Source organism: Xiphophorus maculatus, chromosome 16 (genome assembly GCF_002775205.1).
Source record: "Xiphophorus maculatus strain JP 163 A chromosome 16, X_maculatus-5.0-male, whole genome shotgun sequence".
NCBI lineage: Eukaryota > Metazoa > Chordata > Actinopteri > Cyprinodontiformes > Poeciliidae > Xiphophorus > Xiphophorus maculatus.
Genome location: NC_036458.1, coordinates 23,467,394 through 23,523,581, shown reverse-complemented (window position 1 = coordinate 23,523,581; position 56,188 = coordinate 23,467,394). Strand labels below are relative to the sequence as shown.

The window sequence follows — 56,188 nt, the reverse complement described above, 5'->3', positions numbered from 1 at the left end:
ATCAACCAGTTGATTTCTGGGCACCGATTTCCTTCATTTTGGGGGATCATGATCTGCTGATACTTACACATGAAGCCCATCTTATCCCCTGATCTTGTCTTCATCAGCAAAGGTTTATAAATCATCTCTGTCCTCTTCTGCTCTACAGTGAGAGGTTTGACTGACAGACCGACCCACCAGGTCAAGTCTGAATGTTTACAGTTAACAATATTTACCCCAATGTTGCCAACTCAATGACTTTCTTGTTATATTTAGCAACATTTCAGACATCCATCCATCCATCCATCCATTTTCTGTCCACCCTTTGTCCCTAATGGGGTCGGGAGGGTTGCTGGTGCCCATCTCCAGCTACGTTCCAGGCGAGAGGCGGGGTACACCCTGGACAGGTCGCCAGTCTGTCGCAGGGCAACACAGAGACATACAGGACAAACAACCATGCACACACACACTCACACCTAGGGAGAATTTAGAGAAACCAATTAACCTGACAGTCATGTTTTTGGACTGTGGGAGGAAGCCGGAGTACCCGGAGAGAACCCACGCATGCACAGGGAGAACATGCAAACTCCATGCAGAAAGACCCTGGCCGGGAATCGAACCCAGGACCTTCTTGCTGCAAGGCAACAGTGCCACCAACTGCGCCACTGTGCAGCCCAACATTTCAGACAAAAAATAATAATATCAGGCAAAATCAGCAGGTCAGGCATTTTAAAGATCGATAATCACGGATCGGCCAGAAAACTACAATCGGTGCAGCTCTACACACATATTCATGACATTGTTTGATTAAATAAATTTCTCTTAAGCATAACTCCAGTAGCTAAAAATGTAATTCATACCAGGTGAGTCTTTCTCCCCTGAGAATGTGGACCGGTACCGGTACTGGACTGATTCTGAGCCTTCAAATGATTTTAACAGAAGTTTCACATAACTTAGAAGTTGATGTAAAATAATGTTTTTAGCCACAAAATGATTTTGCTCAGCAGCAAACAACAAATCCCCAACTACAGCATAGAGCAGCTCATCGATGTAGCAGCTACTGTATGTAGCCTGATGTAAAAACATTTTGCTAGACAATGTCAAACATTGAGATGTTTTAATTATTATCAAATGTTATCAAACAGCATTTTGAAACCAAAAATACCTCAGAAATATTCAGAGCCAACCATGAGAATCAACTCATTTAAAGTTTAAACTCAGTTTCACACAAACACAAAGACCCTAGCATAAATGTTTGCTTAGTTTGCGTATGCCTTGGGCAACCAGAACAGCAGCTTAATTTCAATTTGTGCAATTTTATGGATAATAGAAACAGAGCTGGTGATGTTGGGTCTCAGGTCGGTGTTACATCTGCAGTCTTATATAAGTGGCTGCAGCCGGCGTGGTCTCTGCAGACCCAGACAGCGTTTCTATTCAGCACGCTTCTGCTGTGTCGGCGTTTGTCACATTTTGACAAACTGAGGTGGGAGGGAGGGGTGTGTGTGTGTGTATGTGTGTGTGTGTGTGTGTGTGTGGGGGGGGGGGGGTTCACTGCAACCATTGGTCAGGAAAAAAATTGCTTCAACTGGTAACAAGTAATTCAATTAAGTTTATCCAACTTGATTTTTTAATTTGGTTTAAGTTGACAAATTTAAGTCAGTTCGTTCAGTTTACTTCAAATAAAGAAGTAAACTGATAAAGGACCTTTATTTAGCTCAGGTGGCCTTTACTGGAGCATAATTAGACAGGAAAGACATGCAGTAAAAGTTATCAGGCTGAGAATGGACCCTGCCACGGTAGTGTGGAGGACCAAGGTCTCCTTATGTGGGTTGTGCTGAACCGCTGCCACCACAGGACCCTGGTTGGTTCAGGATCTGTCCCTGGTGAAGCTTCATCATGACGTCAGACTTAAGATACAAACACGGCTTTGAACTTAATTGTTTCAAGAAAAGCCAAAGTATAAAGTTCCTCTACCTTAAAAATGTGTAACTTTGAAATGATTTCAACACAAAAAAGCAAGTCGTCAGCACTAAACCAAAAATTATTAAGTGAGATTAATGTAAATAAGTCCATAAAATAAACTACAGCCCAAATACACTTCTTAGAGTCCCCATGTGAGCCGTCTTCTTCAGGAGCTGACTTCCAGGGTCCCCGTTTTGGTTGGAGGTGAGACCTGCTGCGTCTAACTGGTCTTACGTAACCCCACCAGCTCCATCTCCTTTCCCACCAGTGCATTTGCGTCTTTTAAGAGCTGACCTGGTGCTGGCAGAGGTCACGCCCTGCCTCCTGAAACACCCAGACTCCACATGGGCCCACGTGGAGGCAGCTTTGTGATCACGGTGCCGTGTGTCATACGACGCGGTGCATGATCCCTTACAGAACGGAGTTGTGTGCAGTGTGTAGGTGGCTGTGGTCCTGCCAGGGTCCTGGATGATGATTGGGTTTGAAGAAGCAGAGGGTGTGGTGACCGCTCCAGTGGTTTTTTTTTTGGGGGGGGATCTTCTGACGTTCTGCATGCAGTCACCCTGTAGTGGGCGTACAGTGGAACCCACCACAGTGTTTGTGCAAACTGGTGGGATGAAAACACACACTCACACACACACACATGTTAAGTTTCCTCGGTAAAAGACTCACAATGCATATTTTTGGAAATCCATTGGAGAAGTTATTTGTTTTTCGTTTTTTTATTTCAGAGTTGTGGAATTGGTTTCACTTCTGAACTCCCACTGGAGATGTTGACTCAGGATTTTTTTTATTTTTTATATCTCAGTCTAAAAACAACAAAAACACAAACACAGCAGTTTTTTTAATATATATAATTACAAGCAAAACTGAAGACTTTAATTCCATCAATGCTTCTTTGCACATTTAGCTGGACTCACAAACCATGACCGCTGTATTCGTCGGCCAGGACAGATGAAATAGCTGGAGCTGGACTTCCAGTGATGGATTTTTGCAGGACGTAAATGTGCTGAGTCAGTTGGTCAGTTCATGCGGCTCATTGCTTTCAGCCTGGTGTATTTATAACTCGCTCCGGTTGTCACTCTTTGATGATATCATGACTCTGTCTCATTTTCTTCCCTATCGCTGTCTGCCATCAGGCTGGATGACTACATCTCCCCCTGGCTGCCTTCAAGCCATAACGCATGGTGCACACACACACACACACACACGCCTACACAGAGCGGGGGCAGTGCCGGGGTGCACGTATACTGTATAATCTACAGGAAGTGATTAAAGGGTGTGTGATCAAAGGTTTCGTATGAAGGGAAAATGTTTCTCCCCCTGTGGAGCCTCAGGGCAAAAGTCAGCAGCTTCCTCCTGTTTACCACTTCATCACTCAACACGCTCAAAAAAAAAAACCACACATAGATACAGTTTCTATTTTTATTCAGGTAAACGTCATAAGACAGAATTCACAAAAAGCTGTAGATGAGTGGAAAAGGACATTAAACCTCAATTGGTCCTTATTTTAATGTGTTTTTTAATCAATAATCTAAAGGGGAGGAAAATAAAAATCACTGACCTATTTACTCAGCATGTTTGATTTGATTTGTAAGGTGTTGATATTTATACTGGGATGTCTGCTGCTATTTTTTAATGTCGTTTTATTTACATATTGAAGAAATTCAAATACAATTGACCAGTGATGTGTTTTATGGGTTTTTTAAAATACATTTTCACACATCACCCTCTTTCTCTTTTGTCCTTTTATTCTTCATCTTCTGTCTTCAGTCGTATTTAGGCCTTCAGTTAACGAATGCCTGTTACCATAGCAAATTCTGCTGGGCGATAAATTGTCCCGATAACTATTGCAGCATTTTGATGTTGTTTTGAGGCCATTTTCAAGTATTACATTGACAATGGCCTAATAATGCAGGTTCAGCCTCTCAGAGAGCAATAAACTTTAGTTTTTGTGAAGAACACTCACCACCAGAACTGGAAGATTTATTAAATATGCAAAATAAAACACAACTAAAAACATTAAAACAAAATGGAATTTGAAAATACGCACAATCGAAACCATAAATAAAATGGATTATGATGTCTCCCTAAACCAAACTGGCCTTCAAAAATATTAATGAGGATGGGAATTACCAGGCTCATTTGAACTTAAAACGCGATTAATTGATTAATTACTTTTTTGCGACAGGATTAGATGATCGTCGTCTTTGCATCATTTCTTTGTTACAATTGGTACCAAGAGTCTGAAGATGAAATACACTCCTGACACCATTTTAACTCCAAAGTTGGGCCTTCGACAGTGTAACAATTTACCTGTTTTCACAAGTCTTCCTGTTTGCTGAGCACTGCTGGACAGGAACAAAATAGAAACTGGAAATCGCTACTCCTGCAGAAATGATCGCGTTGCATGTTTTCATAATAATTTGTATTGCGTCCCAGAAATACCACAGTCCAGCAAATAGACACATTGGCATTTTGTTATTCAAATAAAGCAAATAAAATGAATAAATGCATTCATAGCATGTGCTGTACTGTTAAAAACAAAAAGTGTCATAATTAATATTCTTAAAATATTCCAGTCAATATTTCCCTGAGCTCATAATTTCATAATTAAATTGACACATCATGAACAACATTGAACTCTGTGTTATGGTACAGTCCTATTTGAAGATTATTGCATTTATTTAACCACGTCAAAGTATCTATTATGCAGAACACATGAATCTACTTCGGCTCATTTAATAAACCTTTAACGCCTGACAACAAGCCAACTGCTGACCAATCATCTGGACTGTTTCAAAAACTATCCATGACCTGCTCAGGAAGACGAAGTAGCTGAAAAGAGAAACAATAGGACATTTGTACCTCCATTGTGTTTATTTTCTTTCTATTTTTTTTCTAAGTGTTTTAAAATGATGCTGCTGTTCCTCAAACACCAGCAGGCTCAGCTGGGAGGCGGGTTTAGAGGCTCGATGGTTAAAGGTGACTTCCATCAGATTTCTTTTCAAACAGTCACTTCAGAAATTGTTCTTACTCAAGCATAGGCCATGTATAAATTGTAAACAAGTTAAAAATTCTATAAATAATTCTCTGTGACTACAACATGTAATGAATTCAGCTTTTACTCAGTGATTTTCACATCAGATTTTCTTTACTGCTTAACAAGCAACACGTTTAAAGAGGCCAAAAATGTGTGCACTTGAAGAAAGCTTTAAATTATTTACGCAGTTTTAGAAACGATGTCGATGTGTGAACTGCTGCTTGAAAGACGCACAGAATTAATTAATAAATCCTGGTGTGATATTTTAAGCTGTATCTTGATCATGAAATGAATTTGGTTGCAGACGCTGCTGAGAAACAAACACAAATCAGAAAGTGTTTGGTATTTACTGCCTGATTAAACCTGTAGAGGGCAGTGGTCACCGCCGACTGCACACGAATGCTGTGTGTGTGCGCGTGGGCGTGGGCGTGGGCGTGCGTGCTCACATGGTGGAGATCCACACCCCTTTCACAGACAGAAAAACCAGAATTTATGACTGAGTCAGAAGGATACGTGAGATAAACTGAGCAGCAGTGACTGTAAACGGTTAATGAAAAATATTCACAAAGTTTGGCACACAGCTGACAGACTCAGATTTAACTTGTACCGAGAAGTTTGTGATTCGAAATGAGACATTCATCCCTGCAGGAAGCAAACACTGTAGAAGAAGCATCAGTTTAAAAGAAAAAAAGGTTTTGATTGCATTTTTTTTTAAATTAATGGCATGTTGACAATGATTTCTTCCATATTTAAAAATCAACTGAAAAATCTTTGTTGGCTTTACAGCGCTCAACAATATTATAATTGTTGACCATCTTTTTGTATGTTTTAATTATTAATTTGATCATTTCTCTTTGGCGATGAGCTGCAAAGAGAGCTGCCTCTTGGCAACCACCCTAATCTTTAGAGCTCTCTCCAATACACCAGATCTGTATGTTTTGAGCAGGAAGCCAGGGGAGCCCAAACGTTTTGTCACAAAACCACTGAGTGAAAAGAGAAAGAAAAAGAAACTAAAAAAGTAAATAAAGTAGGCGGATTTTATTGACTTTTATTTTTGTAGGAAAGGATGTTATCGTATCACCGTCCAAACATTCAAAAGGATTTTTATTTATTTAGAGAAGACATCTACTTTTTAAATCGTCACCTTCTTAAGATAAAGGCCTAAGTCATTTCTTGCTAAAAGATGATCCAGGGTGTCCAAACCTTTTGTTACATGGGCCAAAATCATCACCTCAAGGGCACTTGTGGGTCAAATAAAATAAAATAAAAAATAAAAAAAGTTTAACCTTAAAGTTTTATTGAGGATTTTGTTTCTGTTCAACAATAAACAAAGCATGTAATATTTTTATTAAACCAAGAAAATAGTCTTATTGTTTTGGCGGAAAGAATGTGTAGGAGCTTCTGAAGCTTCTAAAAGGTTTCACATCATTTCACTTTACTGATTTATTTTTTCCTCTACTGAAGAAAGCTTAAAAGATGACTTATTTTAATTGGAAAAGGTTTTACTAGTTTTGCTCTAGTTAAATAAAAAAAAGTCTCCATCTGCATCAACCACCTGCGAGACTAATTTGTATGATTCAGGGGTCGCACTAAATCAGCCCAGAGGCCACAAATGGCTCCCGGGCCACACTTTGGACACCCCTGAAACATCCAGGCAAACAAAAATCACTTTTAGCAAAAAATATCTCGGGCCATTATTTTAGAAAGGTGATGAAATGCTTTTTGTCTTGGCTGAAGAAATGTATTTTCAGTTTTAAAAACAGGATTTGGGTCTCTCTCTCTCAAAATGCTTGCTATACGTAGCCATGATTAATAAATTAAATAAATACACAAAATCAGCTTTTCAATAGACGTTTCTGGACGGACGTGGTTATTGTTATCGAAGGTTGGTTATAGAAAGACCAATACTTTATGTCATATGTAACATTTTGGTAATAATCTTACCAACATAATGTGGGTAATGTTAACTTACCAACTGCAGTTTGAAAACATCTTTAGTTTAATCAGTGTGACAGACTGAGCTCCTGTTTAACTGTCTGTGTAAAACTCTGTTAGTAAAATGGTTGGTCAGGTGGTGAAACCATTTCCTGGCTCAATATCCAGCTGAGAACAGATTCTCAGGTGCAGAAAACAAAAAAAAGATACAATATCACTTACTACTGCTAAATCAATCCAAAGTTGGCTCTTTTTTGGGGGTCCTCAGCTCCTATGTACGTATATTTATTAAAAGAGCAATTTTAAAAACACACATCGTTTTGGCATCACTAATAATCATCCCTTTAAGCCAAATGCTACTAAAGGGAAGTTTTAAAAAAATCCCAAACTCATTTTCACTGAGCTGCCAGAGGGGAAGCTTGGGGTCACCAAGTCTGCTGGATGTTATCTCAACCATCAGATGCTATCTACAAACCAGAACCATTTTCCCCTTTCATATAGATGTTAGTGAAAAAGATTTCTGTCTTACCATCACTAAAACACTTTGGTCAGATTAAAGTGAGACTGAAGGTTTTGTAGAGAACCACCTCACATCGCCTCTTAAGTTTAGAATCTGTTTCGCTTTGGGCCTCTCTCTCTCTCTCTCTCTCTCTCTCTCTCTCTCTCTCTCTCTCTCTCTCTCCCAAAATGCCTGTATTTTACACCTAGACTTAATTTGTGATGTTTTCTATTTTCTATATGTGTGCTGTTCTGCAGTGCAGCAGTCAGACTCGTGGTCTGGAGAAGCCCAACGGATTTACATTAGCAAGTGGAGCATTACAGCTTTAGCTATAATGGTTCACTTTATGCAGTTTGTGCAACGGGAATGGAGGCAGAAACAAAAAGTGCAAGAGAGAAAAAAGGAAGGGAAAAAAGGGGTACAAAGTTAAGAGGGAAAAAGGGCGATAAGAGCAGAGAAAGAAGGATAGAGAGAAAACAAAACACAGTAGGAATCTGCTTCTACACCTGGAGAAAGAGAGAGAGAGAAACTACATGCATTTATAACAATAAAAACCCAGAACCTCCAGGCTCACTAAGAGCTCTCTGCAATGATTAAACATTCATATACTCATTAGCTCCTCCCCCGACCACCTGGTCGCCCTGCGCTCTGTTTTATATTATGTGTGTGTGTGTTTTATTTATTGAAATCTTTTTTTTATCACTTGCATCATGTGGAGTTACTTTTAGAATTGTGTTGTTCTGTTTCAGTCCAATGACAATAGAGGCAATCAGTTCTTTAGAAGTAAATGTCATTAAAAATCTCACAGTGCCAATTTAATTCAACCGCAGTCCAAGACAGACTGAATCCATACCTGAGTGAACACATGTGTGTGTTCATTGTGGGGACCATGTTTTCCTTATGGGTCCCAAACCCCGAAGAAGAGGATTATTTGGGTTAGGAGTTAGGTTTTGGACTAAGGCGCAAATTGAGTTAATCAATCCATCAATGAAAGTTTACTTGTGCATCACATTTCAGCACCAAGGCAGTTCAAAGTCGTTTACACACTGTAAAACATTTGAAGTTGGTTCAACTTGGAAATGAAAGTTCACCTGTTGCCTTGAAAATTCAATTCAAGTCAACAAGAAAAGTCTTTTGGTTTTAACTCCGAAATTAAATTTCAAGTCGATTTAACAGAAAGAGACAAGTTGCCTAAACATTGTTTTTTTTTAAGTTCATTAATCTTGAAACGTGAGTTTTAACACAAAACTGCAATTTAAGCCTCTTTTGTTAAACGACACACATTCCTCCATGAATTCCACTCACAATACCAAGTCAAAATAAATACTTATGCTACTTTAGAATAATCTAAATTCTTGTTTCAAATTGCATAAACAAAATCTCTGATGTGATATTAAATGTTGATCATCACCATGAATTCTGCTCAGAAGCATTTAGTGTGAGTAGGACTTTATCCTCAAGCTGTTTAAACCGTTTGCAACCATAAGCGCTTACCTAAAAACTCTAGTTTATTCAACTCCTGGAGGTTTGACAGAATGAATAAAAGTTTAGCCCAACTTACTACTGTAAGTTTATCTTTCACAAACATTTAGGTTCAAAATCTAAAACTGGCTAAATTTAATTGACATAAAGAATAGACGATAGTAGACACAACTAAATGTGGCTCAATTGTTTTACAGTGCACCATTAAAACATTTTAAAAAAATCATAAAACCATCATACAGTCACCAACTGTAAAACCAGCAACAAACATTACATTTTGTCGAGTGCCGTCATCAAAATCATCAATGCACGTCAAAATATGTTGGTCTTTGTTCCAGTTATTATGTTTCCAAAGCAACTCGAAACAGGAGGGATTTTAGCCAAGATTTAAAGGAACTCAGTGTTTCAGTTATTTTGCAGTTTTCAGGAAGTTTGTTCCAGATTTGTGGTGCATAGAAGCTGAATGCTGCTTGTCCATGTTTGGTTCTGGTTCTGGGGATGCAGAGCAGAACCAGAGCTAGGTTAGGTTTACTGGTAATGGTCAGGTTTAGGGTAAAGGTTAGGCTGTAGAAATTTCCTTTATTTTATTTAATTTAACCAGGTAAACCCCACTGAGATCTGGATCTCATTTTCAAGAGGGACCTGGGCAGAAGTCTGCAATACACAGCAACCTGGTTACAAAATAAAGAAATGAGTGAAAAATGAATAGAAGTCAACGCTAAGTCTTTCTGAAGACAGAAAGAGGGTGTGTGTGTGTGTGTGTGCTTGTGAGTTCACTTGTGGATATAAGGTTTCTCCAAATGAATGTTCAATAGCAGACGACATGCCGATAGGCTCCACCCACAGGCTCCACCCACAGGCTCCGCCCACAGTAGATCCAGCCATGAGGGTTATGGGTCCCACATTTACCACTGATCGTCTGGGAGAAAAATAGTTTAATAATTGTCAGTGGGCAAAGTGTCCAGTGGTGACAGGCAAAGTTCAGCGATGTGTTTCCAACGTTGGAGCCTCCATCAGAACTCATTTTTATCACACTATCTTTTGCTACAGTTTTAGAAGTCAGTTTAGAAAAAAAGAAGAAAGAAGCCAAAATGGTTCGTTTGAAGTCAATCAAATATAATTTAATGAACTGGAAAGATATGAATTTATTGCCCTCATTCCACAAAATTTTTATTTGACGCTTTAATTTGCACATAAAACGATATCATTAAAACTGAGTCAGAGGTGATGTTTTGTTTTTGTCATTTCGGTTTACAGGCTTTTTCTCTTCTCTTTTTAAGAAAAGTTTTAAATGTTTCCATGCATCCCCTTTAAAAAGAACAATTGCTCTCCAATTATTGTGAAGCCTGTTTTTTTAAAAAAAATTTTATATATTTTTGTCTTCATTTATTAAAACTGGAGTTACTTTGTTCCAAACACCATTTTGAAAATTGCTGAACGCTCAGGTCCAAAGCAACATTCCAGCAGGATACTGAATCAATTTGGCATCACAAGAAAACAATCCTCGCACCAATAACTTTCAAAAAAAGCCCTCGCTGCAGTAAAGTGACAAGTGTGTAAAACCTTATATATTCTACCAAGCAAAATTAACAAGTGCTTTGAAGCCTGGCTAACAGCTTGGATGCACATGCACCCCCCCACTCTGGCTCCACAGACACCCACAACCCGTCAGCAGTGCCACCCTGCCGCTCTGCCACCCTGGTGCCACACAGACTTGAAACGTTAAATTAGAGTCAGTTGTGATGGTGGATTTGGATTTGGAGTCAGGGTGGGCTCATTGGTGTGGTCGGGATTGTTGGCGAAATGTGGTAAGGTGTGGGTGCAAAGTATTTATTTCAGTGATAGCAGGCTGCATCGGTGTGTGTGCGTGTGTGTGTGTGTGTGGTCAGTGTTTGTGTGTGTTGTAAGCAGGTCTCATGTCTGTCTGACCACGAGATCTGCTGATTAAAGTGTCACCGCGCTGCAGATGAAGAGCTAAACATGCTGTCAGGTTCTGTCTCAGTATATCTTAGTGAGGAGTAAACAAACACCCAAACCTTCCAGCTCTGTTGCACTTCGCATCCAAATGCGTCCAGGTCGTTTGAACGGCAGGATTTGACTTTTTTTTTTTTTTTTTTTACAAAGTAACACACGTTTTCCGTCTTTTAGAGAGGGCCCTGAACATGGAGGAACAGCCTACAGATAACATCTGAATGTGAACCTGGAGGTACTCACACCGTAAAAACAATCTGCAGAATTTAAAAATGAGGTAAGAATTTGGATTAAATTTGGTTGGGTAAATTTAACCACATACTTTTAGTAAAGAGAATCTATTGTCAACAGCTCTGAAACGCCAAAAGAAATGAGGTTAGCTCTACCTAAAATTTCTGGGTCAATTTCAATAGTAATTACCTTAAAAAATTGAGTAATAGTAATGCCTACTTGTCACTTAATAAACAGAGCTCCCATGTGTATGTTAGAGTGTTTTCACTCAGTTTTGTTTGGGGACCAAAATTGCTAAACTTCTTACATTTTCAGCTGCTGCAGTTCGGGTTTAAACCAAACCCTCTGATCAACCTGTTCCCCTCCTCACCTGTTGGGGGCGCTGCACCAAGAACCACTGAAGGAAACAACACCAAAACATCTCCAGAAGACACGGAGCTCAACTTCCTTTTTCATAAAATGTAAACAAAAATGGGATGGTGTCAGACTTTAGCAGTTGTAGGATTTCTCTTTTGTTTCTCCTGCTTGCGTTTTAGTCACATTTACCCAGAATGCTTTGGGCTACAGTCCACTTCCTGGTTTTGGAGTTTGCTTGGTGTCCACATATCCATTCAAACTGCACCAGAGTTCACTTGAACAGAACCCAAGTGAACGGACTAAAGTTTGACTAAAGTTGTAGGTGGACTAAAGTTTGCTTTCTGGTTCCACATCAGAGTTGGATTTTTCATTCACACTTCACCAAACAAACTGGACTTTCTAGGCAAACAGACTAGAGTTGGATTAAAGCTTTTCTGTAAAGGCTTCAGAGGTGTGTTAGAGAAGATTAGTAGATAAGCTTGATCATGAAGAACAAAGCACACAGCCGACGGGTCAGGGAGAAGATGGTTTAGAGCAGGGTCAGGTAAGGTCAGTGTTTCTGGTCTTCAGGGTTCACTGCCCTGCGTGGTTTAGGTGGTTCCCTTCTGCCACACACCTGACTTCAATAAGTGGGTGATTAACAGGCTTCTGCAGCACTTGATTGCATGCAAAGGAGGTCATCAGGTGTTTTGGAACAAAGACGCATCTAAAATATGCAGTGTGTTGGGGTGTGTGGGTGTGCGTTTGTTTCTAATACCTTGCGGGGCCCATTTTCCTGACATATACTACGTCGTGGGGACACACTGCTCTTTGTGGGGACCGAACCCTGGTCCCCACAAGGGGAAACGCTGCTTTTGGGTCAGTGGTCAGATTTAGGACTAAGGTGTGAATGGGTTAGGTATGTAATGTGTGTGTGTGTGTGTGTGTGTGTGTGTGTGTGTGTGTGTGTGTGTGTGTGTGTGTGTGTGTGTGTGTGTGTGTGTGTGTGTGTGTGCGTTGGTACATGTGAAATAACAGGACATTTCGCCTGTATACACGCAACACTAACGGGACATTTTGAATTAGTGGGACAGTGCCAATGTCCTCATAATTCTTGCAACGTAAAAGTGATTGGAGGGTGTTTGAATGGATGCCAAAGGGTTAAATTCCAAAAATCAGGCAAAGTCCCAATAAGTCACAATTACATGACATTTGTGTATAACCTGTGTATCGATATTGCGCCCCTGCTGCTAACTTTAGGTACTGCACTTGCTCATAAATAATTCACACATGTGTATTTTTTAGACATGCTGATTGGCCAGCATATGGGAGTCCCTGTAATGAAGGTTTTTGTGAGGAAAATGTGTGTTAAATAACAATTCTCCTAAAATATGCTACTTTATTGAATGAAAATCTGGCTAAATTAAAACAGTGATCATTTTAGATGTACTAAATCTGTAGCTGGCTGTTGGGTGATTCATTTCAATAAAGTTAATCTTTAATCTATGGTTTTATAGTATACTGAAGGAGGTAAGAGGATTAATAATATTGAGACTAAAATGTCAGTGGCCTAATGATATGGTATTACTGACCATAACATATTTTTGGATTGTAAATTAAATGTTGAATGATTCAAAGATAGCTGTTAATAAATATTGGGAGATTGAAAGATAATTATCACATGCAAATGTAATAGTTTAGGTGTAGGGACAAACCTTACTCAACTAAATCCTAACCTACAGTGATGCAACTCACTAGATGTTGCAGATTTAATGAGAAAATATTAATTTTACTAAAAAGAGACTTAGACTTGTAAGAGGTTATGTGAACATCTCTGGATAACACCTTTTTATCCATATATACAGTGAATCTGGAAAGTATTCACAACGCTTCACTTTTTCCATGTTTGGCTATGTTATAACATTTTTCCAAATTGTATTAATCCCTTTCCTCAAGATTCATAAAACAAATGTCCTATTATGACTCAAAGTGTGAAAAAGTGTGTAATTTTTTCAAACTAACTAAAAACAGAATAACTTAGAAATTACATTTACATACATAAGTATTCACAGCCTTTATCACGAAGCTCAAAATAGAGCTATTTTCACTGATAATTGCAGAGATTAAGTTCTACAACTTAAATAGAGTCCACCTGTAATAAATTCTGTTGATTTGATTAGATCTGGAAAGGCACACACCTGTCTTTATAAAGTCCCAAAATGGACAATGGATATCAGTATGCAAACACCACACATGAAATAAAATATGTTGTCTGTAGACCTCAGAGACAGCATTGTTTTGAGGCAAAAATCTGGGGAAGAATATAAAAAATTCTGCTGCTTTGAAGGCCCCAATGAGCTCAGTAGCCTTCTTCATTCATAAATGGAATCAGTTTGGAATCACTAGGACTCTCTATTGAGCTAGTTGGTTGTCTAAATTGAGTGATCAGGAGAGAAGGGCCTTAGTGAGGAAGGTAACCAAGTACCCTATGGTTACTCCAATGTTCCTCTTTTGAGAGAGAAGAACCGAGAATCCGACCCCTGGCTACAGAAGCTGGCTCTTGGGAGCCAGCGGAACATCACCTCTCTGGTGGGGAAGAAGCCTGAGCAGGTGTGGGAGGTTGAGAGGTTCCATCTGGAAATAGTCAGTCTCACCTTGACCCATGGCTCGGGTTCTGGAACCAGTCTCCTTGAGAGGGGTTGGACACTCCTTTTCTCTGGAGTTGCCCCCAGAGACAGATGTTTGGCTGGAGTGGACATACTTGTTGCCCCCCATCTCGGTGCTTACACATTGAGCTTCGTCCCGGTGAGCGAGAGGGTAGCCTCCCTCTGCTTAGAAGTGGGGGGATGGGACCTGATGGTTGTTTGTGCATGTGCACCAAACAGCAGTTCAGATTACCCACCCTTTTTGGAGTCCTTTGAGTGTTACTGGAGAGTGCACCTCCTGGGGACTCCCTTGTTCTGCTTGGAGACTTCAATGCTCACATGGGCAATAACAGTGAGACCTGGAGGGGCACGGTAGGAAGAAATGGATCTCCTGATCTGAACCTGAGTGGTGTTCTGTTGTTGGACTTCTGTGCTCATCATCAGTCATCAATGACTATAGACCTGTTGCCCTGATATCCCATATCATGAAGGTCCTGGAAAGACTCCTGTTGGCCAACTTGAATAAGCTGACAAGCACATATCAGGACCCCCTGCAGTTTGCTTATTGCCATGGAGTTGGAATTGATGATGCCATCATACACCTGCTTCATCAAACCCACTGTCATCTGGACAAAGGCAGCACTTTGAGGATCATGTTCTTTGATTTCTCCAGTGCATTTAACACAATTCAGCCTGATCTGCTCTGTGAGAAGCAGATCAGAAGACACAGATGGAGGCCTCAACAGTCAACTGGATCTATGACTACCTCACAAACAGACCACAGTTTGTGAGACTGAAGGACTGTGTCTAACTAGGTGGTCAGCAACACAGGAGCTCCACAGGGAATTGTACTCTCACCATTCCGTTTCACTCTGTACACACCATGCTTCCAGCATAAGTTTGACTTCTGTCACCTATGAAAATACTCGGATGACTCTGCAGTTGTGGGATGCATCAGAGATGGACAAGAGGCTGAGTATAGAGAGCTGATGGACTGCTTTGTGGCATGGTGTGGGGACAATTATCTCATCCTGAATGTAAACAAAACAAAGGAGATGATTGTTGATTTCAGGAGAAACAGTGTCAGATCAAGCCCCATTTCCATCAGGGGAGAAGAAGTGGAGGTGGTTGAGGAAAATAAATGCCTTGGTGTTTAACTAGATAACAGACTAGACTAGAAACTCAACAGTGAAACCGTCTACAAGAAAGGACAGAGCAGACTGTATTTCTTGAGGAACCTAAGGTCCTTCAAGGTTTGCAGCAAGATCCTGCAGATCTTTTATGTCTGTTGTTGAGAGCACTGTCTCCTCTGCTGTTGAGCCTTTTAAGCCAGGGACTTAAAAGGCTCAACAACTTGATAAAGAAGACTGGTTCTGTTCTGGGGACGACTGTCAAAATTCTGAAGATGGTGATCTTCATCATGATTTTTTTGATTTTGCATAACATCAAAAAAAGTTTTAGACAATGCTGACCATCCTGTTATTTCAAATCCGAGTCTCTTCTGCCAGACGTTTCTTCAGATTGGTTGTAAAACGAACTGCTACAGGAGATCTTTCTTTGCCATCACAATCCATCATAACTCCTTAATTAGCTAGGAGTTTAATTTCCGTTTTGAATAAGCAAATTACTTTTGAATTTAATTGAATAAATACCCAATGAGATCAAGATATACACCACAGGTCACTAATAGGTGGACCCTGGTCTGCATCTAGACTAAAATTATGTCTCATGCGGACCCAAAACTGATACCAAAACAAATGCAGATTTTACCGTCTAAGCCAGTGTTTCTCAACCCTGATCCTCACAGCCCCCCTGTCCTGCATGTTTTAGGTATTTCCCTTCTGCCACACACCTGAATTGTACACTGTAACAAATTGCTGTATAAAAACGGCCAAAACTGAACAGTATCATACTGTTTCTATTGAAAATGGTACTGCACCGTGAAAAACAATGCATTCTGGGCAATTATTACTGTTTTTAATAAAATACTGTAATACTATACTGTGAGTAGCATTGCATTTTGGGAATGATGTTAGATTCAACGGCAAGGAGGCTCTCTTTAAACAGAACGCTACTGTATTTCTCAAGAAGACACGTCGTTGTGACATGTGGAAGCAACCTCTAGAATTTTCTTTACAAGGACTGTCCATTTGAATCCTGCATTTTATGAGCCAATCCGGTAAGTTGGAGCATAATTTATTTGTCAGATGATGTTGTCATACAGTTGTCATTTTTAAGCAGACTGTAGCTGTTTGAAAGTTAGCTTAGTTAATCTGTCATGCTGTAATAAGGAAGCTAGCATAACATTATTTGATATATCTTGACCCTGACTCCTTAAGCATCATATGCCAATCTGAAATTACTGCATTTTCAGGCGCTTTCTAGATATCAACCCTGAAAGAGGGACCAAGGCCAGCTGTGGCAAGATCGTCTCCAAGAGGACAGGAAAAACTGTTCAAAAGAAGTCGGTTACTGTCAACCCCTGTGTTTCAACTCTGCTAAAAAACCTCTTGGACTTTGAGTGGAATTTCATATAGGTTAGTGAGAACTTTCTAACCAGGCTATAGATATTGTTGCCCCTCCGCGCACAAACAAACAAACAAACAAAAAACTATACAGGCATGAAGGCAACTTATCCCTGAACAGGAGTTTTCTTGAGAGATTTTTTTGGTTTAAAGGTCAGCATAATCTTAGATATCTCTTTTAATTTATAGCATAAATTTTGTTAAGGCTCCCACTTTCTGTTCTTCAAATGTAATTTGTAATTTTGACTGTACAGGCACAATGTTTAACTTATCTTGGCAGTGTGCTGTCAAATATTGTTTCATTGTTTTATCATTTGAAGTTGGAGCTCTGATTTTGCCCTAAAGGAAATTCAAGTCTAAATGTTTAATTTAAATTTTTATCAAACTAAAATTTGCTATTTTTTTCTATGCTTTAGATTAAAAGTTAAATGTTTCATTTGTTTTATGTTGCATCATATTGTTCCTCACTTCCACTAAAAGTAGTGTTTTGTATTGAAAAAGTAGTGTGCTGAGTTGTACAATGCATTATTTCATAATTTCTTTCATACTTTTTTATTTCAGACTAATCAAAAGGCCACAATTCATGCTTTATTCAAAAACTCTTTAAATCAGCTATTAAGAAATTTATTTTACAAAATAGATGGTGATTTTCTTACTGTTTTTCCAGAATACGACTTACTTTGGACAGTTTACCCTCAACATTCTTGTAGAAAAGGTTTAGGTGTAAGGCACACATACGTTGTCGTTTCAAAACCTTCTTCTTTATTATGTGGCCCATTAAAGACTGTATATGAGTCAATGTTTGAGTTGCTTCTTTTTTTTTTCCCAAATAAATGTTGGTTGACATGATGGAACTTACATTTTCTAAGTGTTTTTTTTATGTTTCTATTTTGTATTGGAAATTTACAGTAGTAAGCTGTATGTGAATTCAACAGTAATGATACCATAGAAAAACTGTAATATACTGGCAACACAGCTGCCAGTAGTCTACTGTAAATCTGATAAAAACAGCAATGTGCTGTAACGGATAGACTATTTAAAGTAAATTAAGAATTTTCTAAATTAAGTATGACACAGATTGTTTATGGATGTTTGTCTGTTTTGATTAGTATCTTTGTTGTTTTGTTTTGTTGTTTGTATTGCAAGTTTATGTTTGTATTTTAATATTTGTATATGTTTTAGTTTTCACGGTGACTGTGGTGACGAATCACCCGAAGAAAAATAAAAACGCTAAATTCACCCGTCGAGACTGACTGATTAATTCAACTGCTGGGGAGCTGCTACAGTGCTGTAATCAAAAGATTTCTTTTGTGACAGTAATATACTGTAAAGTTGATTACAGTAAGGGTACTGTATAATTAACAGTAAAATGCTGGCAACCCTGCTGCCAGCATTTTACTGTAAAAATACAGGGCAATTTGTTACCCTGTATACCCTATATATCACCCAGAGATATATAGGGTATACATATATACCCTATATATATGTAGGCTTGACTGCAAGCCTGCAGTCAAGCCTGCAGTGCTTGACCATCAAGCACTGCAGCCTTCTGCAGTGCTTGATGGCCATGCAATCATTTGAATCATCTGTTCTGGAATAGAGGCACATCTAAACCATGCAGAGCAGGGGGGCATGAGGACCGGGGTTGAGAAACACTGGTCTAAGCAGATGTATCCCTGCAGGAACAGTCTGTAAGGACTGATCCCCTGGCTCCAAAGGGCTACTGTCCTCAGAGCTTTCCCAGCTCTGAAGACAGTAGACCTGCAAATCTTAATTATGTTTGGTTCCACACACAACCGTAAGCCAGCTTTCTCTACAATTAATATTATAGAAACCAAATATTGTTCCTGGCTCACCAATGAGCACATCCACACATGCATGAGACTGGTTCTGACATCATTTAAGCACAGGTTAAAATTATGGCATGACAAGCAAGCGCTCACTTCTGTTACTGGAAGCAAAAGTAATAAGTGATCTAAGTCTGAAAATGTTCAGTTATTAAATCTGTTAATTTTTAAATAGTTTAAGTCCAGATGGTAAACAAAAAATATAAATCAAGCTTTCTTCAATTTGTTTTTTTCTGAGGTCAGTCACTTGTGAACATTCAGGTTCTTCTTTTGACTTGACATCCTACTTTTACTCAGTGAATGAGAGAACATCAGAAATCAAACATACATGTTCAGCTCCCTGTTTCATGACAATAAATATTGTCAAAAAGTACTTGAATAAGACTGAATTCATTTAATTTGAAAAGCAAATCAAGGCATGCAGATGCTGAAACAACTACCTAGCTACTAAGATTTAAGTAATATATATATATATATTATTTTTCTTCATATACTATATAACTTTGGTCACTATGGAAATGACACCTGTAATAATTTTGGAAATCACTATCATGAAGGTCCCAGGTAGTGGATAAATAATTAATCTATCACAAAACCTAGTGAATGATTTGTTCATCAAATATCACCAAATTGGAGAAAGGAAAAGGGGTGGAGCCTTAACCCCTCCCCACCTGCCATTTTCCTCCCAGGACTGACGTTGCGCTCTCTGCGAGGAAAGTACAATTATACTGCACTGCAACTCGGATGGATGTGGAGAAGTATGTAGGTAAGTCTTTGTTCAAGTGATTTGAACATAAGCAAGGTTGGCAAAGTTTTACTGATATTTGCAATGTGACCGACATATATTTTCACGCAGCACTTCCTAATTAGGGCACCGCTAATGAGCAAAAGCTAGCTTGTGTTGAGAACATGTGACCACTTAGAACAAGGTTTAAATACTCCATGTGTTAAATGGAATGGCCATTTAAAAACACGAATTAGAATGTTACATTTGTGTTAAAACTGACTCCATGTCAACTAGAAACAAAAACGACAACATGCGCTAATGGCTGCTCACTTCAGCTATGATGTTAGCATGTGCAGCTAACCTTGTCTACTGTTTTACATTTTCGTTTTATAAATGTACAAGAATAGTTTCATTATAGAATACGGTGATTCACAGTGCATACCTCATAATCCATATCCCTTTTGCAATTTATGGTGCAGTTAATGTAAAAATAAATAAATATTACCAGACGTTTTTTCATAAGAAAGTTTAAATACCCAGATCATTCAACAGTTTCACATGGTGTGATTTTAAGTTTTTTTAATGTTTCCCTTCTAAACTAGTGCTTTCTAAATATTTTGTAGATGTTATTGTTGGCTAAGTTAAACAAATGTGAAAATATAAAACATCATCTGCCACCGCACGTTAAGAGAAGTGCAGTCCTATGTTAATTTCCATGACTGTGATAAGAACACAATGCAGAAAAAAAAGAGCAACGAATAAGTGCATTTATTCAGGAAGGAACATCAGACATCGAATAGTGTGGAGTTGTTCCCTATTCAGTCCCTTTTTTATTAAATCAAAGAGGAGCTTTGTTATGCTTATTGTCAACCGTGGTACTAAGGACCCACTGCCTTGTATATTTTCCTGCAACTTTTAGATATCTCTTTTTCAGCATACCTGTCTCCAATATAAGCACAGTACAGGTTGATTACATGCTAGTGAGGACATTTCACCATGTAATCTAAGAATATAGGACAAGTTGCACATCTAAAAGTTACAGGACTTTGGCCCTTGAGGAATGCAGTTTGAGAACACTGTCTTAAGCATTTCCTTATTGTGGCGCAGCTGATCTGAGTGAGTTACATCCGCTGTGCTGAAACAGTGGTATACTGAGGAGGTAATACAATCATTTGATTTGGTTTTGGTGGAACAAAACCTAACGGGCAGTGGGCCCTGATACCAGTAGACAGTGTAAACAACTGGAATAACTTCTTAACAGTGTAAGTTACTGCTTGCTGCTCTGACTTAGAAAGAATATATGAACAAATTGTACAGGAGTTCCTAGTTTAATCATAATTTAATTTTGCAAATAGTCATTGTGGTTGTTTAGCTGCTGTTCTGTTTAAAACTTGATGATGATAATATACCCATAGATTTTCTCAGTCTATTATTAAAGCATATGTTACTTTTATTTTCTCTTGATCACCATAGACTTTTTTTCTCTAGATGCACACAACAATGAGGCCACAGAGATTAAAAATAAAACCAAAGGATGAAGCAACTCATTTTGTGAGTCTGAGTCAGGACAAAGATGGTTTTTATGTACAATACATAAACTCTTTTAAGGGTAAGTTGACAAGCCGTAGTTTTTAAATGAGATTTTTGTCACTGTGGGCTGACAATGACATTTCATATGGTCTAACAGGTCGAGGAGTATTTAGTACATGCCACTTTCAGACAGGAGCTTTCTTATTGGAATATCGAGGCGATGTCATAAACAACGAAGAGTATGAAAGACGGGTAAAAATCTATCATGATGCCTTGAAGGTCTTCATGTTTGAGTTTCGTCATAATGGGAAAAAGTTGTGGTATGTAAATTTTAAAAATAACTAAAAGCAATTATAAAAATTAAGTTTTAATCGTTGAAATATTGAATGCCTTCTATTATTAGTTTTTAAAAACTTGAAATCATCCCAGAATTATATGGACACTGTTTTATATCCCGTCATCCTTGGCCATTTAGATTTTTCTTCTTCTTTCAGTGTTGATGCAGCGAGAGAGGATGGGTCTTTGGGAAGACTGGTTAATGACGACCATTTGATCCCTAACAGCAAAATGAAGACAATAACAGTGAATGGAAGACCTCATCTCTGTCTCTTTGCAATTAAGGACATAAATCCAGGGGAAGAGATTACCTATAACTATGGAAACGCTGAATGGCCATGGAGAATGAAGGTAAATAACTAGAATTTCTGAAAGCTATTTGACAGTCAATAACATTTTACCAAAATACAATCCATTGTATTTTGGTAAAAATACCAAATTTAACAGAATATACAGTCTGTTTGCGGTCTACTCCTAAGGTGTCTGCTTGACACAGTCCCAGCAATGGTTATTCCTGTCAAGGCACAGCATTCCTAAGACTGTGTATAGATAACCCAAAGACTAATATTGTTTTCTATCACTAGGACCTTGCTTAAAATTCTTTGGCCAATTGGCTTACCTAGCATTGCCTTAGCTCTATATACAATGTTACTGTATCTCGCAGTTAATGTTAAATGAGTCTTAATGACTCGTTTGCTGTCTTCTCCACAGGTTTCTGCTCATCCTGACAAAACTGTAGGTGAAGAACCGATGGGATCACTATCCTCGTCTCTTGAACCACAGGTGAACAGCTATCTGACTTGGAAATCTTTGTAATTTGTCTGACAGGTATATTAGTGGACATGGGTTGTTGAGAGCGTAGACACAGTGTCAGCAATGCTTGTTCCTGTCAGGGGACAGCATTATGAAGACTGTGTGTAGATGACCAGAAGAGAAATATTGTTGGCAATCACTCGGACCTTGCTTAAAATACTATTGCCAAGCAACTTGCCTAGCTTTACCATAGCTCTTTATACAGTGTTACTCTATAGTGTCCTAACTTGAAGTCAATATTAAATGAATCTTAATGACTCGTTTGCTGTCTTCTCCACAGGTTTCTGCTCACCCTGACAAAACTGTAGGTGAAGAACCGATGGGATCACTATCCTCGTCTCTTGAACCACAGGTGAACAGCTATCTGACTTGGAAATCTTTGTAATTTGTCTGACAGGTATATTAGTGGACATGGGTTGTTGAGAGCGTAGACACAGTCCCAGCAATGCTTGTTCCTGTCAGGGGACTTCATTATGAAGACTGTGTAGATGACCAGAAGAGAAATATTGTTGGCAATCACTCGGACCTTGCTTAAAATACTATTGCCAAGCAACTTGCCTAGCTTTACCATAGCTCTTTATACAGTGTTACTCTATAGTGTTCTAACTTGAAGTCAATATTAAATGAATCTTAATGACTCGTTTGCTGTCTTCTCCACAGGTTTCTGCTCACCCTGACAAAACTGTAGGTGAAGAACCGATGGGATCACTATCCTCGTCTCTTGAACCACAGGTGAACAGCTATCTGACTTGGAAATCTTTGTAATTTGTCTGACAGGTATATTAGTGGACATGGGTTGTTGAGAGCGTAGACACAGTCCCAGCAATGCTTGTTCCTGTCAGGGGACTGCATTATGAAGACTGTGTAGATGACCAGAAGAGAAATATTGTTGGCAATCACTCGGACCTTGCTTAAAATACTATTGCCAAGCAACTTGCCTAGCTTTACCATAGCTCTTTATACAGTGTTACTCTATAGTGTTCTAACTTGAAGTCAATATTAAATGAATCTTAATGACTCGTTTGCTGTCTTCTCCACAGGTTTCTGCTCACCCTGACAAAACTGTAGGTGAAGAACCGATGGAATCACTATCCTCGTCTCTTGAACCACAGGTGAACAGCTATCTGACTTGGAAATCTTTGTAATTTGTCTGACAGGTATATTAGTGGACATGGGTTGTTGAGGGTGTAGACACAGTCCCAGCAATGCTTGTTCCTGTCAGGGGACAGCAATATGAAGACTGTGTAGATGACCAGAAGAGAAATATTGTTGGCAATCACTCGGACCTTGCTTAAAATACTATTGCCAAGCAACTTGCCTAGCTTTACCATAGCTCTTTATACAGTGTTACTCTATAGTGTTCTAACTTGAAGTCAATATTAAATGAATCTTAATGACTCGTTTGCTGTCTTCTCCACAGGTTTCTGCTCACCCTGACAAAACTGTAGGTGAAGAACCAATGGGATCACTATCCTCGTCTCTTGAACCACAGGTGAACAGCTATCTGACTTGGAAATCCTTGTAATTTGTCTGACAGGTATATTAGTGGACATGGGTTGTTGAGAGCGTAGACACAGTCCCAGCAATGCTTGTTCCTGTCAGGGGACTGCATTATGAAGACTGTGTGTAGATGACCAGAAGAGAAATATTGTTGGCAATCACTCGGACCTTGCTTAAAATACTATTGCCAAACAACTTGCCTAGCTTTACCATAGCTCTTTATACAGTGTTACTCTATAGTGTTCTAACTTGAAGTCAATATTAAATGAATCTTAATGACTCGCTTGCTGTCTTCTCCACAGGTTTCTGCTCACCCTGACAAAACTGTAGGTGAAGAACCGATGGGATCACTATCCTCGTCTCTTGAACCACAGGTGAACAGCTATCTGACTTGGAAATCTTTGTAATTTGTCTGACAGGTATATTAGTGGACATGGGTTGTTGAGGGTGTAGACACAGTCCCAGCAATGCTTGTTCCTGTCAGGGGACTGCATTATGAAGACTGTGTAGATGACCAGAAGAAAAATATTGTTGGCAATCACTCGGACCTTGCTTAAAATACTATTGCCAAGCAACTTGCCTAGCTTTACCATAGCTCTTTATACAGTGTTACTCTATAGTGTTCTAACTTGAAGTCAATATTAAATGAATCTTAATGACTCGTTTGCTGTCTTCTCCACAGGTTTCTGCTCACCCTGACAAAACTGTAGGTGAAGAACCGATGGGATCACTATCCTCGTCTCTTGAACCACAGGTGAACAGCTATCTGACTTGGAAATCTTTGTAATTTGTCTGACAGGTATATTAGTGGACATGGGTTGTTGAGAGCGTAGACACAGTCCCAGCAATGCTTGTTCCTGTCAGGGGACTTCATTATGAAGACTGTGTGTAGATGACCAGAAGAGAAATATTGTTGGCAATCACTCGGACCTTGCTTAAAATACTATTGCCAAGCAACTTGCCTAGCTTTACCATAGCTCTTTATACAGTGTCAAGGTAATCCGAGCTCATCCCACTTCCCCATGCTGGAGATTTAAGTTTAACAGTAATAATAAATAAAGTTATCTTTAAAATGAATCACTCAAGTGACATCAAGGCCCAACAGTAGACTTAAGTGTCAATAAAATAAATCTAGTTGTGTGTGTTGTTTTTGTCTCATGCAAACTTTGCTTTAATTCTACTTTTTTCTATCTAATTGTGATGGACCGAGTTAAAAACAGGAGGAGTCACAGGACATATTAGAAAAATATGGTTTTTATTTTAACCCAAATATTATAACTAGTGATGTTACGTGATGTGCCGAGGCTTCGAGGCGTGTGTCGAGTAATGGAGGGCGCGTTTCTGTAAAGCGCGTATCGAGGCTTGCTTCATTTAGGGGAGGAGCCGAAAACGATGACGTCCGAAGCCTCGCTGCCTGGCTGTACCACGTGACTGCTTCGGGAAGTGGCTCAGAGTTTGGCGCGGGGTTTGACAGCTTTAGAAACCCCACAGGATCCATTCAAAATGTGGGTTGTTGTAGGTGAGTTGCGGTCAGTTGAGAGGGTGGAAAGAGTTTTGATAGTTTGGATAGCAGAGTTTGGATAGTGGTTATTTAGTTTGAGACAGTTAGTTTGGTGTTTGGAGAGTTTAGTAGATAGATAGATAGATAGATAGATAGGAGATTTAGGAGCGCGAGGACAGGATAGGAGTAGGATGGAGCCGGCGAGAAAGAGGAGGATTTCCCCTATGTGGGAACATTTCGATTTGATAAGCCCTAACAAGGTAAGGTGAACTGAACATTTGCAGATGCATTAGGTTTGCTTATGAGGAACTGTATTTTTCACTGTTTCTTATTTTCTGTAAAGGTGAGGTGTTTATTGTGCTCCAAGGAGTTGGGGTACAATAATAACACCTCATCCATGTAGTGTCAAAAAAGAGAAATCGTTTGAAACCAAAAACTGTGGAGAAATTGTTGTTTCTTAATAAAAATGCATGAAATCATCCAAGTTACACAAGCATTAGCCTATTCACTGCCCCTCCCTAGTTCCACAAGCACTTTCACTGTCCTCTGCCTGATTAAGCCCATGCCATTTTTCTAGAGTCACAGAAAAACATTATTACACAACATGCCATATCACATGACACTACTATTTTGGGAATAATTACACACAGAGGATACATTCAAACAATATTTTATTATACACATATGTGTATACATAATTTATGTAGACAAATGATTTCGTCCTACACCTTTTGTGAAGTCATTCCCAAGAGCCATAATAGACAAAAATTCAATGCATCACATGTGTTAAGATACAGCTGGCTGTGATTATACACCTGGCCAGTAGGTGGTTTCGTGTGCACATGAAGCCTCAAGAAATGAACCCTTTCTGAACCAGTTGGCTCAAGTGGTTCAATGCCTCATGAGGCTTCATCTCACCATCACTAATTATAAATAACAAAAGATAAACTGAGCTCATAAAAGAGGTCAAAGAAACAAAACTGAACTCAGGCAAAAAATGTAAATAAACTGGCTGCACAAACAAACATAACTGACCTAACAAAGAAATGACACACAGGGGTTTATATACTGGCTGATCAGACCAATTAAGACACAATAGGGGTAACTAAACAGAATACAACTACAAATAACACAAAAACAAATAACAGTACAGCTAAGTTTGGCTAAACTAAAGACCCAAAACTGAAAATCAAAAATATTAAACTTTAAATACTAATATTTACTTAAATACAAAACTTATCTAAAGAAAGAAACTACAAATCCCCCTGCCAGCAGGAACTAGTGGTTCAGTCCAATCAGCATGTAAGCCTGCTGAGCCCTGGGCCCCTTCTTTTGTCTGGTAACTCCAAGGCAGGTAAGTACCGGTGGGAAAACAAACAGAATTAATCTTAAGCAAACAAAATTAATTTTAAGTTGATATAAATACATGTGCTAACTAAATGTGCGTGCTAACAAATAGAACAAATGCATTCAAATCAACTAATAAATATTTTTATTGAAACTAAAGTGTTGTGTTTGTATGAAAAAATAAACTGTGCATAAAAAGAGTTACCGACAGAGTGTGGCCATGGATTTGGCCATCACACACTCCCCCACTTCCTGGTCTTCACTCTGGCACCGAGAAAGGTAATCAGCAGTGGTGTTGTCTTTGCCGGGGATGTAGTGAACCTTAAACCGAAATGGCTGCATAGCAAGATACCATCTGGTGATTCTCCCATTAGTGTCCTTCATCCTTTCTAGCCACTGGAGGGCTCTATGATCAGTCTGAAGGGTGAATTCTCTTCCGAGCAAATAATATTTAAATGAGTCAAGGGCCCATTTAATAGCCACGGCTTCCTTCTCCACAGCTGCATATCGTCTCTCTCTTGGCAGCAGCTTGCAGCTGATGTAGGCAACTGGATGTTGGTCCTCTGGTGGTCCCTGCAGAAGCACTGCCCCAAGACCCCTTTCAGAAGCATCAGTTTGCAACAAAAAGTCTTTTGTAAAATCTGGTGAATGCAAAACTGGATATTTACTCAGGGATTGGCTAATGTCCTTAAAAGCTGCAACGGCATCTGCTGTCCACTGAATTTTGGTGGGACTTCTGGAACCCATCATGTCTGTTAGAGATGCTGCTCTAGCTGAGAAATTGGGGATGAATCTGTGGTAGAATGCAGCCATGCCTAGAAAAGATCGTAGCTGTTTCCTGGTTTGTGGGAGCAGACAGGATGCTATCGCATTGATTTGATCAACTTGAGGTTTAAGAATGCCACCTCCAATAGTGAACCCAAGGTACTGTATTTCTGTCTTAGAGGCCTCACCCTAGCCTTCAGCAACAGGGCAGACAAAGTTGGATCATTCTGCTGCATTTGTAGGTATTGAAAAACCCAGTGGCATATCTGGAGCCACTTCAACTGAAGTCTCACCCAGTGTATGTTGAAATTTCTCCTGCCTTCTTTGACTGCGTGGCTTCCGTGATTTCCCAGGTTCTGTCTGCAGCTCAGCCTCAAAAAAGGGTAAAGCACTGAGTGTTGCAAAATGCTCATCTTGATTTTTAGCTTGGGACCTGATTACAGCCACATTACAGCTCTGCACATCCCTCAATAAATCATAAATAACAGGCAGATCCTCCCCAAGAACTACAGGATAGGGTAGGTTACCAGCTACCCCAACCTTCAACAAATAGGGAGCCCCCTGCACCTCAACAAACATATCAGTAGTGGGGTATGATTTCTCATCACCATGTATACAGCACACTGATATTGTTTCAGAAGGGCATATACAATGAGTTGGCACATGCTTCTTATGCACTAGAGCAGGGGTGGGCAACTCCAGGCCTCGAGGGCCGGTCTCCTGCAACTTTTAGATGTATCTCTACTTCAACACACCTGAGTCAAATAATGAGGTCATTAGCAGGACTCTGGAGAACTTGACTGCACTTAGGAGGTGAGTCAGCTGTTGGATCCAAGAGTGTTTCAAGGGAGACATCTAAGAGTAGCAGGACACCGGCCCTCGAGGACCAGGATTGCCCACCCCTGCACTAGAGTCTGTGTGCTGCCAGTATCTATTAAAGCATTCATTTCATGTCCAGCAATCTTCACTGGGATGATTTTATTTGACTGCTTTATTTCAGGTTTAATACCCATATTCTGGTGAGGCACAAAACACATTTGAGTTAGCTTACTTTGATTCTTGGGGCACATGGGCTTGGTGTGACCTTCTTGTCCACAGAGGTAACACACTGGTGGTCTTTTTCCTGTCTTGAAAGGCTGATTTTCTCTTTAAAAAGGCTTACCCACACCTGTTGCAAACTTTTGATGAGGTTGAGAGGGTTGTAGCTGACGTGAGTCTTTAGCAGCTCTCCATGCACTGTTGCTCCAAGGCTGACTCCTACTTCTGGCAGCTACAAACACATCTGCCAGAGTAGCAGCTTCTGCAGCAGACTTTGGATTGTGCTCCTTGATCCAGACCTGAAGCTCAGGACACAACATTCTCAAAAATTGTTCCAGAATAATCAATTCACCAACTTGTTTCACAGTTTTATCTTTAGGCTGAATCCACTTCTCATAAAGTTCTTTGAGTCTTGAATACAATTCCTTTGGACTCTCATCAAGACTATCAAGGCAGCGAAATCTTTGTCGGTACGTTTCTGGATTTATATCATATTTTTGTAAAATGGCAGCTTTTACCTTTTCATATTCCAGGGAATCATCCACATCCATGTTAACATAGGCGCTGCGAGCCTTACCCGTCAGAAGAGGAATGAGATGAAAAATCCAGTCCAACTTTGGCCAACGATAAGCAGCTGCAATTCTCTCAAAAGTGGTCAGAAAGTGTTCAATATCATCTTCAACAGTTAATTTTTCTAATTTAGGATGATGAATGTGCACAGACTGACCTATTGAGCCGGAAGCTGAATCCTCAGGTTGAGATGTTGCTTGAATCTGATGATCAGTTTGAATTTCAACAGGCTGTGGATCAATTGATGTGGGCTCAGGGGGCGGGGTTGTCCTGGCATGCATTTCCATTTGCAAAAGCCGAAACTGGTGTTGCAAACACTTGAAGCGCTGTTCTTGCTGTGCAGAAACCTCTCTCTGCTTTTTCTCCCGAACTTCCTGTTGTCCCATGAAGGCCTGAAGAATTCCAGCAATATCATGCAGAGTTGGTTCTCTGGTCTCATCATGCTCAGTGTCTCCAGCTGCTGCTGAAGCTCCTCCTTCCATTTCCTCCCTCTCTGACTGCTGGAAAACCTCTTTGGTCTCAACCTTGTTTCCTTTTCTTGGGCGCACACCATTCTGCATGGCTCAAAAATTTGTTGGAGGGGGTTAGTAAAAGAATTACTCACAAAAAGCAAAAAATAGAAAAAAAAAAAGTCCTGCCTCCTCAACTCAAAATCCTCACTTCTGACACCACATGTGATGGACCGAATTAAAAACAGGAGGAGTCACAGGACATATTAGAAAAATAGGGTTTTTATTTTAACCCAAAGATTATAAATAACAAAAGATAAACTGAGCTCATAAAAGAGGTCAAAGAAACAAAACTGAACTCAGGCAAAAAATGTAAATAAACTGGCTGCACAAACAAACATAACTGACCTAACAAAGAAATGACACACAGGGGTTTATATACTGGCTGATCAGACCAATTAAGACACAATAGGGGTAACTAAACAGAATACAACTACAAATAACACAAAAACAAATAACAGTACAGCTAAGTTTGGCTAAACTAAAGACCCAAAACTGAAAATCAAAAATATTAAACTTTAAATACTAATATTTACTTAAATACAAAACTTATCTAAAGAAAGAAACTACAAATCCCCCTGCCAGCAGGAACTAGTGGTTCAGTCCAATCTCAGTGTCAGCATTAGGGAAAGATAGACTAGATGATTGATTTTACTTACTTGATTATTTCTGCTACTGAATTAAGCTGTACTGACCCTTGCAAAAATGCCTTACTAATAAAATATTTAGCATAAAGAAAATCTAAAAGATGTTGTGGACATTCAGTTAATAAGTCACCTTAAAGTTCTTTGATGGTTGTAAAATAGCTCTAATGTTTGATTCTGGAGAGGAAGAAGTGGAAAATGTTTTTAGGTTGCTGGTAGCCCAAATGTAAAACATCATCCTTGGGACTCGCCCGAGTCACTAAAACCTACCTGGTTCAATAACAAATGCAAGTTGTAAAATAGAGAACGAGCGACCGTTAACAGGTGTGCTCTGTGAAACTAGTTGGCTGTAGGCTGCTCAGTCTGGCTAATTCACAGGGGGAAGAAGGGTGGGGCACCTGGATGTAGGCCGTCAGAAACCAGGCGAATCGTTTCTCGAAACCAGCTTAAACAGAGTTTACTTCAGTTCTGGCCCGGGTAAATCCCAGCAGATTTAGGAAACTCAATTAACCCGTTAGAAGGAGAGCTGGTAGCACATCTCCCCTCTCAGAAGAGGAAGTACGAGAGTGAGAGAGTAGAGAAAGAAGGGGGCGGGGGGTGCGCAACAACAACAGTGTTACTTGGAAATCTTTGTAATTTGTCTGACAGGTATATTAGTGGACATGGGTTGTTGAGAGCGTAGACACAGTCCCAGCAATGCTTGTTCCTGTCAGGGGACAGCATTATGAAGACTGTGTGTAGATGACCAGAAGTGAAATATTGTTGGCAATCACTCGGACCTTGCTTAAAATACTATTGCCAAGCAACTTGCCTAGCTTTACCATAGCTCTTTATACAGTGTTACTCTATAGTGTTCTAACTTGAAGTCAATATTAAATGAATCTTAATGACTCGTTTGCTGTCTTCTCCACAGGTTTCTGCTCACCCTGACAAAACTGTAGGTGAAGAACCGATGGGATCACTATCCTCGTCTCTTGAACCACAGGTGAACAGCTATCTGACTTGGAAATCTTTGTAATTTGTCTGACAGGTATATTAGTGGACATGGGTTGTTGAGGGTGTAGACACAGTCCCAGCAATGCTTGTTCCTGTCAGGGGACAGCATTATGAAGACTGTGTGTCGATAACCCGTAGTGTAATGTTTTTGGGAGCCTGCTTTAATTTTGTTTCTCCACCTTTTCTTGGCAATTTGTCTAGCTTTCCAAAGCTTTTTACACAATGTTACCAAAGTTAGGGAACAAGATTCCCAGAACTGCATAGTTTGTGTTTGCACATGCCTGGAAGTTGCCTACAAAATTATCACTGAATTCTTTCAGGGACTTCTTTTATAAATGAAATGCATCCCTCAATATTCAGTTTCTGAAATTAAAAACCCTTTTACATCAGAATTGCACTCTTACTTTTTTAATGATGCAATGTTTTTTCTCCAGAAATGCAACCATGTTGTACTGTGCTCATCATTTTCAAGCATTGAAAAATGCACACATTGCTTGGGACCTTTTGTTGCCCTCAAGTGGAATGGTCTGAAATGTAAAGGTGAGTTTTCCTTGTGTGGTTATTACTCCTTTAGTATTTTCAAAGTGGATTAGGATTGGATTTCTAAATGACTCTTAAAGTTTAACATGTATAGATCTTGTTATTCAGATGTAATGGATGATCAAAAATGTCATGTTTGTGTTTAGTTTTACCTATTGAAATCATAGATGTTATCTCTACTACTTGTGAAAATATCTAAATTATGACTTGTTATACAAGGAACTTACTGTTTAATAAATACGACCATAAAACCCTTAACTTTACTCACAACCTCTTTTTCCAGACTGTTCTTCAATATGGCACAACATCTGCTATGAAAAGATCCAGAGGACTGATTTTTCACCATCTTCATGCGTAGGTGTCTTTAGTTCTCCTTTTGGTACTCTTTAAAAGAGCAATACTTGAACAATCTCTTTCTTTTTAAGGTTTCTGACGAATCATCTTCAGCTGATGATGTTTCAGACAAAGAATACATACCTGACTCTGTCAGTTACTCAGATAGTTCAGTGGAACTCTCAAGAGATGATTCAAATCATTTCAAAAGGACTATTCTTGATCCTTGTTTCATTGCACCTTTGCCAGACTGTCAAAAGAGTGATGGTGCAGATAATGACTTGGCTGAAGGTCTTATTTCTGAAAGTGAAGATAGTGCTAAAAAGGTTGTTCAGAAACAGATGAAAAGGTCTTCTGAAAATAAAAAAACTGTTGACGTTCAACCTGAAGGGAGATCTGTGGAGCCACTCACCGGATCTGAAGCTGTTGAAAGCATCCAGTCTACAAGTATATCATCATCAAGAGATAAAAAAAACTACTGCTTTGTTTGTGGCAAGCCCCAGTCTAAGATTGCTCGACACTTAAAAGTCCATGAGAAGACAAATGCTGAAGTCGCTCAAGCTTTGGCACAACCAAAAGCCTCAAAACTGCGAAAGAAAATACTAGGACAGTTGCGAAATAAGGGGAACTCTACTCACAATAAAGAGGTTTACAAAAGTGGCAGTGGACTGCTAAAAATCAAACGTAAACCCAAGCTGAAGTATAACATAAACCAGTATGTTCACTGCATGTTTTGCCAGGGATTGTACCTTCGGAATCACCTTTGGCGGCATGCTCGTAAATGTCAATCCAAACCAAGAACAACTGATGAGACAGGACCAAAAAGGGTTTTGAGCTTGGCCTTAATGGTGGATTCTGGACTATGTCAACAAATATCCCAAGGTGTTTTTAAGCTCCTAACAGTGATGAAAGATGATGAAGTGTCTGCTGCAGTGCGAAGTGACTTTTACATTCTACAGCTTGCACAATCATTTTTCAATAAACATGGTCAAGATCCCTCCAAGCATGAATATATTCGACAAAAAATTCGTGAAGTTGGAAGGCTTCTGCTAATCCTCCGGAATGAGTTTTCTATATACAACATTGAAGATGCTGTCAGGCCCTCAAACTTCCATGTACTTGTTCAAGCAGTCAAGAGAGTATCTGGCTTTGATGAAGACAGTCATTCATATAAAACTCCTAGCCTTGCTCTGAAATTAGGACACTCGTTGCACAAGATCAGTGACCTTATATGCTGCACAGCTTTAGTAGCAGGGAATGATGAGCTTAAAAAGTCATGTCAGGCTTTCAAAACACTTTATTTATCAAAGTGGTCAGAACTTGTATCTCACACAGCTTTAACAACCTTGAGTGACAAGCGCTTTAACAAGCCTTCCACGCTACCTTTCACTGAGGATGTTCAGCATCTTCACCAGCATTTGGAAAAGGTTGCAAATTTAGCATCTGACACTTTGAAAAGTGATCCGTCACCACAAGCCTATAGGGAATTGTGCAGAACTACATTGGCAAAAATCATTTTGTTCAACCGAAGACGAGGTGGAGAGGTTTCTAAAATGCAGCTGTCTGCCTTTCTAGAGAGGGACACCACTCCCTTGCATAAAGATGTTGCAGTTGGTCTTACAGAGTTTGAACGACAACTTTGTGCCCATTTCAGCAGGGTAGAAATAAAGGGGAAAAGGGGACGAAAAGTTGCTGTGCTTTTATCACCAGACATGGTTGAAGCCATCATCCAGCTCATTAGCAGAAGAAGGGAGTGTGGAGTGCCAGATAAAAACACCTTTCTTTTTGCTAGACCCAACTGTCTAACCCCTTACAGAGGACAAGACTGTCTGAGGGTTTATGCACATGATAGTGGTGCCAAAAACCCTGAACTTTTAAGGTCAACACAACTTCGCAAGCATGTTGCAACGTTGTCCCAAGTGTTAAACCTACGAAATCATGAACTGGACCAAGTTGCAGACTTTCTGGGACACGATATACGTGTTCATAGAGAGTATTACAGGCTACCAGAGGCTACGACTCAACTGGCAAAAATTTCTAAATTGCTTCTGGCAATGGAAAGGGGGACATTGGCAAATCTGCAAGGCAAAACACTGGAGGAGATTGAAATTGAAGGTACTTTTCAAAATTCTATGTACTTGTTTGGATTAGTGTTTTTATTTGTTACTGAACTGGTTTTAATTTTTCTTTTTTAGATGAGTTGCAACTGACTGACACTGAAAGTGGACAAAGTGAGGTTGATTGTGACCCATCCCCACTTGTAAATGATACTCAATGCTCTACAAATCAAGAATCTAATGAATCTTCTGGTGGTATGAATATCAATCGTCATGCCTGATGTAATATTACATGTTTTTAAAATTAGACATTCAGGTGTGTTCTGTTTACTTATCCAATTACAGATGGTTTAGGAGAAGAGACATCACAAGGTACCTTGTTTTTCTTTAAATTTTGATTACTCATTGCTAGAAGATTTTGCCATTTCTTAAGGTTTTTCTTTACCCTCCTTGACAGCATTGTTGAAGTGTTTATGTTATATTCTAGGGAGAACATCCTCTATGCCATCTGCTGAGAAGCCTTCAGGCACAGTAGAAGATATGACTACCTTAACAACCTTCCCCCCACCTCACGGTTAATAATTTAGTTTCAATAACTTAACATAGCACAATGCACAATATAATAATGATCTTTAATTTTGGCTAAAGGTTAGGTTTCTGTGCAGATAAGACTAATATAGCAGACAACTTGTTTTGTATCTCTAATTTGACAGGATGCAGAAAACCTCAATCTCCTGTTGAATTACCTGGGACCTCTTCTGGTATGACTTATTTCAATTAACCTTTCATTGGACATTTAGTAACTGATCTTTTATTTTGTTGGCCTGAAGTATTACTAATGTATTGTAGGAAAGGGAATGGAGATTATTGCACCACCAACTGAAAAACCCTCAGAAACCCAAGATGGTATGACTGTCTTCCTATTCATGGTGGTTCTTTACTTAGTGGTACGGTTTAGAGATACTGTTTTAAGGCTCATCATAACATGTTACAAGAATTGAGTATTATCCTGAGCTTTAAAAAGCCCAGTAAGAAACATGCAGAGAAGGGGTTGGGACTGTGCAATTTTTAAAAAAATAAGGCTGAAACAATCTTACAAAGTTAGTTGCTGATTATGATCAAGTAATAAACTGCTTAAAACCAGAATGGACAGGACAGAATATGAATGATAAGCATGACCTGGTTCTATAACAACAGGTCATAAAGCTTGCAGTGTAGTATAAAATGAAGCTTTGAGTGATAGTTTATATTTGACGTGCCAGGGCTGTAGCTTCATGATTTCTAAGTGTAATAAATGCAGTGTATCACAACTTGGTAATCAATTTAATAATTAAAAAAAATTGGAGAAAAATAATTTTAGTGGATACATATTTGATTCATGTGGTGACTAAATGCACGTTGAGAAATCTAATTGTCAAAGGGTTGTCTTCAATGAACACAATAAACAGAACTGGAATGTTAAACTTTATCACAAGCATACTTTTATAGCAGACTCCTACATATGATTTATATTTTAAAAAGTAAAATTGTCTCTCTTGTTTGCAGATTATCCTGAAAAGGACCATCCTCAGAGAAATCAAAAACGGCCCTGGTCTCCTACAGAAATTGCAGCGGTGTTGAAACATTTTCAGAAACACATTGACACTGGGAAGCTGGCAAGTTTTGTTGAAATTCAACAGTGTCAACAGGCAGAACATCCTGCTTTAATAAATTGCTCACTTCAGAACATAAGAGACTTTGTTAGAAATCGTGGTGTGTCCAAAAAGAAAAAAGAAAAAGCTAAAAATGTCAGATAAATCTTGAGCCAAGATGTTCTAAACAAAACCTTAAGAACTTTCAAGCATTCTTTTGTTTAAAAAAATAAAAACCCAGAAATTCAACTCTTAGGTGAGTATAAACGGCTCATTATATTAGAGATTATGTGCTGTTAAAAGTAACATTTAAAGGAAAAGGTGTTTTGTTTTTAAGCTTCACCTTTTTTTGGTTTTGTTTGCTTGTTTATTTTTGGAGTAGTTTTCTATAATGTGCTCTGATTTCTAAGTTGGTCCAAGATTGATGTGTGAATAGACTCAACAAAACTTGAATACTTAATCATTTTCAAAGTAATTCAGAAGATTGATTTGCAGGTTGTTGAAAAAGGCAAAAATTGTTCTAGTAAGTCTGTCTAGTAGCCTGTGTTTTGGTTTGTTCCCAAAAATAAAAATTGCAAAAGACAATGCCGTTTGTTTATTCCATAATACGTTTTAATTTGTATAGGTCTAAATATTACCCTATTGGTAATGAACTATCTCTATATTGCTGACCATATTTCTATTTGATTATTATTTTTTTCATATTTAGACTCAGATTTTTGTAGTCCGTGCCTGTGTTCATGACAAATGAACACTACCATTATTGCAGGGTGTGGATTAAATACTATTTGATGCTCATTTGGGTACTTTAATATATTTTGGGGACATTCTTTGAAGTCTTATTTTAAATGTCCTTGCAATTCTCATTGGTACTTATAATGTATTGTTATGTCAGGGGTGTGGCTTATCTATCTAATTACCAATGTCCTGTTAATGTTGCATAAAGTCAGGTCATTATATTTAGAGTTGTGTAGCATGTAAACACAATTTTAACTGAGATCTTTGTTGAGTGGCTCATTAAAGATTTTTTGACACATTCAGCCGGTCTGTAGAGCAAGTGGAAAGGGGTGCTCCCATAATTCACCACTGTGACTGGTTTGGAAAAATTGTCCTTACAATTCACCGGGACCTGTATGTGTGTGTGTGTGTGTGTGTGTGTGTTCAAATAATCCAGTCATGAGCAGGACTCTGTAGAACTGTACTGAACTGAGGAGGTGATTCGGTCGTTTGATTTGTGTGTTGGACCGGAGACTAACCGTTTCAGGACACCAAGTCCCACTGGGACTGGAGGTGAAGACCCATTCATGTTAGAAAACCTGTTTTCTAACAGGTTTTAGCTGTTAGAAAACATTTTTTTTAGAAAACAAATGTTTTCTAACAGAGTCTATTAATTAAATGTTACAAACTTGAATTTATGTAAATTGAATAATAAACACTGGTCAGGGTAAGTGAACGTTACGTCTTCATTGTGTAAAATTCTCCGTCTCTTCTCTCTCCTGATGGAATCTCTCCTCCTGCTCATCACTCATTGATCCAGATTCTCAGCAAACTGATCCAGATGTGAGAACAAGTCGTGCATTTTGATGCTCTTGTTGCTCCACAGTTCAGAGAGTTGATCTGATTGAGCAAAACCAAGGTGATTTTTGGATTCAGTTAATCAAAATGACTCTAAAAGAGTTGGAAAAACCAAAGACATTTTTTGCCTGTTGACCAGTGGAATAACTTTAGCATTTAACATCTGAAAACAAAGACTTTGGAGTCTGAGATTTAGTAATATTCTGACTATTTTTTAAATAAAAAAATGTTTTTTATTTGTAGGTGTTGTAGGTGAACAATTCATGTTTTCTATAGACACATGAAGAATGATACATGTAATACCACTGATAAGAATATTGCTTGGAAAATTATCGCTTTTTAAGGGTAAAAAGTTGTAATTTTTTTTAAATCTCCAATCCTTGGGGTGTTATCGGTCAACAATAATAAGGACTGATATTTGAGGTTTGCATAAAAGAATTCAGGTGGGAGCTGATAACTACTGACCAGAGTGTGGAAACACTACAGCCTTAATGTTTAGAACTGGCAGCTGAAACAGGGAGAGACAAGGAAGTACCACACCAGCTGAGGGTAGACTAGTTATTCATTAACAATCATGTGTTACTATTTACTGCTCTGTATCTTTAAGAAGGAATAGGTGACTGCTGCCAAAGAAAATGGCACAGACTATAAGCTTCTCACGGCTTAACTCTGGAAAACACCTTTTCTACACACACTGTCTCTGAAAAATACACTTCTTGTATTTCGCTTAATTTTTGTAAATTTTATTTTATTTTTTTTAACTCAGAACACCCCTCTCATTTGTGTTTGCCCAAACGCTGGTAGGATTCCAGCACGGACACGAACGGGGCAGGAGAAGGATGGAGGGAAAACATGTTGGAATTTTCTTCTCCTCTCAGATCTTCTGGGTTTCTCAGCAGCAATTACACCGAAGTGTTACCAGATGCTTTTCACCATTGTTGAACAAAAAAAAAACAAAAAAAAAAACCCCGAAAGGAACGGGGTGGGGGGGCAAGGCTGTCTATCTTTCGAGATGAGAAAAGAGATATGCGATCTTGTACATTTTATTTATGCCGGTAGAGTTTGGAAAATTATAAAATGCGTTTTTTTGGACAGTGGGAGTGAGCCAATCGGAATCACTCGATGCGTAAACCAACAGTGAGACATTAATTCTGATGAAGGAAAAACACTGGAGCTGGAGCGATGTGGTTATTCCCAACAGCAGCAACATTTGGTTTGTGCAATCTTATCTTCTCCATGAGCCGTGATTCCCATTACTCAACGTTTACTTTAAGAAAAAATGCTGGGTTCTCTGCACAGCGCTGAGTACTTCAGGAATACGGACGCTTGGTCACTAAATCTGGTATTTTCTGGGTCCTTATAAAAACAGCATGGCCTCACACATGACCGCTTCTGTCATTACTCAGCTTTCCCTGAATGTAAGGCAGGTGTCCCAATCTGAGATAATGTGGCCCAGTGGGGGGCAGGTTTTCTTCTTCTTTGAGAATCTTCTGGAGAAAGCATCCAGCTGGTAAAAATTGGCAAGTTATATAGATTTTTTTTTCTTTTGTAAAATTTTAGCACAATTTGATGAGGCTACAGCACAGAAAATTCCATCACCTCTGCCATATATATCAATACAAAATTAATAAAACAACATGAAACGCTGAAAGTTTTTTTTTTTTTAATCAATCGAGAGCATTCGTACGGAAGCCCAGAGCGGACGTTTTCAGCCGTGGCGCATTTGAAGGATGGATTCAGGCGTAACACGCTCAACTCGAAGCAACGACGAAACAAAGTGTGTTTTCTCAAAATGAACTCGTTATCCGGAGAAAACCATCGGGAAAAGGAATGAGAAGAAAATGTCCGCTCTCAGTTTCCGTACATTCATCTGCAAAATCTGCAACATATAACCTGCAGAAGCTCTGCAGGAAACCAAACTACTCTGAAGACTGGGGTCTCTCAAGGGTTAAACTTGGAACCTCTCAGTTCCTCATGGAAAGAAAAAAAAGCAAGTGTGAATAAGTGTGTGAGACATGGACATGTCCACATGTTGCAGGACAGTGGCTCTCAGTGCTTGGATTTGAGGGCCCCTGATCTATACAGCTATACAGTAGCTGGGCTTCGAAGATTTAGTTGATAAACCAACACCAAGTAGTGCCTGGGAATGTTGTGGTTTTTGTTGTTTTTTGTTTTGCAAACAAAATCCAAAGATTGTGCAAGTATTTATATTTGAGAGAAGAAGATGCAGAAGTTAAGGTTAGATGGAAATAGATGAGTTTTCCTAAAGGGAAAACCAATAAGAAAAGAAGAAGAGATTGTATTTGTATTTCACACTTTCTGAGGTTACACTTTGGGTTACCCACTAGGTTTAGCATTAGGGTTACAAGGCGGTGTAAGTATTTAGGATATGTTTGTGCCAGCTTTGTAAATCTAGATACTGAAATGTTTGCCCATTCATCCTTTCACATCATTCCCACCTCAGTGTGGATGGATAGAATCTGTGAATGGCAATTTTCAAGATTCTCGTAGTTCTGCCTCCACCATGTTTCACCGTGGGGAGGTTCAATTCAGGGCTGGTTTTCTGGCACACAGAACATTTTACTTGTATGGTTCCAGAGCAACTTTTATTGTCGTTTCATACATGAACCCCTAACATGTGCTAAACTCAGATATGAACATTCTCTCGAACGTCTCTACTAAGGGAATGTAAATGAGGTCTGGGCCCGTTGTTCTATGCTTCGCTTCGTCCAGACGGTCTGGAACCTCGGCGTTTGAGAAACCATTTTTGTGCTGGAGGCGTGAACTCTGTTGAAGTTTTCAAATTGATCCAATTGCTAACGTTTACCTCCGACGTATGTAATGCGCTAGTTAGTCGTTGTGAAGCTAACTGGAGGTTGTCTGCGCTGCGAGCAACAATCGTCTCCTACAAAGAGAGAAATGTCAAGACAAACCAGATGGCTGCTAATCTTAATTTAATGTTTGGAAGCTTGACCAACATGAACTGTTCACTTCCTCCACTGCCATCGCTAAAACTACAGAGCAGACTACAATTCTAAACCAGCGCAGAAAATCAACGTCAACGTTCACAACTTCTCCTTCTGTTCTCTGATTGGCCGAGTTGAAACTCTACTGGAGAAATCTAGTTCAATGAGAGAAAGCAGAGACAGAGCACTGAATGGAGATGAAAACTGAACAAAATTGCTCAGGAAGTCAACATCCAGGTTAGAGACTCACCTGATCTACAGGCACCAAGTCAAACAACCATTAGCTTCCCTCAAAAAGACATCACAACCCTCAGTGAGCCAAAGAAACAAACAAAAAAAAAATTATTCTAAAACTAATCAAGGTTTTAGTGGCTTAACCTCAGAATCTTATCAGCTTACAGTTTTCAGACACAGAAAGTTGGGGGTCTTTTGTAAAGCAGAAACGAATGATCTCATGTGGGAACAGGGAGGAATCCGAGTTGTTCTTGTGTCACTTCAACTTTCTGATGCAGAAATGGTTTCACATTGCAGCAGGACAACTTTCCCCAACTGCACATAAATACTCACCGCAAGGATACTCATATAAACATCTATAGTTAACACACACACGCCCCCACACGCACAGAATCAAGTTAATGCCTTCTATCACAAAGAGAAACTATCTGTCTTTAATTTCTTCTCTTAAACAAACATTCCTGCAGCCTGGCCCTGATACTCCATTATTCAACAGATGATTTTTGGAATAAAAGACACTTGTTGAAAATATTTTTCTTTCATTTGAAATTTCCTTTGTTGAAAAAAAAATCTAAATAATTATAAAAAACAAGAAAAAAATGTATTTTACGAGCAATAAATTGAAGTTTCTTTTTAATTTTAGGTGTGAGGTTTGGCTTCCGGTACATTGGATGAATTAATTTTCAATATTTCGCTCTTTTTAAACCTATTTTCAAATGACAATTTAAGTTAATATTATAAAAATAATCCCTACAAATACTCATGTACTTTATTTAATACCTGGAAATAGACGAAAACATCTAACCTTTGAACTTTGACCTGTATCGTTTCATTGGGTGAATGGAGGGAGAGAATTTCTTAATCGTTCTTGTTGGGTTTCAGCTGATCAGAAGCTGATCGACTGAGCTCCATGTTTACTTGATGGAGATCAACAGCTTCCTTTTGTTAAAAAAATTAATTTTATATATTTATTTGACACTTAAAGCATCACAGTGAAATTATCTTCCCACCTTACACACTTTCGAGATCGGAATGGATGACTTCAAGCTGCTGCAACTCAACTGGCAGCAGTTTTGAGAAAAAGCATTTGTGACTCTAAGGATTTCCTTTGTGTTCACGGTTTTGACACAACTCTCCAAACTTCTTCTTTTTCTTTTTTCTCGTTTTTCCGCATGGTGCAATTACAGGATATAGTTGTTGTGAATCGATGCCATAAAATTAAACTCATAAAGTGATTGTGAATGACCACACTGTTTGCTCCAGTTTCCTGTTAGGCACGTAGAAAGAAGAAATCACTTCGAAATAACCTCTGACCACATGAAGACATAAAACGGCTCAAAACGCAGCAGATCAAATGAGAATCAAAGCCATTGTTGTCTATTAGCTTGGAAACAGTGACGCGTCCATTCCCAGAGCTTTAAAGGCCGATGGTGGGCACAGTGAGAACCGTTATCCTCAAATGGAACAGCGTTACACCGGTGACTCATCTAAGAGGTTCCAACAGAACCCAGAACATCATGAAAAGCGCTGTGGCGTCCCTGGGCTGAGTCAAAGTGTTCAGGATTCAACAATAACAATGAGACAGCTTCCCTGGAGGAGACCAAAAAGAACACAAAGGTTGTTGAGCTCACATTCGGTCAAAGAACAGCTGGATGATCCCCAAGAACTTTGGGAAATATTTCATGGACTGATTGTGGAACTCCCCCGTTATGAGTGGTGGACCGTTACGTTTAATGGAGTACTGTAGTTCAGTACGTTTTTGAGTATCTTTACTTTAATTTAGAATTTATTTTGGGGGGGAACTTATGACTCAGAAATGCAGCATCATTTCTGTTGTCTAACACGGTGGCGGAAGTTTCATTGTATGAAGCTGCTCTGTTTCTTTAAGACCTGGAAAACCTGATGTTACTGTTACTAAGTAACAATAGCAGCACTTCTGAACCGCTGAAGGTGAGATCTGAACTTTGTGACACAGAGAGGACGAGGCATCGACAGGATGTCTCTAAGGCACAGCATTTCACTGTTAGGGTTTTCATTTGACAGATTTAGTTGGAAAGTTTGACTGACTTTTGACTTTATGCTGAATCTGAGTGATTGAACATGACTTCAGATTCAGCTAAATCGTATCTGCCTTTAGACCAATACTAGATCTATAAAAACCAGATTCAGACATCTGGAAGAATGTTCACTCTGAGACCTGATGCATCCCAACTTTAGCTGAGACACCTGTTACCAGTTTAGAGTTAGAGGTTTTTTTAGACGTATTTTCAGTCGTAAAACTCACTTAAGATGCGTTAAGATATTTCAAACCCAGTAAAAGGTGCAAAGCCAACATTTCTCACAGGGAACACTGTGAATTCTACTCTTACTTTCAACATTTAAGAAGATTGAACAAATTCATTCTTTGTTCTTGCTGCTGCAACTTTTGGACATTTCGTCATGTTACAGCCACAAAACTCATTCAGTTTAGCTGGTGACGGGATGCGACCAACACTACACAGCAAGTATATGACAAGGTCTGCACAACTGATGAGACTTACGGCTCCTTGAAAGGAATCAAATCTTCAGGATACGTTCACCTCAAGTGTCCATTTTTCTGAGAACGAGCCATTTTATCCATAATATAGTTTTATTTGAATTATTTTTGTGGGTAAAAGTTGAACAATCTGCATTAAGTAAATAACTATATTTTCTTACAGAATTTTTTTTAGCTATTGTCATAAAATCTAAAATCCCAGCCCTTTCTTCTACTTTATTTATTCACCAATTAAATAAATCCATTTTCAAAAGAAATAGTATTAACAGAGCCTCTGCAGCGTGTGCAGAAAATTGCAAGCAAACAAAGCTGTAAAATACAAAGAAGAGCTCTCATGGACTGAGACGTTCAGAGCAGAGAGTCGTTCAAGACAATCGGATTGTCGGTGAATGTCTCCACCACTAAAAGCAGAGCAGACATTTCTGCGGTGGGGGAATGCTTTCCATCAGCAGGGACAGGAAAACTGGTCAGAGTCCGAATTTGAAGGGAGATTTACCACGAGAAGCTTCTTCAACACATTTATGCCCTGCTTCGTCTTGTGCTATTACATCCAAACTGAAGATTACGTCGAACGTAATGTAATGTAAATACTTTTGCGAGGCACGGTAAATAATTAGTTTTCTCTTTGCATCACACACGGGACGCCCTCCCTTTCAGTCAGGAGATTATTAGCCTGGCAGTGTGACTGTCAGGACAAGCAACTCTCCAACAAATCTATTAGCGTAAAGTTTGACTGAATAGAAAGGAATCTGGCTTTTGACTTCAAGCAATTATAATGCAGCACCTCCTAATTTAAAGGCACAATGATCATAGCAGTGTTTAATCCTTAACACCAAAGTCTCAAAACCGTCACCACAAGCTTTTGTTCATCAGCACCACTGATCAAGGTGAGGCCCACAAGCACATGAGACTTTAACTGGTTTCTGATTCATATGAACAAAGGCAAGGCCTAGAGGAGAAATGTAGAAAGACAAGAAAAAATAATAATTGAATGGAACTAAACAGCTAGAAATACAAGGACACCAACACAGCACTGTAACAATTGGCTGATATATTTTTGTAAAGTGAAACTGGTGACTGAGCTCCATAATGTCATGGGAATTCACTCATGCAACTGATTGTAGGATTCTAGGTGGTTTACTCATGTGTGTATGCTCTGCTCAGAATGTGATCATTAGGTGTTTCCCAGAGTCTGTGATCCACACATGAGTATTTTTCATAGATTAAAACTGGGTTTGCAATGAACTAACTAGTTTGGCTTGGTTCAAGTTCACAGTTATGAGGAGATCATTTATTTAGTTATAAAGAAGAAAGTTCTCAGAACCTCCGACTGAACAACCATTCTTAACCTGTTATGTCTTTGGTCACTTTTTGGAAGGTTCATAGAGAATTATCGGCCAACGGTCTGTCCATCAGCAAAGTTACTGAAAAAGTTCAACTTCTAAATGAAGGTTTGGCCTGTTGAACTTACAGTGTGAGATCACACTCTTCAGTTTCTGAACGGGGCAAATGATTTTCTGACCGGTTGATGTTAGAATGGAACCTTGTCTCTGACAAGCTTGTCTAAGCTACAGCTAAGTCACTTAGCTATAAGTTTGACCTTCACAATAAAACTCAGAAGTTGAACTTAGAAGTTGAATCAATACGCTGACTTTTCTGTCATATGAGTTACTGCTCTTAAATATATTTGTGACTGTCCATTTCTTACAGTGCAGCTTCATTAACTCACATAGATACTTATATGTTATGTATATATAGTGTGACAGTAGTATGCTTAAATATGCTAAAATGTTGCTCTTGCTGTACAGTATGTTGTTCCTTATTATGTTTTTATATATTTTGTATTGTACACAAAATATATATTTTTGTATATATTTATATATACACTGCTCAAAAAAATAAAGGGAACACTTAAACAGGTGTTTAACACTTAAAGTGTTCCCTTCCCAACCATCCTCCACTGTGAAAAGAGAAGAACCGACCCGAAAGAGGCGGCTGCTAATGTCCGTTCAGTATTTGGAAATGTGGCCAACACAGACCTGAATGGCTTCACTTCCTCCACTGCCATGCAGGCAGACTACAAATCTAAAACAGCGCAAAACATCAGTGTCATTATTCATAACGTCTTCTATTTGCTGATTGGTCCAGGGAGAAAGCACAGAAGCTGGAGCCACGTTTCAGATATTTGGTCACTTCATTGTATCTATATGATCTCGATGAGACTGAACTGCTAGATAGCTAGCTAGGTTGCTACATTGCCAGTTTGTTAGTCAATTGACTTGCTAGATAGATAGCCAGTTTTATAGTTGGGTAGCTATCTATCTAGCTATCTGTCTAGGTTCAAACAAACATACTGGTATTTCTTCTCGTTCCAGAGGGTTTTGTTATTATGATCAGTAACAAAACACGCTGAAGGTGTTCCCTGTCATTTGGTGCCTTCAGTTTCATCCTGGCTACGTTTGCTGCTCTGTAAACGCTGAGCTCAGGTCGGAGCCCGGGTGGTTTCGAAGGCCGTAGCACAAACAAACCTTTCTGAAGGATTTGATTCCGTATGTGGGAGGACGGCTGCCCAGCAGTGTTTGGACTTCTAAAGCCAAATTGAAAAGGTTCGGGGCCATTCCAGCAACAGAGGAACTGTGAGATCCTAACATTTATACAGACAAACCACACAAGTACACGAGCGCTACTGCAGGATGAGGTTGCATAAGAGGGAGGGGGGGGGAAAGGGCAACACATTCATAAGAGACAATTCAGAGTGTATTTACACACAGGAAGGCAAAAAATGCCATCAGAAAAAACAATGAATGCAAACACACATCTACACAGATGGCGGCAGTAAGGCAGACCCCCTAGTCTGTTCACATATGGCTGCAATTGACCAGCGGGGTGGGTGGATAAATGGCAGCCGACCAAGCGCCGGTATAATTATCTGTCCGGCCTTTTTATGTAGCCTTAAATAGCCGTCTTGTTTGCACCAAAAATAAACTGTCATTTCAGCCCCGCTGACATTTGGCCCCTGACACCTGACCCCAGACAAGCAAAAGACCAAGGTTGGCCATATTTGACTTCTAGCTAAATATAGCAGCTAAGGTTTTTTTTTTTGGTTTAACTGTTTTTGGATAAAGATTGCAAACGAAAAAGTGAAATTTCCTAAACAAAGCTCATTCTTGTTTTCGCTGCTAATCTTCATTTGCATTTTTCCACCAGATGTATTCTTCGTCTTGTTTTTTATTGAAGTTGTGCAGACAGCAGTACTTTGTGCATCAAATGTCCCTAAAACAAAACGAAATGCTCCTCAAACCAAAGTTCATCTAAAGGTTTAGTTACTGTAACAACAGTTAGCATTGCTTGCTAATTCAGGCCTCTTTATTAGGCCACACATGCTCAAGCTTGTTGACACTAAAATAAAGTAAAAATTGTTTCTCAAGAAAACCTGCAAATGATCTTTAGAAAGAATACGATGCATTTCAAACTTTAATGCAATTTATTAACACCAACACAAATTAATACATAATTGAGAAGGAACATTAGAAATAGAAAGCTCACGGTGTGTATTCCAGACCGACAACTAAGTTGGATACAGTCAGATAGTATATGTATGCATTAGGATGGCCTAGTCAAAGTCGAAATCTACATTTAGTTGTGCGCTTGCTGCAACTATTGTATTCTCTGTTGGTCTACGTCACATAAAAGCTGTTAGAGTTTTATTGTCTTAAAACTCCTTCCATCAAACATTTCACTTTGTTTAAACAACAAAAATGTTAAGGAATCTAAGTTTTCCAAATGATAAATAAAAACACTGACATTTCTGCATATCATCTAGTAAAATCACTACCACTGCTTTCTGCACACTTTCTTTTATTCTTGGGACAAAATCTGATCACCTGCTGGACCAGACCGCAGCTCGTTTTCTTTGTGTGTGTCTGTTTCTCTCTTTCTCACACACACACACACCCCCGCAGACCAACCCCCCTACCCTCTCAACACACACATATAGAAAAAAGTCTTAATGACCTTGACCTGTGATCATCGTAGCCTGCGGCGTTCACCTGCAGCTCTGCTCTCAGATGTGCTGATGCGTGCAGCTCCTCAGGCCTGATGCTGTGGACGGTCTGCTACTTACACACGTCTGCTGCAGTAAATGTCTGACCGCGCCGCCCTGACTCTGGTCAGCCGCGACCGGCTCTCTGGACCTTCCACAACGGCTCCGCTCGACTTTGGCTAAAACAGATGAAGAACCTGCTAATGTTTTTAAAATGACAACAAATGCAGGTTTTATCTAGTCTGGTAAAAAAAAAAACAACAACAACAAAAAACTACTCTATTTTCTTCGTACAGAGGGTCTGGACTCTCAGCTTGTTGAGAAACGATCAATTTTACCCATTTGCTAACATTTGACCTTGAATATATACTACTTCAGTTCGATGCTGTAAAGCTAACCGGAAGTTGCTTCTATAAACAACCGTCCTCCACTGTGTCATTTTTAAACACCTGAAAATAGCAAACTGACTTTTCTTCCCTCTAGAACAGCATCCACACCAAAGAGTTTTCTTGTCTCCTGGTAGCAGGTTGGTGTGTTCAGCTATAAATGGTCACATTCCAGTCACCAGCTCACCTGCTGCTCTGTTTGCTGCTGTTCCTCTGGGTTTTACTGCCTAATCAAAGTTTTCTCATGTCAAACGTTCACAGAGGCTTGAGAGACGAACGAAACCCGGCCGGCTGTGGAAGCTTCCTATGAACATTAAGTTATCTCACAGTATCCAAATATAAGCTTTTTACATCATTTTACATGTATTTAAAGTTTTTAAAACTATATACTTTAGAATTGTGCTCAGAAAGCTGCTGAACAGAAAGCAGGGGAAGTCCACTTTCAGCAGCGTCACGTTTGATGGAATATGACATGGAAATTGAGCTTTACGACCCTTCCACCTCAGCAGAGGGGTTTTTACAGAACCACAACTTGAAGGTTTAATGTTTCACTTTGCCCTTCTGTGCTCCTCTTTCATCAGCACGCGCACACACACACACCCCCCCTCCCGCCACCCCCCACACACACACACAAGCAACACGCCAACACACTGAGGCAGAGGGCTTTCTCTCTCTCTCTGCTGTAAATTCGAATAATGACTGTGGAAGATAAAACCCTTAATGTAGTAATATTAGAGGTTTTAGGGTTTACACTTGTATAAACAGTTAGATATTTTTGCAACATATTCCGTCAGGAAATACTTTCGTTTCTCTTTCTTTTTTTTTGATACGTTCAAACACTCTAGATTGAAACAAATAGTCTGAGATCGGATAGTTTAATCTCAGATAAGTATCTGAATGTTACTTCAGAAAAGGTCATTGAGTATCTTTTGATAGATGTTTTGGATTAAGAACATCTTATGACATACATTTTCAGGTCTTGCCTGAGATTCTCTGTTGAATTTAGATCTAGACTTTGGTCATTTTCTAAGTGAATCTGCTTTATTTCAGTCCATTCAGTTGTACGTCTGCAAGCTGAATCTCCAATCCAGTCTCAAGTCATTTGCAGCCTCTAATGCAGGTCACATCTGATCCTCTGACGGCCTTTGACCCCAGTGAGTTTATAGCAAAAGTGTAAATCCTATTACTTTGTTATAAGTGCACAAAATACAATGTTATAGCTTTTATTTTGAAGCCCACTGTGTTATGTATTTTCCAGGTACATAGTACCATTTTACAGCACAATCAAGTCACGATGTTACCTACAGTGTAAAAGTGCTGTACATATAAATAAGTTTAACTTTGCAATTTAATGTCTTGAATTGCAAAGTTCAAGACAGACTTTAAAGTTTGTCTCTTTAAAAGGGCAGTATCATGTAAAATCAGCTCTTTTGAGCTTTATATCATTTTATAATGTTATGCCCTCATAAAAACATATCGGGCGTGTTGCTTTGATTCTTCCATGCATGTTTGAGAAATCCATTCATCTCCATGGCAACCATTCATCTGCGCTAAATGCTCGGGTGGACCGAGCGCAGGGGCGCAGCTCCTCCTCTGAGCTGCAGCTGCTGAGCTTCCACCTCATACAGCCGACCTTCACCGAACTCCCCCATCAGCTCCTTCAGACTAGCCAGCAGCGATTAGCAAACACCTGGTGGAACTGAGAATCTGCTGAGCGCATTATAGGAGCTACTTCTCAGTGATTAAAAAAAACTTTGTTGAAGGCTCAATAGAGGAGCCATGTTTTGATGACTTCTTGTTTCAGAAAGAGCAGGAGTTTTTAAAGAGACAGAGGCCCAATTTCAAGGTGTTAAATCACAAAGTCAAATTTCTTGAGTCATATTTTACATATATAGCATTTTTATAACAACTCAAGGTGACATATTTAAGTGATTGTGCAATAAAATGATTGTATGATTCTATGTGACTGGAAAACACACAATTCTGTCCCTTTAAGAAGCTCCTACTCTTCCCGACACTCTTTTAAACTTTCATTTGAAAACTTCATTTTGTGTTTACTTGTGTCGACATTGGCTGATATGTTAGTTAATTCGATGTTCTGAAACAATGAAGTGTGAAAAATATGCAAACAAATCCAGAAAATCAGGAAGAGGGGGCACAAACACTTTTTCACACCACTGTATGAATATTTATATAATTTTAGTGGTGGGACTTAGTTAAAATTTTTAACTGAATGGTCTGAATGAATCGCAGTTACAATCACATTTTAATTGAAAACCACACATCGACAGAATGATCTTAATGCTCTCCCTGGAGCTCCATCTGTATGTTTCAGAGCGTTCTGCTGTAAGGATGAATAGTTTTGACCTGTATTTACCTCCATATGTCCATCACCTCTACGCTGCCAATAAGTTCATTTTTGGTGTCGTCCTCCATGTGTCCCTCACATGGCCAAGTTGTGTTTTGCTTTCAGCAGTGACTCTCTTCTTGCCATAAAGACCAAATTGGTCCCACCAGAGTTGTAGATCAATGCAGCTCCTCCAGAGTCACCATGAGTCTCTCAGTTCATAAAGTCTCTGTTGACTTTGTGGGTTTATACATTTTGCTTGTCCTGTGCTCTTTCCAACTTCAGATGGTGGAATTTAGAGAGCCGAGTGAGACGCTTAAAGCTGAACTACTGTTTTATCACCCTGCGTTAATCCACTAGAAAATCTGGCCAATCAGATCAGTCGGAAGGGTTACCGCCCCCAAATGTCCAGATGCTCCCACTAAACAGAGCGAGCTGTTTTACTGCTCCCCGTGGTGCGTTCAGGGGCCAGCAAATAAATGGAAATTCCTCTGTGGTCACAGCTATGGTCTCAGTCATTTGACAAATGTGAGATTAATCAATTTTAGTTCATTGATAAGCATAGATTGTTTTCATTTCATCTCATGTACTGCAGTAAACGGTTTACATTCTGTGTTTCTTGTGTCATTTATGAGCACTTTGAACTCTAGTTTAAAAAGGTGCAATGCAAATGAAAGTATTATGTCACTGGTCAACAGTCAAAACATTGCCTGGGCTTTTCCAACTGTTTTATGGTCATGTTGATGAGCTGAATCCAAAAATCACCTTGGTTTTGCTCAATCAGATCAACTCTCTGAACTGTGGAGCAACATGAGCATCAAAATGCACGACTTGTTCTCACATCTGGATCAGTTTGCTGAGAATCTGGATCAATGAGTGAAGAGCAGGAGGAGAGATTCCATCAGGAGAGAGAAGAGACGGAGAATTTTACACAATGAAGACGTAATGTTCACTTCACATGAACTTACCCTGATCAGTGTTCATAATTCAATTTACAGAAATTCAAGTTTGTAACATTTAGTCAATACAGTCTGATAGAAACATTTTTTTTCTCCTAAAACCTTTTTATGGATGAGAAATATTAATGGAGATGAACTGAAAATGTCACAAAAATGCCATCAATTTAGTCAGAAGATCAGATTTCTCTAAATCCAATTGGAATAAAAACCTGACCTGATTGAGAAACATGGATGTCATTTTTGGACTCAGCAAAACAGTCCTAATTCAGATTAAAAAACTTGGACAACTTCCAAAAATTTTTTTTTGTAACACAGCGTAATTGTTATTATACACACTGACACTTGGGTTTGTAATGTCAGAAAAAACCAAAGTCATTCACTGGGCGTGAATACTTTAGTAATGAACTGTACGTCTACACCAGCTGGGTGGCTGCTTGAGTCCAGCTGCAGCAGAGTCGATACAATCTGCTGATTTTCCTCTTTGCTTCTTGTCTGGTTATTTGGGGGTCACTTCCCGGACCCCGGTGCAGTCTGCACTCCGATCGAAAAGGCCCAGAGTTCTAGATTTTGGGGACCAGAGAGGACAGATGTTTGCAGACACAGACGCACACACACACACACGCACATGCACGCGCGCACACACACACATACATACCACATGCACACACACCTAGACAAATAAAGTTGAGAAACTAAAGGAAGTTATGGTGACAAACCATTTCCCCTGTTCAGCAATTATCAACCATTCAACTCTGCAGTGAGACTCATTACATCCAGGCCTGGAATGACATTTGGAAATGGTTGGAGGGGCCCACTGACTGCTGCACTTTGTTCTTATTACTGTCTGTGCTGGAAGCAGCCCTGTGGCACATGCCACGCTGCCATCCCTGCCACGCTGCCATCCCTGCCACGCTGCCATCCCTGCCGCGCTGCCATCCCTGCCGCGCTGCCATCCCTGCCGCGCTGCCATCCCTGCCGCGCTGCCATCCCTGCCGCGCTGCCATCCCTGCCGCGCTGCCATCCCTGCCGCGCTGCCATCCCTGCCGCGCTGCCATCCCTGCCACGCTGCCATCCCTGCCGCGCTGCCATCCCCACCTGCACCGCTTCCACTGGGAGCCCAGGCAGCTCTCTGTCAGCGTTAGGCTGCAGACTGAAACATACACATCCTTATACTGCTACACAAACTGAGGACTTTGCATTGACTTCCATTCATTTTAATAACTGCATTTATGTTGAACCCAGATATTTTCCTTAACTCTAGCCACTACTAGTCTGTTCCCATAGAGTAGCAAGACTTCAACAGGTTTTTACTTGAATGAAAGTGTTGCTGTCCAAGAAATTACTCAAGAGTAAAAATGTATTTGGCAAAAAAAAGTCTTCTGATCAAATTATCAATCATTTAATATGTAGAAAATGACATCAGACTGACCAAAATATAAAGTTAAGTGAAAATGTTGGTATTTTAAGGATCAAACTGACAATAATTCACATAAGCAATAAAATAAAAATAAAAACATCAGGCAAAACAAAATGTTTCCAAATCAGTTTCTTTCAGTAAAAAAATTATGAAACTTTAACAAAAACTGCAGATGTGCGTCTGTCTGGTGAATTTTTGGGGGGTTTGTTTTTCATTCAGTGGGAAGAGAATCCAGAAATTTTACTCCAGTAAGAGTAGAGATACTTTATAATAAAATGACTCAAGTAGATTTATTGTTGAAGTAGCGAAACTCTTACTGGAGTAAAATGTAATAAAATTGAGTAAATGTAACTAGTAACTAGCCAACTTTGTCTATTCCTAACTCTAACTCTTAACTAAAACTTAATTCACACTTCACCTCTAAACCTAACTAGTAGGTTGGAGTAGAACTACAAAAAATGACTAAAAAATAAATAAATAAGGACCAGGAAAATGTTCCCACTTTCCAGAAATGCCCTCCCTTTGTGGGTTGTAATCACACACGCACTCACAAATAATGTATAGGCGTGGGTGTGTGTGTAGTCACACACATTTGAATAAGAAATATTTTAGCGCATTTTAGGAAAGTGCGTTTAAAAGTCATTTTGTCTTTTATTTGAAATATTCAGGTTGTTCCCTTTGTTCCCATTTTTTGAACCTATTTTACACTTTTCTTCTTCCTGGTGATGTCAGAGCAAATTTTATTGTACATTTAATTTAATTGTAATTGTTAGATTGCAATTTGAAATACATTGTATTCTAACAATTTAAAAATATTTTTCCCAAAACACTAGAACAGAATTCTACATCTCAGGATCACGTCTGTGGAAAGAGAAAAGAACGGACAAAAAAAGGAAAAAAAAAAAAAAAAGATTGGAATCAGTGTGAGTTGCCAAAAGATGCTGAATAAAATTAAAAATGATTTATTGGAAAAATAAAATGGCTTTTCACAGCAATTGATGAATAATAACAGGATTTAAATGCACAAACTGTCCACGATGAAATACTTCAAGTAAATACAATTAATTGGTGTAAAGCATAAAAACATAAAGTAGACTGTGAGTTAGCTTAAGATGAATGTTTAAGGTCCATACTGTCATCTGGTTTGGACAACTTTTAACCCAAAATATTTGTATTGGGGAGCAAAAATGATTTTTTAGAACATTATTTTGTTACAGCATGTGTGTGCTGTTCGAATTGATTTCTTAAACAAACAAAATGTTGTCTGTGTGCAGCAAAACGTTCCCTTTGGGTCCCACATCCAGAGTACAAGAGGAATTCTATTAATGTATCCAGTTTTATAAATACATTGAAAACATAAAACAGGTGATCTAATTAAAAGAAATAGTTGATTTGCTAAAAGTAATCAAATTAAGTTGAGGCAAGTAAATGTAGTAAGTTTGTTAAGTTGGCATGTTAAATAAACATAAATAAATCAAGTTTGAGTAACGAATTCAATTTTTTTAAGTTAACTCTCCGTTCTGTTTTTTCAGTGTGAAATCCATAAACGCTGCAGTGGAGCCAATCCTTCAGGATTAAACGTCCATTAATCTACTTATTTTGATTTGGTCTTTGAGAAATATTTTACTAAAAAAAGCTCTAAGTGTGATTTTATTGCTTCAATGTAAAAAGTAATAATATAACAGGAATGAGAATGTGTGACTCGACAAACACTAGAAGGATTTTTCTCCTTATCTCACATAAAGTATTTACAAAATATATTAGTTTATGAAAAACTGGTGACTGCTGGATACGTGTCTAATAAAGCTGCCTTCTATTTAAAGTTTAAACAAGATGAATACATATATTTATATTTTATCATTTAAATCCGTCCTACTGGAAAGTATCTGCGTTTAAACATTGCGTTCTGATTTTAAATTTTTATTGTAATGTCACACTTTTGCTTTGGGTTACGATTCACATGATAAAATGGTAAATAAAACCCCCCCCAAAAAGCAATTAATTATAATCAAAATCTGCTGTGAATAAATATTTTAATACTGAAATCTTATCCAGTCTGCAGGTTTGTGCAGCACAAAGGGGATTTTTGGAGGGAAATAAATATCCGCCATCGTAATCATTTACATTTTTTAACCAGAAATGTTCATTTGTAAAAGTCATTTACAGAATTGGTGTAAATTCTTTAGGGAGCAAATCCAGTGTCAGCATTTTCTAAATGGAAGTAAAAATGTTGATTAAGTCAAACGTCAGATGTTTTCTGTTGTGGCCAGCGAACGCCACACGTTACTGTGGTTACCAGGGAACAGCTATATGAATCACATACTTATAATAGTATGTGGTGTTTTTTTTTTCCCCCTTCCAATCCTTATGTTTCAGTCTCACATTTAGAGAAGAAAAAAATTACGAGGATAAAACGAAATGATGATCAAGTTGTTATTAATTTAGAAATAATTCATGTATGTTTAAATGATCTACATACAGCTCAAACTAAAATGAATCATTGTGGTAGCAGATCTGAGTCTTTGACTGAGAACTGAAACGGGTCTCAACATGCCAGTTATATATACTAAAAAGGAAATAAGAATAGATCATTTTTTTTCCTGAAATAAAAGTCATTTCTCTACATTTTGTGTTGCGGTTTATGTTTTTACAGCCATGACAGACTCTGCCTCTCGTCCTCCCCACCAACACAGATGAAGAAGCACAGAATTGTTTTGTGCCTAATATAACTCAGAATGCTGATCATGCATCTCTGTGTTGATGACAGAGTTGCTCAATTTTAGATGATCTGTGTGTTGCACAAACTGACACTAAACCCTGACAAAATGAGGATAAGTTGTCTTCAGTCCAATAAAATCACTGCAATTCTCCTTATTATGTTGACACAAGGAAACATATTTGATTTTGATTTCTTGGTGTAATGAGCCATCAATCGGGAAATTGATTTTTTCCCCCTTTGCCTTATTCACGTGTTGACAAAAAGAGGTGGTAGTGATTATTTGTTTATTTAATTGTTTATTTATTCATTTATTTTTTGCCAAAGTCACTTCTGCCAAAAAACACCTTATTTTTAAGAACATTCCAACTTTTAAAACCTTTTCTTTTAAGCACACAAATAAATCTAAATAAAACTGATGTTGTTTAATGGAAATAATTCATATGATTCATTTAACATGAACTTGTAAGAATATTCTTACCTAACATTGATTATGGTGACATTATTTCTATGCTTTCCGGTCATTTTTCAGCAGACGCTGGACGCTGAGCATCATTTAGCTGTGAAACTGAAACTCTCATTATAAATCCAGGCTCACTATTCAACCCACATGCTGGCAGATACATTGCTACATTTTAATCCAATATGTTAGGCAGATTTAGAGTTAGAATAATAAGTTAGGTTACTAAAAAGTAGTAATCTAAAAAAAAGTGAGCAGGTTAATAACACTTAAAAATATTAATTTAACTTTGTTTTTTGGGCTCTTTCAATATATTCTAAAAAAATAATCTGAGTTAAATTTGATTTGCTTCTTTTTCATTGGTTGCCATTTTATGAGAAAATTATTCAACTATAAAACAGTAGATCAAATATCAGCCTTGTATCTGTACATTTCTCCTCTCATTACGATTTACATTTTAATTGGAAGAACTGTTGAGGTTGTTTTTTCTTATTAGTCACTATGTAATATTAGAAGCTGCGCTCTTGTTTTTTTTTTTTCCTTTTTGTTTACACTTAAGGATGTTTGAGTGTGTGGCAGGAAAACTCTCTGCAGAATGACAGATAAAACCCGGCGTAACCTCAGGAGGGAGGTAAAGGCTTCAAAGTCCCACAGCCTCTTTTATGGACGATGAAGTGTGAGAATTGCCCCTAAGCTCTTTCCAACCTTGCTGCTCAGTGCCAAGACCGACCACAAAACACACACGGGCTCACCAGGCAGACCTTTTACAGCTGCTGGAGATCCACGTCTCAGACTGTGAAAAGTCAACAAAAAGTTGTTTGTGAAGGATGAAGCCGTTTCTCTTTCTAAGACGACAAATTATGTTTTGTCTGGATTTGGAGGCAGATGATTTAAAGTCATGCAGGTTTTTTTTTTTATGTATTCGAGGCGCGCCTGAAGTCTGCCTAACTTATTGGATTAATTAGGGTTTTTAGATAAATAGGACCGAGTGTCATCCGCATCGCTGGAAATTTATCCCGTGCTGTCTGATCATTTTACCGAGTAGGAGCTTATATAAAGAGCAGCGGCTCAGGCGCCAAGCCCTGTGGTACTCCACAAGTAACCCTGGACTGTGAAGAAGATTGATGGTAAACACAGACAGACGTAAAACAAACTGGAATCTGTCAGATAATTGAGATTTATACCGGCCTGGTGATGTCCCCTACAGCATGCTTAAGCCTTTCTAACAGAACACAGTAATGAGGTGGATCAAACGCAG

The 56,188-nt window shown here is 38.9% G+C and overlaps 2 protein-coding genes across 2 annotated transcripts; one reads left to right on the top strand and one right to left on the bottom strand.

The window, feature by feature from the left end:
* The first annotated feature begins 18,963 nt into the window (after window positions 1–18,963).
* LOC111611683 (SET domain-containing protein 5-like) lies at window positions 18,964–31,790 on the top strand. Its single transcript, XM_023349370.1, has 13 exons — window positions 18,964–20,791; window positions 20,870–21,032; window positions 21,207–21,399; window positions 21,760–21,831; window positions 22,142–22,213; window positions 22,522–22,593; window positions 22,902–22,973; window positions 23,282–23,353; window positions 23,664–23,735; window positions 24,044–24,115; window positions 30,649–30,720; window positions 31,166–31,271; window positions 31,555–31,790. The coding sequence occupies exons 1-13, from the start codon at window positions 20,671–20,673 to the stop codon at window positions 31,659–31,661; spliced, it is 1,266 nt and encodes a 421-aa protein (XP_023205138.1). The 5' UTR covers window positions 18,964–20,670; the 3' UTR covers window positions 31,662–31,790.
* LOC111611684 lies at window positions 26,881–29,346 on the bottom strand. Its single transcript, XM_023349371.1, has one exon. It carries the CDS (start codon window positions 29,140–29,142, stop codon window positions 28,123–28,125), a length of 1,020 nt encoding a protein of 339 aa, XP_023205139.1. The 5' UTR covers window positions 29,143–29,346; the 3' UTR covers window positions 26,881–28,122.
* Window positions 31,791–56,188: the final 24,398 nt, after the last annotated feature.

Bases quoted from the DNA above. Each gene is read 5' to 3' on its own strand.
- LOC111611683 (XM_023349370.1), top strand. From the start codon at position 20,671: ATGCACACAACAATGAGGCCACAGAGATTAAAAATAAAACCAAAGGAT. The intron at 22,214-22,521 runs GTGAACAGCTAT...TCTTCTCCACAG, and splicing joins CCTCGTCTCTTGAACCACAG to GTTTCTGCTCACCCTGACAA. The intron at 30,721-31,165 runs GTGAACAGCTAT...TTTTTTCTCCAG, and splicing joins CCTCGTCTCTTGAACCACAG to AAATGCAACCATGTTGTACT.
- LOC111611684 (XM_023349371.1), bottom strand. From the start codon at position 29,142: ATGCAGAATGGTGTGCGCCCAAGAAAAGGAAACAAGGTTGAGACCAAA.